Source organism: Suncus etruscus, chromosome 13 (assembly GCF_024139225.1).
Source record: "Suncus etruscus isolate mSunEtr1 chromosome 13, mSunEtr1.pri.cur, whole genome shotgun sequence".
Taxonomy (NCBI): domain Eukaryota; kingdom Metazoa; phylum Chordata; class Mammalia; order Eulipotyphla; family Soricidae; genus Suncus; species Suncus etruscus.
In genome coordinates, this window is record NC_064860.1 from 87,153,128 (window position 1) to 87,225,216 (window position 72,089).

Sequence of the window (72,089 nt, forward strand, 5' to 3'; positions counted from 1 at the left end):
ATTATGAATCATATGTCTCATGTTATATGTTTATTTTACATGCTATAGTAAACATATGTCCTACCTTTTAGGCATATCTCAGAGAAACACTAGATGCTTGGCCTACTGCCTAAATTTTTAAATGCTTTTCCTAAAATATAAGAAATAAAAATAGATAATTGAAACCTTTCATTCCAAACATTAGATTACATTAAAACTTCACAATAAAAGGTTGTATTATTTTAGAGATTTTATTCTTATTTTTTAAATGCTTCTTTTCTCATTTACAGTAATATTGTGCTGTAACATTACTTACTTAGTGGGCACCATAAAAAGTCAGGCGTCTGTCATTAAAAATCAACCAGCATCTTCCTTTTTCCTGTGATTTTGTGGCAGTACTCAGATATTAAAATGGCTCTGTACATAAGGTTTACTGTTTTGGGTGCTCACATGATCATATGCAGTGCTCATGATTGAACTGTGGCTGGCTGGCTACAAGCAAGGTGATCACTTTAACCTCTGCACTGTCTTTTCATCTTTTTAAAGCTAAAATACAGAATAATAATGAGTATATAAGAAGACCATAATCCCTTAACCCTTAACATTTTTATATAAAAAACCTCTCAAGATACTTATATCTATATCAATTGATTATATCAATATCAAAATCATCTAATGGCTAATTTAAAAGGTCATCAATCATGGCTGATAAATGTGAGTCTTTCTTTGGGGGAGGATTTGGGCCACATCTAGTGATGGTCAGGGGCTACTCCTGGCTCTGCACTCAGAAATTGGTCTTGGCTAGGGGGACCATATGGGATGCTGGGGATAGAACCCAGGTCCATCCTGGGTCAGCCACATGCAAAGCAAACACCCTACCACTGTGCTATAGCTCCGGTCCCTAAATTTGAATTTTTTAGGATGAAGTCTAGCTGAGTCTAGCTGCCTGCCCTGCAACCCCCCTCCCTGTTTTATTCTGATATTTACTGGAGTTATCTTATAATTAAAATTATTGTTCTCAAAACCTCAATCTCTGTACACTACAAGTTTATAATTTGGGAATTTTATTACACTATTTTCTTGTCAATTAAATAATATTTCCTTTAATGTTACAATGCAACTCTTCAAAAGGTAAACATAGAATTTCATGTAATCAGTTTACAATTGATAGAACATTTCTTTAGCTATTCGAGTATTTTGTACGCATGCATTTGCAATTTTGGACTGCAAACCAAAACACGATTAAAATACAGCATATGCTTCTCCCGTGAAGAGTGGTAGTATAAATGATTTACATTTAACAATTCAAAAAATAATGTCTCAAGGCATAAATATTTCCAAAGAGATGTTATAAAAGAACATGCTCCTAATATAAGAAAGTTGCATAGTAAAAATATTAATATCACTCTGCATAATAAATAAGAAATGACTCGTCTTACATAAGCAGACATGAGAACATGAAGAAAAGAAGTCAACCTGATAAATCAGACTTGGAAAAGTGATCAGTATATTAAGGGAAAAAAGATAAGATGGGAGGAGTTTAGCAGATGTCAAATATAAATTGAAATATAATATAGACACAACTTATTTGCAGAAACACTCGGGGCCCGAGCAATAGCACAGTGGTAGGGCATTTACCTTGCACGCGGCTGACCCAGGATGGACCTAGGTTCGATCCCTGGTGTCCCATATGGTCCCCCAAGCCAGGAGCGATTTCTGAGAGCAGAGCCAGGAGTATCCCCGGACCGTCACCGGGTGCGGCGCTGAAACCAAACTAAAACAACAACAACAAAAAAAAAACACTCATTAGCTAAAACTGAGTTATGATTGTGTGTGTGTGTGTGTGTGTGTGTGTGTGTGTGTGTGTGTGTGTGTGTGTTTGTGTGTGTTTGTGTGTTTGTAACTCCCGGAACCTAGCAAGTTAAAAGTCTGGTGCAGTGGAGACAAACCTAAAGTATATATGCTTTATTCATTCAGCCATCAGCTTAATAATTTTCAAGAAAATCCACCAAGTAGATGAGATTCATTGACGAAGTCATCATTCTAAAACAAAAGCTATGTTTTCAATCAAAACATTTTCTTCACTGAGACCACTTGCTTCTATGCCTTGAAATCCTTTGTTGGAATTGGAGGGTGGAAATTGAACTAAACCTTGCTTGACTGCTTTCTTTTATTGTTGGAGCAAGAGAACAAAAGATAAAAAGTAGATCAATAAACTATCAGGATAATTCAATGAGAAACTTCTCCACCTGTTTGCCATGACTGAATGCCACAGGCCAACACTGCAGGAGAAAATAAAGGAAGACGCTCAAGACATTCTTTGAGCTCATTACCCAATTTTAAAGTTTCTCTGAACTCTGATGTTTTTTTCAGTCAAATTCTCTTTTCAAAGTTTCATCGCAGAAGCTGTGTGCAGATCTACAAGGGAAAACAAATGTCTCCTTTCTGGTTAATTTGGTTTCAAACTTACAAGGTGACTTCTCTATTTGAAAATGTGGCTACTTTCATATAGTCTAAATTGGGGGAAATATATCAGTGTCTCTTTTTGCCTGGGGATAGAACTGGAAATGAGATGTTTCATTTCAATGCATTTTCACCCAGTTGCAACAGTAAACAGATTGGGAAAGATTTAATGAAATCATCAATAGCCTAGGGCCAGATATTGGCCTTGTGCTAAACATTTGGCATAATCAACTGTCTAAGAGGTTAAAAGTGTTAGGTAGTGGAATTTAAGGTTATCCTGAGCTCTATGAAGCAAGGATCCGAGAAGAGAGAGCAATAATTTTTATTTTAATTTATTATTTTTTATAAAATGTGTAAATTAAGAGGTTAGAATATCCAGAAAGTTTTATTCAATAAAATTACATCATGAGGATAATTTGAATACAAACATTTCTATAAAATGCTAGTTTTTATTTTAAATCTTATTAAATCAGACATTCTTCAAGTATCTATCAACAAATAAATTGATAAATAAATATGGTAGCCCTGCAGTAGATCTTAAAATGGGATAAAATCCATAAACTCATGTATATGTAAAGTAACATGAATGATGGTTCCCATGAAGGAGGGTTATTAGAGTGCAAAGGTTTAATTTAGGAGGATGAAAAAGATTTGAAGATAAATGTTGGTTATTAGTGGAGTCAATGCTTTTATAACTATGTCACTGTGTTTTTTACTATTGAACTCTATACTTATAACAATGATGGGTATATAAACAAATAGGTGGGTAATATGCCTCTTATGTAGGAGGCCTGAGTTGAGTCCTTGTCATTGCATGGTACTTTCAAGCCTAATTGGGAATGACCTAAGTACTGAAACCATGTAGTCACCAAATGGTTCCAAAACAAACAACATGAGATAAAATTATATATATATAATTAAATAAATTAAATAAGTTGAGAAAAGTATTACAAGTTAACGGAGAACCCAAATAACTGATATATGTCATTATTAAATTTTCCTACTAAGCAGTAAAGGCTTGCTTTAATCAGTATTATTTTTGATGCCAATTTTTTTAAATCTGTAATCTACCTTTTTTTGGAATTTCTGAAAGAGCTTATAAGTGTTTCCTCACAGTCATTAAAGATCTAGTACAAAAGGACACCAGTCACCTTGAATATCTCAATAACATTTAACAAAAGAATACAATTTGTGAAACTGGAATAATAGTAGAGCAGGTAACATGTTTACTTTGCAAGAATCTGACCTAGGTTGAATCTGATACAGTCTCCCGAACACTGTCAGAAATGATCCCTGAGTGTAAAGAGTAAGGCCTACACAACTAAAAACCAAGGGAGGGGGGAATAATATTTTAAACAATGGAGTAAAACTAGATAAACATTCAAGAGAGTTTAATTTTCCTTGTAATTTGTTAATGTCACATTACACCAAATACCATTTTTATTTCTCAGCTTCCTAGCAAGAACACATGATTAGAAAATAATGCTTTCACTCAGAATATTAAATATCACACAACAGGGAAGGCTACAAAAAATAGATATGCGTGTATATTTAATTCCTGCATCCATTGGAGGAATACAGCATTTTTCTATCACATCTTACATTTTCATTTGAATCATTCCAGTTATAAAATGTTTAAAAAATTAGAATGGAAGAGGATGTCTAAAGTAACTCCTGGTTCTTACAATAGCACTGGTCTTTTAGATAAGGTATATCATGCTTAGTTCTTCCATAAGTACTCTTTGTGTAAAAAGCTTTTCTGTCATGCAAAAAAAGTCATGAATATCAATTTACATCGAAGAATAGCTATCAATAAAAGAGGAATGAAGGGCAAGAATGGAGTAGAATATATAGTGAAAGACCTTTCTAAAAGAGAAAATCAATTTAAACATTTTAGTACATTCATTAAAAATAAGATTGTGCTATTTGATAACTTGTTCACACTGAAAGACTTACAAGTGAAAATTATGTACAATACTCCACCTCAGACAGATAGGTTCTAGGACTCATAGAAGATGCCTGAAACCATGCAAAGTTCTAAACCCAATATGTTCTCTTCAATTAGGCTGCATGATTTTTTTACATACTACATACCTAATATAAAGTCTAACTAAGGAACTAGATACAATAGAAATGAATACAAATAGTAAAATGAAGCAATTCTAACAATGCACTCTTAAAAGCAAGGTGAATATGTTCATACTCCCTTTCAAAATATTGTATTATATATTCTATTTTAGGCTATCGTTAATTTTAGAAAGTAGACACCGGAGATTTTGAGGGCATGTAGGTAAAATTTATTGAAACTTAATTCTATTTTATTTATTAACTTAGGTTCCCATTTCCCATTTAACAAAAGCTTTGCTTCCTCACTTTGGAGTCAAGACATTGTGAGTATCCAAAGAAAATAAGTCAGTAGCTGCACATTTAAAAATATTCTAGCTCTTAGCTGAGAAATTATAAAGAAATCTGATTAAATCATAAGTTTTATTTCACATACTGCACCACATCAATAGACTTGGACCACAAAAAATAAAATCATAAAAAAATAGAAATGAGAAAAAATAGCTATAACATAAAATATGATGTCACTATAACACAGAGGTAAATTCACATATAGATTTTAAGCAATTTCTTCTAGCTATATTCCACATATCTTATCATTCAAGATGTCTGGTAGTCTATTTCTCTTTTTTTAAGCCAGACAAATTGAGCAGTGGGGGGTTATATACCAACTTTTGTGATACTAACGTTAATAAGTTCTGATAAACCACTGCCGTTGGACTAGCCTGGTAGTATATTTCTAAAAAGAATTTGATTATTGATAAATTTAATAAGCCATAGTCTTACACATTCTAAAATATTCTGAATAGTCACCAAATTTAATTTTCTTCCCACTCACTTTACTCCACACACCAAACACCCCCAAAATTTCATTAGAATCACATCTCAGTGATATGGCTCCCAGAGTGACAGAAAGAAAGGAGGTTTCCTTGTCTCACTGAGTTGGTCTCTAAGGCAGATGGTTAATTCATTGCACCTGTAACCAATTATCTATTCAAAATAACTGATTCTTCACAGTAAATTTTTGCCTTGCCAATCTCAGAAGCAGGTGCATATTCATATTCAATGGCTAAATTGCCAAGTGGCTGGGTACACAAGGCAAAAATAATCTAAATATAAAAAAGCATTTTACATTAATGTGCAGAAAAATATAAAATAACAAATCCATTCGAAATTAAGAATTTATTTCAAGTTTTAAATTAGATTTTTTATTGAATTAAAAGAATACTTTTAGTTGTATATCAAAGCAGGCTGAATTTTTTCCTTTATTTCCTTTCTTCCTTCCTTCCTTCCTTACCTCCTTCCCTCATTCCTTCCTTCCTTCCTTCCTTTCTTCCTTCCTTCCTTCCTTCCTTCCTTCCTTCCTTCCTTCCTTCCTTCCTTCCTTCCTTCCTTCCTTCCTTCCTTCCTTCCTTCCTTCCTTTCTTTCTTTCTTTCTTTCTTTCTTTCTTTCTTTCTTTCTTTCTTTCTTTCTTTCTTTCTTTCTTTCTTTCTTTCTTTCTTTCTTTCTTTCTTTCTTTCTTCTTTTCTTCTTCTTTTTTGATTTTTGGGCCACTCTCAGCTGTGCTCAGGGTTTATTCTTAGCTCTGTGCTTAAAAATTCCTGCTTCAAGTGCCATATGGGATGCCAAGGATCAAACCTGTGCTTTCTTAGATCAGCCATGCATGGCAAATGCCCTACCGTATGCTACTACTCTGGTACTTGGCTGAATTTTTTTCAATAAAAATTAACTTTATTTATTAAAAGGAAATTTAGATTTTTAATCTTATTTTGAAGCAATGAACTTTTATTACAATAAACTTACTGAAACATAGTAGAGTTGTTACCTCCCATTTAAGGAAAGCACACACCAGACGTGGTTTTTTCCTTTCCTGGTGCAGTGCTTTCCTCTAAGAATTATTTGCCAAAAGGCCCGCTTAGTGAAGTCAATCATTTGACCCTTTGCGTGGATCATTGGCCGTAATTTCAACATGGCTGTAACATTACATTTTTCTATTTGGCCACTATAGAAATCCAGCCTCAGCTCTTCTACAGACAAAGAAATGTCAGTACCAAAAGCCCGCCAAAAGTTCCCTGGCACCAACAGCTTATTTTTCTGAGTCTAGCTCTATGATGGTAAACAATTATTTCCGTCCCCCCTAAAATCTATTTTGTGGCTACTACATAGACATCAAAAATATCTCTGTCTCTCTCCTTCTGGTATCTTGAAAAACCTGCTTTTTGCTAAACCATAAACATCTCTAGTTCTGGGTTTCACTGCCCTCCAGCAGAGTTTTTTTCTCACCTGAAGAAGGGTCTTCTAACATGTAAATTTAAGGCTTGGTCTCTCATTGCATTTTCTCCTGAACATCTCCCACTCTTTTGTTCTCCCTGACAACACCCTGCATTCCAGACCCTGTGCCTATAAAATGTCATCGGCAGAAAAATAAATTTGTCTCTCGTCTCTTGGACGTGAGTCCCCATACAATGTATTTTGTGTGGTCTCATTTATGTCATATTTCATATTCGTCCACTTGTGCTCCCGCTTCTCTCTCTGTGAAAGTTTCTCTGACCCATGAAGTTTCTGCTTAGCAATGCTAACCCGTCTGTAGCATAGAGTATTATTCATTAAATATTCTCCTTAACATATTTAATAAGAAAGATTTTTTTCTTGTCTAGTTATAGCTACTATGTCAAATCTAAAGACCCCCAACTCTGGATTCCTTTACATTAGATGATACAAAATGATAAATCTTTTCAAGAGAAGTATTAGACTTCATGTAGTAGACAATAAAATTTTACCACTACCTACAGATTTCAGGTACTGGCCTAGAGAGTTTCCACATTTCTACATTTAATTAGGGACATTGAAATAACTTTAATTAAAGTATTTACACAGGATATTGATGCCATGTGAAATAATAGCAAAGCTTCCATATGACTATCCTATCACATACACAGTATAGAGACATAGGTGGTGGGGGGGACCTTGAAATCTTTGTCTCCTTCCCACATCTCATATATGCAACCCTTTGAAAAATACCATCTTTTTCACTCTAAATGATGCACATGACCATAACATGCACATAGACAAGAAAAACAAAAATAAAAGTCTAAAGTAAGTGTGACAGCAGCTGGGAACAACCAGCCTGAAAGCCTAAAGTATATTTATAATATTTATAATACAGCAGTCCACGGCTGGTTAAAACACTTTTACCTAACTTTTTTTTACATCAGAAAATAAATATACATTTTTTAAAATACTTAGGCTTCAGCTTGATGCACAGATTTTTCTCCCCATCTTTTCTTGGGGGAGTGAAGTGCTTCTTAGGGTATGAAATATATGGTAGTTTCTACTGTTTCAATCCTTTGCATTTTCATTGTCATTTTACTTTTTCTTTCCAAGGGAAATACTTAAAAGGGATATACTTAAGAGATTCACAAATTTAAAAATTATTCATGTGGATCAAATAAAGGGATGAAAAGAAAAATGTAAATGAAAACTAAGACATTATATTGGTTGTAATAGTATTGCCAGATAAGACAGAAAAAGAAAAACTAATAATTTCAAGTTTATCAAATCTAGACCAAAAGATCATGAAGGCTTCCCGGAATAACTATGTAAGTAAAAATCTACTAGTGAGCTCTTTCTTTGATTAACTTAAGAAAGAAAAATAAGGTTTTTTCAGGTAAGGGAATGAGAATTTCTTATCTCTTGCCTGTCAATGCCAACCAACACAATACTTATAGATTAATCTTAGAAAACTCCAGTTCATGCTCATCCTCTAAAGATTTCCTATTGTATACTGAATAAAAGTACACATCTGAGATTAAGTTTCCAATCTCAACTATTTCAATAAAGAACACTAGAATTTAATTTGACTGTAGCATTAGTATTTTGCTGAGAAACAAGAAGAGTTAACCTATTTCCTTTTGTCATTTGTACTATCTGGCAGGTTCAATGCTGTAATGCTGCTACCATCAATTGAGAGCCTATTCTTTTAAGTTCCAGTCAAAATACAATATTCTCTGGATGCTTAATTTGCACCTCCTTTCAGAAATAAGGGCTCATTTTTCTAAGATTCTACAGCTCATTCTTTTAAAAATGAATTGTGCGGCTCTTTCCTTTAAAACATTATAGTATTAAAGCTGTTTGATTTACAAAATTTTTCATAGTTGATTTTTAGACATAAAATGTTCTATCACTATACCACAGCCAGTGTTAACTTCCTTCTACCAATGTTCCAGGTTCCTCCTCTAGCTCCATGCCCAGATCTCAACTCCCCTCCATCTTGACAAATATCCTTTCAATTTCAATTATTAAAGTTTGGGTCACAGGATTTCAATGGCTTGGTTATTTAGCTCTTTTATTTTTTAAAACTACAATGTACATGAATACCCTTGACATTGTTTCTTCCCGCCATTGCTTCTCAACTACCTCTTCTCCCCATCTGTTCCACTCTATTTCTTTCCTTCTTTCCCTATTTTCTCAGGCCAAAAGTGTTTTTAGGCATCCTCCCTTTAAACCACTGATTTCTCATTCAGATATTATAAATACTACATGTAATGGGCCCGGAGAGATAGCACAGTGGTGTTTGCCTTGCAAGCAGACGATCCAGGACCAAAGGTGGTTGGTTCAAATCCCGGTGTCCCATATGATCCCCCGTGCCTGCCAGGAGCTATTTCTGAGCAGACAGCCAGGAGTAACCTCTGAGAACTGCCGGGAGTGGCCCAAAACCAAAAAAAAAAAAAAAAAAAAATACTACATGTAAGTGATAGTTTTGAACATTTATTATATAAAATCATTTTTTACTCTGCTTTATCTCATAGATCTTTATACTTGAAGATTAAATTGTACTACCCATAGCAATTCTTACCACTTATAGGGATAAATTATCTTTAATAAAGCAGTCTTTAAAATCTAATATATATGTATAAATATGTTGAGTTTTGAGTCACACTCTGTAGTTCCAGGCTCTGTTCTCAGAGATCATGCCACCAGAGATTGAACCAGAGTCAGACATGTGCAAAGCAAGTGTCTTATCTATTATGGTGCATCTAGAATTTGGCATTGTTATTTCACTTATCTTTTCGTTCTAGTATCCCAAGTTTCCAGACATTATCTTTCCTCTTCCATTTCTAATATTTTGTGAGCATTCTCGTTCAGAAATAAAGTTCTTTCTACCACAGAAGTAAGAAAACTTTGCCCTAAATATAACAAAGCTTTCACAAAACCATACTTGTCTCTAAGAAAACAGAGCTTTTCTAAAAATTTCTAAAGAGATATTCACTATTTTACATTTAAAGCATCCTGATGTCAGATATCCATAACAGGAGGAGGGGCCGAAGAGATAGCACAGAGGTAGACAGCTTCAATTCCCAGCATCCCATATAGTCCTCCAGCTTGCCAGGGGCGAATTGAGTGCAGAGCCAGGAGTAACCCTGAGCACTGCTGGGTGTGGCCCAGAAACCAATCAATTAATTACAAATCAGTTATTAAATAAAGTTTTCAAAAAAAGAAATTCATAAAGGGCTGGAGATATATATCAGCAGGTGAGGCTTGCCTTGCATGTAGTCAACTTGGGTTGGATGCCTGGTATTATGTTCCCTTGAGCACTGCTTTTTTATTTCAGAGTTTTTCTCAACAGGGTGCCATGAGTAAGCCCTGAGCACAACCAGATGAGCCCCATCCCTGAAAAAAGGTTTAAAAAATGTTCTAGTGATCTGGGCTTTTTCTAATGTTTCTACTTTCAGATTTATTCCTGGTCTTTAGGGTTGGATGGATAACCTTTATCTTGGTTTCAGAAAAAAATTTTAATAATGGCATAAAAACAAAACTTTTGTTCAACATCATTTTATAGTTGCCCTAAGGAATATTAGGTGCCTTCATGCACCAAGAATTTTTGATGAATATGTTACTCTTTCACTAACATAGAATCTAGAATCATTGACTTAAACTCTAGTTCAATGCATTTCCTTCTGTACTCAGAGTAAGCATATTCTATTTTGCCAGTGACTAATACCTAAGAACTATTCCTAGGATGAAATTCTGTGCACAGTAGAGACTTAATAAAAGTATACTGGATTGAATATTTCCAGTAACCCATTTAGAGGACTGATATTTTAAAGAAAAAAATTTCTATAACATATATTTATATCTTCATTTTCATTTAAGAAAAAAGTCTTTTAATGCTCCTGGTGACAAGTTTATATCCTGAAACATGAAATCTGATTAGCTTTTTTATTTTAGCTCTCATAACTACTAGTTTTATAGCTGGTCATAAAATTATCTAGTTCATTTTGAAATTCAACTGCAAAATAGAACACTCTGACCTTCTGTGATTATACTAGTATTTGTGAGCATATGCTGGAGTTTACTCAAACTTGGTTTAGAAACCTTAAGAAATAATGTTAAAAAATCTTATAGAAGTCTCAGGGCTATAAACAATTCAAGAGCACTTAGCAATATTACAAAAAAAGTAGTATTTTGCCAAGAAATTTTCTGGTTAGCTGAGACCTTATAATAAAAATGGAAAAATCATATATTCAGAGGGTTTTTTTTGTTTGTTTGTTTTAATGTCAGTTCCCTAATATGAACTGCACACCTGAACTATTGACAGATAGTTCATCATTTATTAGGATCATCACCACAGAGTATATACAGGTATCCATAAAATTTTAACTTAATAAATATTTTTTACACTTAGGAGGGATGCTGAATCCATTTGCAAGATAATACACTTGCAGCAACATTCTAAATTTTTTTCTGAAAAATAAGAAAAGTCTATCTGAAAACTGAGAACTCAGGACATCTCAAACCTTACTTCTAAATTGAATATAAAAATTATAAAAACTATATGATACTCTCATAATTTTGTTCATTTGTCTATACAAAGATTGAACATGGTTAAGAAAAACCATGATCAGAGTTAAGAGATATACTATAATGGTTAGTGTTCTTGCCTTGCATATGGCTAATTTAAGGTCAATCCCTAGAACCTCATAGAGTCTCCTGAGCTGCCAAAGTAATCTCTCAGTATAGAGAGTGGAGTAAATCCTGAACACCTCTAAAAATGGTTCCCCTCCAAAAGAAACAAAAGTGCCCTTGTTAGATACAAAAGAGTTTTGACTACTTAGAAGTTATTGTATACTTATTTAAATATCTTACCAGTTAGAAGAATATTTTTCTATATTTTATAGAAGGAATTGTCTTCAAGGAATAAATATTTCAACTTCATATCACTTTAGTATTACTTATTAGTTGTACAATAAATTTTCATTATCACTCATTAGATAGACTCAATTTTATATGACATTCAGTGGTTTTTCAACTCTCAAATTCAACTTTAAAGTCAGGCGCAGCATTATATTATATGTATATCTAATCCACAGAGCCAATAACACTGAAAGCATGAGATGCAAACTACAACAATCACTTCAATCTCCAAACTTAAAAATGTCAAGAAGGGCCAGAGTAATAGCACAGCAAAGAGGGCATTTGCCTTGCACACTGCCAATGTGGTTCTATCCTCAGCATCCCATATGGTCTCTTGATACTGCCAAGAATGATTTCTTTATATAATTTAAACACCTTGATTACATACATGATTGTGTTTGGGTTTCAGTCATGTAAAGAACACCACCCATCACCAGTGCAACATTCCCATCACCAATGTCCCAAATCTCCCTCTTCCCCACCCAACCCCTGCCAGTACTCTAGACAGGCTTTCTATTTCCCTCATACATTCCCATTATTAGGATAGTTCAAAATGTAGTTATTTCTCTAACTAAACTCACCCGTTTGTGGTGAGCTTCATGAGGTGAGCTGGAACTTCCAGCCCTTTTCTCTTTTGTGTCTGAAAATTATTATTGCAAGAATATCTTTCATTTTTCTTAAAACCCATAGATAAGTGAGCCCATTCTGCGTCTCTGTCTCTTTCGCTCTCTCTCGCTCTCTCTCTGTCTCTCTCTGCTCTGTCTCTCTGCTCTGTCATTCTGTCTCTGTCTCTGTCTCTCTCTCTGTCTCTGCTCTCTCTCTCTCTGTCTCTCTCTCTGTCTCTGTCTCTCTCTGTCTCTCTCTGTCTCTGTCTCTGTCTCTCTCTCTCCCCGACTTATTTCATTCAGCATAATAGATTTCTGAGTACGGAAACCAGGAGTCAGCTCTGAGTGCCTCCAGATGTAGCTCGAAACCAAAACTAAACAAAAAATATATCAAGGGGGAGGTGGCATAGATCAAGTGGCATAGGAGAGTGTGGGAGGGAACCCTGGAATCTTGATGGAGGGAGCTTATGCTTATGGTAGGTCTGGTGCTGGGACATTGTAAGGCTGAACCTCAGTTAATTATGAATAGCTATATAAATCAAGATGCAAGATGCCTTAATCAAAGCCCTTTATATATATATATATATATATATATATATATATATATATATATATATATATATATATATATATATATGTTTTTGGGCCACACCCGGCAGTGCTCAGGGGTTACTCCTGGCTGTCTGCTCAGAAATAGCTCCTGGCAGGCACGGGGGATCATATGGGACACCGGGATTCGAACCAACCACCTTAGGTCCTGGATAGGCTGCTTGCAAGGCAAGCACCGCTGTGCTATCTCTCCTGGTCCTAAAAATATATTTAAAAAGAGTGAATCTTCTAATAGTAAGCTAGAGAAAGAGGGGACCACCTACTCTAGCAGCTCGAGGGTGATGGTGGGGATATGGGTTGCCGGAAGGAAAAGGGGGTCGTTGGAGGAAAATTTTGGTGATGGGTATTCCCCTGATTCAATGTTAATATGTACCTAAAATACTATTGTGAGATATGTAAGTCAATATGATCAAAATAAAAATTAAAAAAAAAGAGTGAATCTTGAAGATAATTTTCAAAGATTATGATCAGAAAATATCTGGTCATATTGATAAGCTAGGAAGAATCATAGCATACTTTAAAATTTAAGGTAAATTTATCAGATATAAATGCTTATTAGGGTATTTTCATTTTTATGCATATGTTACATATGCGCTTTTATGCATATATTAGGTCATAACTTTAAAATATATTTTAAAATATATTTCAGACTGGAACAAGTTCAGTGTAAGTACACCATTTACATTACCCTATTCAACTTAACTCTATAAATAATCTGTTCTTATTTCTGTAAGTAAATTCTAAGGTTGTTTGCGTTTCTTGTATACATGCCTTTTTTTCTCCTATAACTGAAATAACTTTTTTTTTAGTAAAGATAGCTTAATTGCTTTTTCTTTTTACCTTTTGCCATTAGAACTTCTATGAGGTGCAAACAAATATATGTCTAAATAAACGATTTTCTTATCCCTGAAACACTAGAAATTGCCTCGCTCTCCTGTTACATGTTATATATAAATGTGGCCTCAGATCACATTCTTATACATATTTCCTTAAAAATATAGCAGATTGTAAAGAAAGGTAAAATATTAAAAGGAATTATAATCTCTTATTCTTAAATGCTAACCTGAGATTTTTTAATCTGCATGGCTATAGAAATCATAGCATGCATAATTTACTGACATTATTTTCTCAGGCTATTAAGTTCTGCCCAACCTTTTAAGTATATTGAATTGGAAAATTATGTTTTTGCCATTTCAGAAAATTGGTAGTGTCACAGCCCAACAACTTGAGAAAATAACATTATTTTAGAGAGAAGGTAAAAGAAGAAATGGCAATGAAGATTCAATCCTAAACCTCAGATTGCAAGTAGTAAAAATCTGTTCTCTAGACCCCAAATTTTGTCAATGTGGGGGAAACAGTAAAAATAAAACCATTGTGATTTACTTAAGAAATTAGCCTTTGTTTGAAGATCTTTGGTATTTCTTTACCAACTATAAGTGTTAACCCTTTGATCTCTCTCTCTCTCTCTCTCTCTCTCTCTCTCTCTCTCTCTCTCTCTCTCACACACACACACACACACACACACACACACACACACACAAATGAACAATTTGCTCTGTTGGGAAAAGGCTCTAGTCAACACTGGAAATCTTTATCAGATAATTTAGAAAACAATGAATAGAGATTATAAATCTATTTAATTAAGACTGAGAATAATTTCAAATCACAAACAAATGTGTTCATTTTTATTTTTTAGTGTAGAGTTCTGCAAACTCCTGGAAGAGTGAGTGTTCACGAGTCTCATAGACTTTTAATAAAGAGAAATAAGTGAGTGTTTTACAAATGATGGCGTTTTTTAATTAAGGGTAGCAGGATGATTTTAAAGCAGCCTCCAAATAAAGCCAGTTTCTTAGCAACCACAACCCCAGAGGCTCAATTTTCAATTCTTAACACACACAATGAAATTCAAGGTTTTAAACTTTAAAAGAGGTGTTGAATATCCTCAGGCAAATTGCAGCTTATTTTTTGTTTGTTTGTTTAAGAAAAAGCCTTTTTAAGACTGGGCATTGTTATTTATCTATTTAGAAGCCTTCTCCTACTCTCAGTAGTCAGCTAGCATCAGCCCAGAGGCAGAAGCTCAAGCCATTGTCTCTTCATGAATTAATGAACTCTGGATAAGTGCTTCAGGTCTGAAAGAAAGGTGAGATTTGGTCAAGGCAAATTTGATGTAGCTCCAACAGAATTATTTACTGCTTGCATTTTTGCAGTTCATTGATTAGATTATGAGCAGTTCCTCATAACTTTTTCATCCATGTTAAGTTTCATGCAATGTTATCTTTCCCGTTGGCAGTAGCAATGGCTATTTTAAGAAGGCTATGTAGAGCCTTGGTCAATTCAGTGGTCAATTCAGGCTACATTCCAAGCATCCCATATGGATTTCTGAACCGTGACAGGAGTGGCCATTAAGCACAAAGCCAGGAGTAAGCCCTGAACACTGCTAAGTGTGGCCCCAATCCCCTGTTCCCAAAATGGCTATGTAGAACCTATTAAAATAGTTCAATCATCTGGGCCCGGAGAGATAGCACAGCAGCGTTTGCCTTGCAAGCAGCCGATCCAGGACCAAAGGTGGTTGGTTCGAATCCCGGTGTCCCATATGGTCCCCCGTGCCTGCCAGGAGCTATTTCTGAGCAGACAGCCAGGAGTAACCCCTGAGCACCGCCGGGTGTGGCCCAAAAAACCAAAAAAAAAAAAAAAAAAAGTTTAAAAAAAATAGTTCAATCATCAGAAGCAGCATGTTTTCGATGTGGGTTTTGTCTCTATATATTCTTAAATAGAAAAATAGAGTACGGATGGGGCCCTGGGTGAATTACGTACTGTATTTTTTGCTCTATACAATTCGCCTGACCATAAGATACACTTAGTTTTTAAATGCTTTCCTCTCCTGCATTCAAGCTTCAGCTCCAGGAGGCATTCGCTTCATAAGATGCATCTTCTGGAGAAAGAATGTGTTTCTTATAGTATGAAAAAGATGGTAGTTAATTTAATTGCTAATCAGTTAAACTAAGTAATTATATGAGGATGAGTGTGGGAGGAGCTAGCAGCAAATAAAAGCAAATCTAGGACAGGACAATCACTGTGCCCCCTCACCTATATTTGACATTCGGCAAGGTAGTAGAAATCTTACCTGTGCACATAAGGACTAATAGATGATGAGTCTGAGCATCAATGCAACAGGATGGATGATTACATTGTAAATAGGTACTAAGAGACAGGACATTATGCAGTACCTGGACCCATCTGATTCTGAGTTTTGTTTGCAATTCTTCCATAAAATTCTTACAGGCTCTGGTATAAATCCACTTTTGTCTTGTTTTGTTTCATGGTCATTAGGATGTACTTCTGGCTCCAAGCTCAGAAAACGGACGCTCAAAGGACCATATGGGGTACCACAGATCAAAACCAGATAGGCCAAGATCTAGGATTTTCGTTTTCTTTTTTTCCTTTTTCTTTTGGTTTTTGGGCCACATCCAGCAGCTCTCAGGAGTTGCTCCTGGCTCTGCACTCAGAAATCACTCCTGGCAGACTTGGGGGACCATGTGGGATGCTGGGTGTTAAACCCTGGTCTGTTCTGGATTGGCCATATGCAAGTCCATATCCAACAGCTGTGCTATCACTCCGGCCCCTGAATTTCTTTTTATTGCAAAGAGAAATTTCTTTTCCAACCTGAATCCGAGGCTCATCATAAGCCTAGTGGTGTGGATTAAGTCCTGAACTGGACAGAACAAGTGATACAAGGTAATAATTGATGGCTGCTTAATGGGACTGGTAAGACTTGATGTTAATGCTGTGAAGGGACTCACCACACACTTTATCAGTCCTAGATCAATCCTTGATAGACAAGGCAGAGCTATGGTGAGAGCAAGTGATAAATTTTCTTTTCTGGGCTACTGTCTCTTTTCTGCCAACTTCAAGGAAATCACCCCAAGGATCCATGCCAGTATCAGAACCATTTAGTCAAATGCAAAATATCCTCAAATATTATATGGATATATATGAATTCTCAGAAGTAGGTTCCAGAGTTCTTTTGCAGAAGGTGCCCATGATGATCTCAAGACAATACTGAGACAAAATGAACACGTAAGTCCTAAAATCTTCAATCTGAAAACTGTAGCAGTGCAAGAAAGAGGAAGCTTTCCAGGAGTAGTCTGTCAATCTGGTAGGAACGGGAGTAGAATGAGGAGGGCTGAGTTATCTATTTGATAGGACTTTTATATTAAAGTTTTTTCTCAGTTAACATAGATTAATGCATAGTTGTAAAAAAAAAAGTAACATAGAGAGGTCCCATTTATCTTTTATTCACTTTAGAGAGTTTTTATACCTTGGTATAATCTATACACCTGGAATTTCAATAAAGTTCTAATCTAGCATGTGGACCTCCAAAAAGCTGTATGTTTTGGCATTTCCACACATAAACAAAGATGTGCTCATTAAATTATCACTAGAAAAGTCAGCTGTATCACTATTAATAGATAGTTTGACAGCGCTAAGGAAAAAGGCCAACAAACTCAAGAGAAAATTCCCCTGAGAATCAGGTGGCAATGCTTGTAATTTCATAATTCAAATGATTGAGAGTGCTTGGTAGAATTAACAGCCACCTGCTGCTGGGTATTGACAGAATTATATCAATAAGCTTCTGAGATAGATTTTATTATGCAGGATATTTATTAAGAGCTAGTGGGACTGACACGTGTAGAAAAGAAGCTACAGGTGCAACATTTAAACACAAAATAAGAAGCAATTGAACAAGAGAGCTAGTACAGGGGTTAAGATAACGTAGTTTGCTTGGCTAAGAGCTTATCCTGGTACAATCCCCAGTACTGCAAGTACCCCATCAAGTACAGAAAACCAAGTATCTGGCCTAGTAGCAGATTGTGATCCATAAACAAGATAAACAATAAAGCCATCTCAGATAATTTTAAAAATAAGGAAAGTAGAATCTCCATTAGGATCTGTACTGCATTTCACTGAGGATCCCTTGGTGTTATTTCAAATGTAACCATATTTCACATAGATAAATGCATACTGCATAATTAAATGAATGGAATGTTGAATTAGACAACACTTTACATTCCAAGATAGTTTACAGAATGTACCAGAAGTTGGGGCAAGAGAGATAGCACAATGGTTGGCTATTTGCCTTGCATGCAAAAGGATGATAGTTCGAATCCCAGCATCTCATATGATTTCCCAAGCCTGCTGGGGGGCAATTTCTGAGCATAGAGCCAGGAGAAGATCGTGAGTGCTGCCGGGGTGTGACTCAAAACCCCCAAAACAAACAAACAAACAAAAAATAATGTAGCAGAAGTTAATACGTTTTACCTAGTACTACTATGAAGAGTAAAGAAATAATTAGCTACATTCTAAAATAAGTTTGAAATGATGCAATACATCTTTAGATGTGCTTTACAACATAGCCCTTGGACTGATCTTATAAAGCTATGTAATACCCTTTGTTATGTTCTCCATAATTCTCCATTTTTATTGACTGTAAACAGAGTTTTAACTATAACCATGTTTCTTTTCCAGAATAGACTCTTAAAAATTTTGGTGAGATGAATAATGCACATGACACTATTGTTTGTCTGAGGGTTAAATTAATACCTATCATTTTATTTATCTAGCATATAAATTAGTAGTTTGGAGTGATCTTCTTTTTTATGTTTTTACTTTTTTAAAATATTTTTTATTATGAGATCAAAGATGCAAAGAAAGAGGACAAGGTAAAGTTACAGTGGGAAGACAATCACCCATAAACAGAATTCTCAGAAGAAATCCCCTTACTGACACCTTAATTTTGAACTTTCCACCAAAGAGCATTAAGAAAAATAAAACAAAACCCATGCACAATTACTTTGTCCCTCAAGTCCCCAGATTGTAGTACATTATAACATTTCTTAGCAGTACAGAAAGCAGTCTAAAGCCACAAAATTTATGTAACTCCTTTAACATTGAAGGCATAGTACTTTTTAATGTAGATTTTTATTGGATCATAAATGAAAAGGGATAATATACAAGTGATATAATAACCATAATAGATTAGTATGCAAAATATTATATAACTAGATTGAATCATCCAGAGGAAATAAAAATAGTTTTAGAATCTCACAGCCATTCAAGACTTAATGGAACAAATAGCAAAAAAAAACCAACAGACATATTCAAGAATGGAAATTGAAACTAAACAAAAACAAAAGTGCAGTTCCAGATATTTTTACTAGTGTTCTCTTAAAGGTTTAGAGTCAAAGGAGCATTGTAAAAAGAGTGTTAGAGTGGCAAGTATCGTTTGCATGGGCCCACCAAAGTATGGGGGACATGGAAAGAAAAAACCTTGGCCTAAATACAAGGAGACCCTACCCCTGAAGTTTCCTGGCATAAGACCAATTCTAGGCTCCAGGCAAACTAGTTTGTCCAATCCAGGTCATTGTCTGTAGTGCCCATACAGTTTTATTTTTCAAACAGTCTCTGTTGTTGGTATCATGTTTCTGTATTGAAGATCCTGGATTCTGTATATCCTACATTGAAGTCAGGATGGTGTAGAGTGGCGTCTAATTTCAACTCACAATTAAAGGGTAATGTAGAAAGCCCTGTCCAGTAAGCAGGTCGTTGTTGTTGTTTAAATCTTCTCAGTGTTAAGGAAAGACTCTTTTGAGTAAATCGATGTCAGAGCAGCAGTAGGGCCTTCCCTGGTAGAGGATTGCTTCCAGGTGATGTCATAGACAACTTTGCATGTTTCATAGATGGCTTCATCTATCTAACAGGGGTGAATGGAGAATGCCCAAACCTCTGAGGCCTGTGCCAGGTCATAATGTCAATGTTCAGGGTGCAAGGTTCCATTGCACCACAAGATTTGTGTGTTCCTATCTCTATTAGATAAGAACTTATTTGTAAGTATTGTATTTTCCATTTTAATGTGCCTATGCAAACAAGGAATAATGCCACCTGGCATTATCAGTGCATTTAAGGGGGCGCAAGAACAAGTCCAACAATCCCCGTGACCTGGTTCAAACATAAGCATTAAACTGAGGGACTCTTTCACCAAAATTCCTTATTGAACAGTTCACAAAGAAAAAAAAAGATAAAAAGTGGGGAAAATAATCTAACTTAAGACAGTGGACACAATTGTCACCGTTTATGAAAATTTGTGTGTTCCCATCTCTATAAGATAAGAACGTGTTGGGGCCGATGAGGTGGCCCTAGAGGTAAAGTGCCTGCCTTGCAAGTGCTAGCCAAGGAAGGACCGTGGTTTGATCCCCTGGCGTTTCATATGGTCCCCCCAAGCCAGGGGCAATTTCTGAGCGTTTAGCCAGGAGTAACCCTTGAGCATCAAAGGGGTGTGGCCCGAAAAAAAAATCAAACAAACAAAAAGATAAGAACGTGTTTGTTTTAGATTATATGGTGTGCTGCTAAGAAATAATATGTACTACAACTGGGGATTTGAGGGACAAAGTAATTGTATTGTACATGGGTTCAGTTTTGTTTTTCTTAATGTTCTTTGGCTGAAAGTTCAAAGCTGGGATATCATCGATGGGACTACCGAGAATCCTGTTTATGGGTGATTGGGCTTCCACTGTAACTTTACCCTGTCCTCTTTCTTTGCATCTTTGTTGTCATAATTAAAATAATAATAAAATAAATAAATAAATAGCGTGTTTGTATATAATTTTCCATTTTAATGAGCCTATGCAAAAAAAGAACAGTATCACATGGCGAGATTGATGCTTATGGGGATGCTAGAACAAGTCCAACAATCCAATCGACTTGGTTCTTAATATAAACGTTAAATGGAGGGACACTTCTACAAACTTTCTTATTTAACAAATAACAAAGAGAAGGAAAGATAAATAGGGACTCTTTCACCAAAATACCTTATTGAACAGTTCACAAAGAGGAGAAAAGATAAAAAGTGGGGGAAATAAACAATCTAACTTAAGACAGTGGACTCAATTGTCACCGTTTATGGGAACTAATTAGAAACCTAGTATGGTAGTGTAGTCTGGAGTGATCTTATGTGTCTGTGAGCACCATATTCTTCTCAGACATAAGAATTTCTCTTAACTATTTATGGTTGTAACAGACCAAAGGGGGACAGGTAGTTTACCTGAGAGGCAATAAAAATTCCTTGTTCAACTCAATAGAATGTTCTATGATTTTAATCAGTATTTTTTAACCATGCAATAACTTTCTAAATTTTTGTAGCATCATTTGTTTATCTTTTTTTTTGCAGTGAAATAAAACCAATTGCCATTGCTCCTACAGGGGTATAAATGTAACAAATATCCGTCAATTCCTTTAGGATACAAAATTAAATTTGATTTATTTCTCATGCCATCTTGGGACAGAAGCATAAGAGTATTTAATTTGCTTTTACTAACTAAGAAAATGTGATTCTATTGCAAGGAGTGTGTCAAGTGCAACGTTTTTTGGTTTAAAGTTTGGCGCACATCACAAAGAATGAGAACAATCAGTGCTGGCGGGAATGTGGAGAGAAAGGAACTCTTATCCACTGCTGGTGGGAATGCCGTCTAGTACAGCCTCTATGGAAAGCGATATGGAGGTTCCTTCAAAATCTGGAAATCGAGTTCCCATTTGACCCAGCTATTCCACTCCTAGGGATATACCCTAAGAACACAAGAATACAATACAAAAACCCCTTCCTCACACCTATATTTATTGCAGCACTATTCACAATAGCCAGGCTCTGGAAGCAACCAAGATGCCCTTCAACAGCCGAATGGCTAATAAAACTGTGGTACATATACACAATGGAATATTATGCAGCCATCAGGAGAGATGAAGTCATAAAATTTTCCTATACATGAATGTACATGGAATCTATTATGCTCAGTGAAATAAGTCAGAAGGAGAGAGAGAGAGACAGAGAATAGTCTCACTCATCTATGGGTTTTAAGAAAAATAAAAGTCATTTTTGTAACAATCCTCAGAGACAATGAGAGGAGGGCTGGAACACCAGCTCACTCCATGAAGCTCACCACAAAGAGTGGTGAGTACAGCTATAGAAATAACTACACAGAGAACTACCATAATCAAGTGAATGAATGAGGGAACTGGAAAGCCTGTCTGGAGTACAGGTGGGGGTGGGGTGGGATGGAGGGAGATTTGGGACATTGGTGGTGGGAATGTTGCACTGGTGAATGGGGGTGTTCTTTACATGACTGAAACCTAATCACAATTATTTATGTAATCAAGATATTCAAATAAAGAGAAAAAATACATCAACATTCATTATTAGGTTTATATTATTATTATTATTATTATTAGGTTTATATCTTTGAATTATTTTTCTTGAGGGAAAATAGCTTTGAAGATGGGAGCTTAGGATTTCACCTCCAAAACCTTTAAATTCCCCTTATCAATTGATCACCAGGATCAATCCCTAAGCACAGAGCCAGGAGCAGCCCCTAAGAACTACTTGGTGTTGTCTACAAAAACAGAAGCAATATAGTTAGTTAGTTAGTTAGTTAGTTAGTTGTTTGGTTCGTTGGTTGGTTAGTTAGTTAGTTGGTTGGTTGGTTGGTTGGTTAGTTAGTTAGTTAGTTAGTTAGTTAGTTAGTTAGTTAGTTAGTTAGTTAGTAAGTAAAAAAAAGACAAAAAAAAAAAGAAAAAAGTTTTAAGCCAGACTTGGTTCTCACATTTTCAATATTATTTTTAATGCATGTTATAGGAAATGCAATTTATTTTTATAAATTCCAAATAAATAATGGTTATCTAAACCAGGTTTTCACCAAATAAATTATAATTACCAAAATATGCGATCTGTTTAAATTTATAAAAATGTCACAATAATTAATTTATGTGAACTTATTTTTTGTTGTTATTTGCCTTTGGGCCACATCCTTAGAGTTTACTTTGGCTCTTGACTTAGGCCTTAGAAAAGCAAGCTTTGGGGATCATGTAGATGCCAGCAATCCATTCTGAGATAACTGGCTGTTTGTAATACAAGCATTGTACACACTGTACTATCTCTCCCGCCCCTATTTCTTTCTTTTTCCTTGTGTGTGTGTGTGTGTGTGTGTGTGTGAGTAGGGCCGCACTCAGTGAGTTCAGGGATTATTCTTTGCTCTTTGCTCTTTGCTCATGGATCACTTCTGGCAGTGTTTAGGGAATCCAGGGACTAATTATAGGTTGGCCATCTGCAAGGCAAACACACTATCTGCTGTTTTATCCCTCCAAATTCAAAATTGTTCAATATTTTAAATAAAGTATTTCAAAATGTCACTAGCAATATTGTAATTAGTTTGGTAATCTTTTTCTTTGGATCACATCTAGCAGTGTTCAGAGCTTATTTGAGTTCTGTGTTCTGGGATCACTCCTGACGGTACTTGGGATGAGCATATGTGAACTTGAGTGAATATAACTCAGAGTGTATTAGGTGAGCACTCTGCATGCTGCACTATCTCTCTTGCCCAGTTATATTTTTAACTTGTGTGATTTCTAAAAGCCATTATCCTAGTGATTTAGACAATGCTATAAAATATTAAAATATTACAAGAACAGATAAAACAGGAAAGTTTAACTGTATAATGTAAAAAGTGAACATGAGGCATAAGCAAATTTTATATATACTAATATGAAGTTGTCCTAACACCACAAAAGTTATAATTTTTCAAGATATTTCCTGTGTGATTATGAAAGTGAAACAAAAGTAGGCTATTGAGAATTAGCAAAAGAGTAATGATATCCCTTATATTGCCAAAGAGCTTAAATAAATTATATTAAAATAAGGGGACCACAGCAATAGTGCAGCAAGTAGAGTGTTTGCCTTGCATGCAGCTGACCTGAGTTCGACCCCGAGCATCTCATATGGGTCCTCAGGAGTTACTCTTAGTTATGCACTCAGAAATCAATCCTGGTAACTCCTGAGTGTAGGCAGGCCTGGACAAAACAAACAAACAAAAAAGAACAAAAGCAAAAACAAAAAAGAAAACACAAAAATCCAATAAAATCAAATTTAATTATTTCAAAAACCATTTTTTTCACTTTAGAATTTCAAATGAATAAAAAATTATTTTGGGATAAAATTAATTTACCCATATGACTATGATTATGTCCTAAGTGATTTTCAACTCAATTGAGTTTCCTTTTAACAAAATTATATACAAGCCTTATCATGGTCAGAAAGGTTAAGGAAAAGATATAACTACAACAGTTGTGATCATTTCAGTGTGAGAGCTGAGGTGACTGTTGCAGGAGGGCCAATAGCACTGTGAAAAATACTAAAAAGCTGAAATAAAATGTCTCTTATTTGTTCCTCCAATTCTCTTCCTTATGTGTTTTGAGTCAGTCATTTTTGGGTGGGGTAGGAATTGATGCCCAAGATATTTAAAAGAAGGAAAATTCTTAACTGTGCCATCAGGTGGGAGAACATCTAAAAAGTAGATATAGGAAAACCATGTCTCTAATATTTCTTAGAAACCATGGAAAGGACTACATTAGGGAAAAATGTAAAAGTAAGGTGTCATCAAGATGAATGGCTTTTGTTACAGTAATCGTGTTTTGAATATTCCTGTTACTAAGTGTAATGCCTTTCACATTTTAATGTTTCTCCAGATCACATGTGGAATTTGTTAAAATAGATTCTTGCTAGTTATGTCTGAATTTATGTGTTTTTAGCAAGCTTCTTGCCAATGCTCTATCTGGAATATATTATAATTTGTAAAATATATTCACACTAAAATTTTTTCTGTTTTGAGACTGAGAAAGTCTGATAGCAATTATCTATACGGAATCATCATCTGCATTGTATAAGTACCTAGAAATCTTACATAAAATCTGGCTTTGTTTTCTAGAGTGCAGCTGATAATTTAGGATTTGTGTGATAGTTCCAAAATTAATCATGTATTTTTAAGAGATGATTCAAAGAAAATGAACCAAAAAAGGAAAACAAACGTTTAGATTAGAACATCATATTAATTTGAAGAGGGAAATGAATAAAATGATTAAGAGGGGTCAACTATATTGGGGTAGATGAAAACTAGACTTTTGAATGTTATAATAATATAGAGCCATTAAACATTGGAGTATAAAGCTATACAAATGTAATATATACACATATAATATCTTAAGCCAATTTTGTCTCATGAGGAAAAGAGGCAAAGAAAGAAAATTTCCAGTTTGAATAGGAAAAATAACAGCCACTCAAATATAGTATGAACTAATACTTAGAACCTGTAATTACTACATAAGAAAAGACACTTTGTAGATGTAGCTATCACAATAATAAAACAAATGAAGACTAGGTTTATAAATTCGCTGAGCAAACAAGTTCAATTTGGTTATACAAATGAAACTTAACATATGTAATATTTTGATATTAATTTGACCTGGATAAATACTTGCTCATGTTTCTGAAAATCATGAGCAAAATGTGCTGTTTCCCAAAATTGACATGAGATAACAAGTAGCGTTTCCAGTGATTATGTAAAGGAGTTATAGTAGTATCACCAATCACTAAGAAGAAAAAAAAAGTGCTGCTTTCTCACTCTATTAAATTCCTTTAAATAATATAATCTCTCATGTAACCTTACAGGTGGTAAAGATTCCCAGCATTATGCGATCCTCAGAGCATTACTAAGTGCAACGCTGGAGCTGGAGACTCCCCTCCACATAATGCTGCAACCACCATTAATAGTAATAGTGATTACTATTAATAGTAATAATAATACAGTAATAGTGAAACCACTAGGGTGGCCTGTGCAATCCATGGCAAGTTTCAAGTGTTACCACCTCTTATTCTTGAATCCTTTCACTGAATCACATGTCAGTTGGCCAAAATTCATAGTAGAACCTCATTTCTGTCCACTGCTTGGCAGACCCAAATACTAAACACAAAACAAAACATTAAAATATGTATCTCAGACTCCATATTTTTGAGTACTTCAAATCTGACAGTTTCCTTTTTTTAAAATGTAATTTTACAAACTACTTTGTAATTCATTAGTTTTACTTACTTTTATTCTCTAAAAGATAGGATAGTGTTGAGTGGTAGAGCACTTGCAAGTGTGAGGCCCTGATTTGATCTCTGACACTAAAAGAGGGAAGGGAGTAGGGCAGTCTCAAAATGGAATGTTTATTCTGAATTATTCAGATGGACCCTATGTAATCAATCAAGTTTTAAAGGAAATAGAATTCTTTAAAAATTTGTGTTTTCCAGTTTCAGAGACTGAAGACAAATGAAAGAGAACAAAAGCACCAGGGTTCTCAGGTGCTAAAGACTAAACCCTGACTGAGATCCTGACTCCTGGACTCTCTTAGGCCCTATTATAATTTTAAGGTACCATGTCCGTAATAATTAGTTACAAAATTGAAACCCAATATTCTTGATATGTTCACTCTACTAGGCATCTATAGAAACATCCAACAATTATTGGAATAATTATATCCTTTTGTTTATAGGAATAAACAGGTGTCTGCAGTTCTCTATATATGTTTTCCTTAGACTTAAGGATTCCAAGACTTTTTTTTGACTATTCTAACCACTCAGATATACATCTTTCAGACTTGAATCACTGAGAATATGAAGAACTGTACATCTATGATCTTGAAAATAACTATAATAATTTTTATAAAAAAATCTTTATTGGTTACTGTTCCCCAGGAAAGGAATGTGGGCTTGGAAGGTCTGAATGAAGCTGAGAAAAAGAAAGATATACATGGTTTTCACTTAGTGAAGACTTAAGAACTTGATATCATAAGGCTTTATCAACAGTGACAGCATTTTATGGCAAAATTGTATGGCAAAATAATGAAGCATAGCTGTTTTAATAAGTTAATTTCATGGGCGTGTAGTCTGGTCAACCCTCCTACATCCAACGATGCCATTCTTCTCTGATATTCACATTTCTCAGTAGTATTGATGGTGAATGTCATCTATGCCACTTAGAGAGAGATTCAATTTTGGTAGTAAGAGTGAAAGAAGATCTAAGCATGAGTTATTTTGAAGCTCAACATGTCTCTAGCTGTGATTAGGAAACATTTTTTAAATAATTCTTATATCTTTCATGACCATGATAATATAATAAACTATGTCAAGACAATATATTCTTTCTTTTTTACATCCTTTATAAGCATGTCACTTTTTATATATATTTCCCATTTATTCCCTCAGAACATCTTACTTTTGTTGTTTCCCTGCTGCATATATTTTTACTTTATTTAGTCTGCTCAATAGTTTTATGCTGTTATAGCACACACACATGAAGTCACAAATCAGTTTTTTCTCTGACTTATTTTATTTCAGATGATCCCTCATAGTATAATAAATGGAAGGCTTAACTTTTGCTAGCTAAATTATATTAGATAAATTTTATTATTATACTACAGATTTATCTATTTACATATCAATAAACTCATATTATTTCTATTTTTTTTTGTTTTATGGGCCACATCCGGTGAGGCTCAGGGGTTACTCCTGGCTATGTGCTCAAAAATCGCTCCTGGCTTGGAAGACCATGGGACACTGAGGGATTGAACTGTGTTCCATCCTAGGCTAGTGCAGGCAAGGCAGATGCCTTACTGCTTGTGCCACCACTCCGCCCCTATTATTTCTATTTTGACATTTGTAAATAATGTTTCAATAATTATTGGGTAATTAAACATTTGGAGTTAATGTTCTAGGTTTGTTGCTTTTGATGTACACCATTTTAACTGTTGAGAGTTGGTGGTTTCGAAGAAAAGCCAGGTTTTTGTCCTGCTCACAATAAATTTACATTGTGGGTTTATTTTATGGATATACAAAATAATAAACTAATAAGATAAATGATAATGCTTTAAATTACTTTTAGCATTTTAAATAACAATGTCTTCTATAATTGAAAAATAATACTTATATATAGAATTTCTCATATAAACACACTACCATGTTGTCCATGAATATACAGAGTTTACTTTATAATTAGATGTCATAATCAGTTATGTGCTTATAATTAAGTACTAAAATGTTTATTTTCTACACTTATATTTATGGTAATAATACTGTTATTATTTCCTCTCTATTATTAAAGTAATAGAAAATCCTAATTTCTATATATATATTACTATTTAACACTATCAAGTGTTAAATATCTAGAATTCAGAAAAGTATATTATGTAAGTAAAATAAGTTTATAAATGCAGTTTCATTAAAATAGAAAAAAAACATTTCAAAATAAAATCCAATATTTTGCAAGAATTCCCTTTCATTAATGCCCAAAGATATTTGGTATTCTTCTTAATAAAAGGCCTTTACTATGTGAGACCTGTAGTTTTACTCAGAGAAATTGATAAAATATAGTTTATAATCTTGATATTATACTCAAGAAATTCCAAGGGAAATCTAACAATTTCTACCTGTATCTAAGCTATTTATGCACACACCACACACGTGTGATCACACCTTATATCTCTGTACTGTTATTAAGTGTCAATCATCAGACACTGGCACAACAAAGCCACACAACTGAACAAGAGAATGTATTCTTAAATGTTACTCTAAATTTATGAAATTGCAGTTTTACAGTTTTCTTATAAAGATAGCAAACTTGCTACCACCGTTCTCTCAAAGATAAGTACAACAAATTTAAATTGTGCTTTAACCTTTTATTCTTATGAACAATGTCACACATTCTGAAGTTAAATTGTAACTTTTATTTTCTGAGTAAGAATGTTCATTTTAAATTATCTTATACCTAGAAAAATTTTGAAGACTGGTACATTGATTGAATTTGATTAATCTTTAATTATAAAATTGTATTATTATAGTGCTACTTAATTTTTATAATACACCTAATCTTAAAACTTACTCTATTTCAGGGCCAGAGCAGTGTTGCAAGAGGTAGGCTTTTGCCTTGCACGTGTTGACCTAGGACAAACCTCAATTTGATCCCAGGGTGTCCCATATGATCCTCCAAGCCAGGAGCAATTTCTGAGCGTATAGCCAGATATAATCCCTGAGTGTCACTGGGGGTGACCCAAAAACCAAAACAAACAAACAAACAAAAAAAATCCTACCCTATTTCAAGCCTCTGTTTTATAATTCCTATCCTCAGAGTTCATTTAAAATGTTAGATTAGAGTGAAGAATTTGCTTATTACTAGACTTCAAATAAGCTTTTCAGATACAGTTTATTAATTGGTATATTAATATCTACATATAATTACATGTAAATATATATTACACATGTTTTCATGAACATTAATATAATATTAAATAAGAATATTCAAATAGTTTCAAGATTTTGACTTTAGTATCTAATTACTCTATTGTTTATAAACATTACTTCACTATCTCAAATGAGTAATATGTGAGTGTATTTTAATGTCACATTTTTATAATATTTCTATTGGAATATTAAAAGAAATCATATTGTTTTATATATTTTTCACATTTTATATATTTGATTGTATACAAATTATGTATACAAATTATATTTTCTCCATATTGTATTGATCAGATATTATCCATATTTTATTTATTTCTTTGATTACATATTTGTATTTTACTATAACTATAGAATAATATATGTTAGTAAGCAAATTTGTCAGTGTAATATATTAATTGGGTTCATATATTTATTTAAACATATTAATCCACAATTTAAGACAGATACATGATACTTTTTAAAAATTTTAAGACAAATGCTAAGCAGAACGGGTGCATTGGGAGAAATTGTTATGTTCTATATCAAAACTTAATTTAATTTTATTTGGGAAAGGGGTTTGGTTTATAGCTAGCAGTGTTCAGAGCTAACTCCTGACTTTTTGCTCTGGGATCATTCCCGGTGGAGATTGGAAAAATAGATCAATGCTGGGGATCAAACCCTGGCTGGCTGCTTACAAGACAAGTGCCCTGCCCAATGTGTTATCTCTCCAGATTAAAGGAATGGAATTTGGGTGGGGAGGTCACACCCCGATGACACTCAGGGGTTACTACTGGCTCTGTGGAAATTGCTCCTGGCAGGCTCTGGGTACCATATCAGATGTCAGGAATCAAACATGGGTCTGTCCTGAGTCGGCAACATCCAAGGCAAATGCCCTACTGCTGTGCTATCACTTAGGTCCCAAGGAATATAATTTTTTAATTCTATTAAATGTTATGGCTATGACAATCACTGCTTTATAAGATTTAACAAGAAAATAAAGCAAAAAATTACAATAGATTTATTATTATGAAAATACAGTATGGATGTTGTAATTTCTTGAATTCACAATGTCATAACAAAATTACTTAAGGTCAACTGTAATAATATTGTGTGTCATCACTATAATCAATACCATCAATACAGATAATATTAACAAACCATTTAATGATTTCATTTTTGAAGACAATAAATAGCACAATTCAACTAAAGCAATTGAACAAGGGTTAAGGTGGTTGCCTTGTACAAGGTAAGTCCCATTAATTTACAAGACCAGGAATGACCCCAGAAAAAAGAAGCAGGAGAAGGCACTGAACACTGCTGGGTATATTCACTAAACCAAAAACAAACAAAAAAAATGGAAATAAAAGTGAAATGTGACAATGTTCTAAAAGGTTTTAGAATGATAGAGGAAAGCAGACATTAGTTCCTAATTATTCTAATTATTTTAGTTGTTTGATACAATTGTTTCATGTTTGATGCCATTATTCTCTTTCTTTTTATTTGTCTTTATTGTAAAAGAGGAAAATATATGCTTGAAAAAATTTCCTCACTTTGATTTTTTTTACATATATAATGAAATTAAAGAGTATATTTTTTAAGTTGGAAGAACTGAAATTCTAAAATAAATAGAACAGACCTGTAATTGTATTGTTTGCATTTTTAAGTCAGGAATAAAGATGTATTAAAACTACCATTACTACTAGCAAAAGAAGAGATTGAAAAAAATTGGTAAACATTGAAGCATAAGTTTACATAGGAAGTGAGACTGCATCCGACTAGTCTGAATTGAGAATATAATGTGAAATACTATATATTATACTCTTATTTTGAGGAGATGTACATCTGGCAGTGCTTAGGAATAACTCCTGGGGTTAAAGTAGGATTATCCACATGCAAAGCAAGCACTTTAACCACTGTATTATCTTTGTCCTCTATAATATTTTTTTAAAAAAAGTAAGATTTATCCTTAAAATCTGTAAGCCTGGTAAAAAAAATGTTTCTTGAGGTATTTTTATTACACAAAGTTATTTCAAAATATAGCATACATTTCAAAATGGCTTCCCAATAAGTAAAGATTAAAAGTAATATATATTGTACTATAGTTATGGTATATTATGCATTTTACGGTACATAATGAAAAAAAGGCTTAGATCTCTATTTGTCTCACCCTTTTTCTAACCATTTACATATACATATATATCTGCATACAGGCATTACATATGTTTCTAACTTCATGACTATATTTATCCTAGAGATCATAAGTATATTAGAGTATCAATACATGTCAATTGCAAATAGAATTATATCAATAGTACCTAAAATTGTATATATAAAGTTCTGTTTAATAAATTCCTCTTCCATCATCATTTCTGAATGATTTACTGACCATGTTTCTTTATGGAACACATCTGTATTGCTCTCAGAATATTGTACTCATCACTTCAAGATTAAATTTCATATACACACTAAATTGTATTAGGAACAATATAATGATCACATTTTGGATGATGCTGGGCCTAATATTGTGCCAACTTTTACAGTTTTTGCAGAAAAATATGGTCATTCATGTCTAGAATCTTCCAAAGTATCTGGAGATTAATGATCAGCAACAATAAAAGTGTCAAATAGCAAAAGTAAGATATATAGGACTGCAGATTTCTTTTATGAATAGAATTCTCAGGCCCTTGGGATAGAGGCCAAGAAGAGGAATTGCTCCCTTAGATAGAAATCTAATTCCTAGTATTTTTAAGAAGTGCCCATATTGTTTTACATAAGGTTGGACCAATCATATTTTCCACAGGTTTATCAATAAAGTATTTTTCTTTGTTGTGTGTGTGATTCTCACTTATCTGAGGTAATATCCCATTGCTGTTTTGCATTTCCCTTTTGATAAGTGATGTAAAGTATTATTTCCATATATCTTGGACCATTTGTATGTCTTCTTTGAGGAAGTTTCTGTTCATTTTTGTCATTGCAGCAGCATCGAGAATGGCCAAAATCTGGAAACAACACAATATTACAGGAACAGATGACTGGATAAAGAAACTGCGCTACATGTAAATTACTACTTGGCTGCGAGAAAAGATGAAATAATGCAATCTACTGCCATGTGGATAGATTTGGAGAGTATCAGGTTGAGTCAATGTAGTCAGAAGGAGAGGAACAGACTTAGATTTATCTCCAACATATGTAGAACATAAAGAAATATAGTAAGGAAATAAATTACCAAAGGCAACAGAACCTGAAAACTGATTTTCAGTAGAAAGTTTACCACAGTGGTGGATGAGGGGTGGTGTCTGGGTAGAAGTATGAAATTGTGACAATAGTGAATGGTAAAGGGAAGTGAAAATTTTGGTTGAGGGTGTGATGCTTGAATATTTTATGCATGAAACTAACCATTAATAGTATTTAAATCTGAGGCTTAAGATTTACAGTGGAAAGGAGAACGCATTGTACATAGTCAACCTGGTTCTATAATCATAGAGCCAGGATTATGACCTTAGCAGCTCCAGACATAGCCCAAAAATTAGTATAAAGAAACAAAATAACAGTATTATATATCACAGTGCCTAAAATGAAATACAATTTAAAAAAGAATAAGAACAACAATTAAAAATACAGCAAGACATCTAAAAATAGGGAAAGGGCATAAGCAGACAATTCCCTAACTTGTTGATAGCTGCTAGGCAAGTGAATAAAATCAAAATAACAGTGATACATCTCACAACAGTAAGAGAGGTATATATCAAAATGTCTAGAAATAATCAGTATTGGCATGGTTGTGATAAGAATGTAACTCTCGTACACTATAGATGAGAAAGTCATCTTGTCCAACCCATATGGAAAGTTATGGAAACATTTCAAATGATTAAGAGTATAATTTTAATATGACCTAGCAATATCATTTCTTCACATATACACCCCAAACATAAAACATCAAATTAACAGGATATCTGAACAATATTCATTTTAGTTCTTAGTAGACAATCAAGCTATGGAAGCAAATAATATGGACAAATATGAATAAATAGATCAAGAAGTTGTAGTATATATTCACGGTGAAATACTAGTCAGCTATAAGAAGAACAAATACATGCAAACTGACATGACACAGATGAAACTAGAAAGTATCATGCTGAGTGAAGTCAGTTCAAATGAAGAAAACAGAAATAGAATACTCCTATGTGGGATTTAAATATTCACTATAAGAGGCAACTAATGGATAGAGGCAACACAGCTCTGAACCTGATCCACAAAATGAGTTAGGTGATCGGTGGTAAGCTGGATGAAAGAGGGAAGCTTTTGAGACCTTGACAAAAGATGGTAATACTCTGGCTGTAGGTGTGCTGTTCTAATGATATATTCATAAAAGAATCATTAGCAGTATTTTAAATCAATAAAAATATTAAAAATTTAAAATATACAATTAAATATTAAAATAAAAAATATAATTAGACAGCTAACAAATAAATAGAAAGGTAATAGAGTAGGAGTCTTCCAAAGACAAAAAGAAGTCACAAGTTCATAAAAGATATTAACTGAAAACCGTTCCTTGAATATGAGTGAAAACAAACTTTAAATGAAAAAGAAATATCCATTTCAGGCTTGGGTAATTGTGTAAATAAATGGAGTTGGAGTCAGGTAAAACAACATTGATTCATCTCAAGGCACATTGCATGCAATTGATCAAGGAAGAATGTAATTCTCAATAGGACCAGAAAATAAGAAAAAAATGGAATACATTCATTGAAAATTAATTGCAGTGTAGAACATTGTCATCTATAGAGACTATTGTCCCATCTATTTCTAATTCAAGTGTTAGTAAAAGAAAAAAAAACACTGTATCCTATAGAAATAAAACACACTTCCAAATCTTTTACTTAAAGTAGTAATGCTTTATAAAAATAATCTAGATCTGAGAAGTAAAATGGTATCTTAGGTGAATAATACCACTTCCCAAACAATATTTAATATTTATAATTAATATGTATCAGCACTTTTTAAAATTTATTTTAACATTTTATTTGAGGTAACAGTATTTACAACACTAAATGATAAGCTCGCATATAAACATTCTAACTTCATACTTTTCACCAGTGTTCTGTTCCCCTCCATTATATCTCAATGTACCCCACCCACATAGGACACCACTCTGTTAGGTTTAATTCTATAAACCTGTTCTCATGTTCTGATACCTTTGGTTATTTATTGATTCCTTATTATGATACTTTATAACACACTTCTGAGAGAAATCATTTTGGATCTGTCCTCTTGACTAGCTTTACTCAATATATAATCTCCAGCACTTTTCTAGATAATAAACATGAATTGATTTCACAGCTAGAGGAAAGTTAAAGTACCCCCTCAAATTTCCCCAAGTCTCTCCAACTAATTAAATCTGAATCAGACTTTGAATATAGAGAGCTACCTTTCAATCTGAATTCTGGATACAAATACTTTAATTTAGTTATTGTGATAAGTTTGTTTTAGTGTACACTAAAAAATAAGAAGAAAGGGTAATTAATAATAGTAAGGAATCAGTTTTATCTCCTCCTCCTCCTCGTACTACTACTACTACCACTACTGTCTAATAGCAACACTTATAAATATATTTTTTCTTTTAGTAAGGATGTATCAGTATTCCCTGCAGTTTTCTTGCAGAAGCTCTTTTTCTCCCTCACCTGAATTATGTGGTCATGCTAATGACGGCCACTTACCCTAGATTGGTTTGACAGAAAGCTCAAGATGAAAACAATTTGCAGATGTCTCAGAATGACTCATTTTGTCAGATTGCTTCGTTGATCGAGGTTTGGTTTCCCCCAACATGTGTTTAGTAGAAATTTTATGAACCATCTTTGTGACAGGCCTTTTAAGAAGATTTAGTATTGTTCTTACCTGTATTCCTAAGAGGATCTTTTTAACCGATTATTTTTCTTCTTTATGTTGAAGTAGACAAAATTAGCATTTAAATCTCCTCACAATAAGTTTTTCTAGTTTCATCCAAAACATTCCTATGAAAAATTATGATTAGCAAAAGCTAACTGCCTGATTGTTGTGGTCAAATCTCACTTATCTCTATAGTGATATGCTTAGTGAGTAGTTTCACATAAATAACACTTACTGAAATATAGGTATAGTCCAGGGCTAGCATGACAGTGGAAAGTTTAGGACTTTTGCCTTGCATATGACTGACTTGGGTTTGATTTCCAGCATCCTTTCTTGTTCCCTTAGTGCAGTCATGAGTGATATCTGAGTGCAGAGTCAGGAGTAAGTCCTGAGACTTACAACAACAGATGTGGCCCCTCCAAAAAGGCATGTATAACTAAATTTGATATAAATGCTTAAAAATAATTAATTTTGGCACTTTTTTAATTTTGAGGATACCTACAAAATTTTCAGATCTACTACTTTAATATCTGCTCTATTAGATTATTCCTTTCATCGAATAGCATTGGGAGAAAAATTAATGTGTGTTATTTTCTTCAAATTATTTTTGAACTATCATGCTTCATTTATGTTTTTCCTCGGGCTGGGCCATACGACGTCCTTTCCATATTACAAAACTGTAACAGGTTGAATGGAGTTGGAGTGAAATACAATGTTCAGGTGCTAGCCTAGCATTTGGCTGACTTGGACTTAATCCAAGCACCATATATCATTCCCTTAGATGAGTAGGAGTAACTCCTGAGTCAGTAGTATATTCTGAACATGACTAGATGTGGTCACAACATACACACACACACACACACACACACACACACACACACACCTAACAAAAAGATAAAAAGCAAAACTGTAATAGGTGTAAAGAAATACTAATTTTAAAGAAAGAAAAAGTTGCATATTGGGAAGAGATAATGATAGATTCCTGGATGAATTTCATCAATGCAATTAAAGGCTCTAATAAAGGCCCTAGGAAATTTTATTTTCCTTACTTGAATTTTATGGCCATATCTCATATCTCTTGATAGTGGGTAGGGTTGATCTTCCCTGTGCAATACTCGGGAAAATGGTGTTTGGGGTACCCACATGGTGTCAAGGATTTGAACTGGAGTTTTTCTACACAAAGCATTTGTTTCAGTTTTTTTTTTAGCCAACTCTCTGGTCACTATAAATTCTATAAATATTATAAAAATACTAGTAAGAGCATAGATATATAACTTTAGGATTGTATTATATCTAAACAAATCAATGTGAGTTTACTATGAAGAGAGGAACCTTAAATGTGATATAACCTTCATAATCTTAATGACGAATTCTAGAATGAGAAAGAAAAGAAAATAAAAATTAGTTTTTCTCTAATCCCTTTACTAACATCTTAATTTTACACATTTGACTTAAAACTTCACCCTCATATTTCTATTAGCCAGTCAAAAAATGATAAAATCGAAGTATTATTTAATTAATGAGTTCCCTTAATAGAGTTTTTTTCTGATACAAGATTTATGAAAGGTCTTATTGTGATTCTGTCCTCTGAGACTTTTTATGTTATAAACTAACCCACAAAATGATTGCATTATGTGTCAGGGCAGGACCTTTAGAAGTTAATTACATCACAAGGAGAGAGTCTTTCTGGGTGGGAGTGGTGTATTTAAAGAAGAATCCTGACAAAGTTCTTTATATCTTTATACCGTGTAAGATACAGTGCATAGTCTGCAATCTCAATAAAAGATGTTTCTCACTAAATCAATCAGTCTTAAATTTCCAATCACCAGTCCAATGAGAAATAGACTTTTTTTGTTACTTATAAGTTTATGATAGGTGTTTTGTATAGCCACACAAAACAAAACAACAACAACAAATATAGGGACTCAGGAAATAAGTGACGGGAGAAGAATAAAAAGAAAGGGGAAAAGAAAAGTGCATTTTAATTTTAATTAGGTTTTTATTTGGTTAGCTAAGGTTTTTTATTGGTTAGCTAACTGGGAAAGAATATAGAAGAATCTGGATGGTTATGATAAGGAATTGCCTAGGTAAAAAGTTCAATGGATTATATAGTTCTTTAGGCAGTAGGACATAATATAAGAGACAGATTGCAAACTTGATTTATTCAGATAGTACTATACTAGAACCCAGTGGCCCACAGGCCCATCCATGATGATAACAGATTAGCAGTAGTCGAGCAGGGTCATAACTCTTGGGAAATCTTTATCCATTTTTCTTATATGGCATATAATGTGGTGCTTGAATATTTACCCTGGCATCACTTTGACAGAAAATCAGAAATAATTGCTCAAATGCAATTGATCTGACTTCAGTCAATATTATATACTTCAAGAAAACATTGTTTGGGGTGTTCCTCACAAAAATTTGAAAAACATGTCGAAATAATGTTTGCATATTTGAAAAGATTGTTCATTTGAAATTGTTAGTATCTTAAGAGGCCGAAAGTATAAATGCCATAATCTTGCTTATTTTTAGAAAATTAGGAAAAGTATAAAATGGCAAGATATTAATACGCATTTATGATTATTGTATCATAATTATTCAAAAATATTTTGACATTTAATGAGCAGTAAATAAATGTTACTTTTTTACTATTCTGCCTGTTTCCAAATATTCCTACAATGAAATGTATATTTTTTTGTTAAAAATTATTCAATACAGGGCCGGAGAGATAGCACAGCAGTAGCACGTTTGCCTTGCAAGCGCTGATCCAGGACCAATGATGGTTCGAATCCTGGCATCCCATATGGTCCCCCATGCTTGCCAGGAGTGATTTCTGAGCAGAGAGCCAGGAGTAACCCCTGAGCATCGCCGGGTGTGGCCCAAAAACCAAAAAAAAAAAAAAAAATTATTCCATACATACTGTTCAATTAATATATATACAGAACCAAAAAGATTAGTTGATGTTTTTTCCTTCCAGTATTTTCAGCTTCATTTAGATTTGAATTTCTTAGGTGATTTATTTTTTCTTTGGGCACTATGTAATGAGGTGTGTGTTCTGTAAGTGGACACATACATGTTTAATGTCTATGATTCATAGAATAAAGCTCAAGATCAAGTTTATGTTTTTTTGCAGTACTACTCAGAAAAAGTCACATTTTCATTAAAATTCAGAAAACCCAATTATTCATGGTCCCTATTAAAAAATTAAAATAAACTGATGGGCTTTAATAATTACATGTTCACTTCAGAGTGGCGATTTCATGGTAAGACATTACTAAGTGTTATAAAATGTCACTATCATTTTTGTCCACACTCTTTGTAGATTTGTAATTGAAAACCTCAATTACCTAATGAAATCATGTGGACAGTATTTACTTAAATGGACAAACATCTTGGATTTTTTCCTTTTATGTTGCCAATGGAAAGCTGTGCTCTACCAAGATTTAATGTACATCAATGAATAACACTGAAACCAACTATTTTCCCTCTGGACATTTTTTTTCATAGAAGAGGGCAATGCTATTTGGATTTAAATGATGTTGTATTCAGAAGACAACACTACTAAGCAAGATTATAATTGTTTTTCTTTGTTTTGGGGTCATACCCGGCAGCACTCAGGGGTTACTCCTGGATCTCTGCCCAGAAATCACTCAGGCAGGAGGACCATATGGGATGCCGGGATTGGAACCACCGTTCTTCTGCATGCAAGGCAAACACCTTACCTCCATGCTATCTCTCTGAACCGATATAAAACTTTTTTATAGAAAATTTTATTTAAGCACCATGATTACAAGCATGATTGTAGTTATGATCATAAGTACTTCATTTTAGCTCTCACAATCTTCATGAAGATTATAAATATCAAATTAAAGTTTCTTATTCTAGAAGAAATCAAATTTCTGTTGTGGATGAGAAAATGAATACTGTTGTGTATGTAAATATTTTGGGGGATTACTATGTTACTCACCCTAAACTGATTGGTGATTGTGCCCTACCCTAGGGTGTGACCTGGCATTCTGCCCCCACCCTAGGGTAGGACCTGATTCTGCTTTCACCATTGGTTGGTATCTGATCCCACCATTGGGTGGTACCTGACTCTGGAGTATAAAATCAGAGGTCTGTGGAAGGCCGGGGCTTTTGGCTGGCTGGAACTGAATCTGAGTCTTTGGACTTCAGTTTTGTCCATCCAAATAAAGCAAATATTTCCACGAGCCTGACTGTCTGCGAGCTGTTTACCCGCCGTTTCACCTCAGAACCGTGGGCTAGACAGGGTGGCAGACGCGTGCTCCGAGCTGGAAGAAAAAGGCCTCATTCTCCATCCCACCATCAGTCAACCTCTTCAGGGGCTGACTTGCTACAAATACAAATAGTTAAATCAAATAATACGTTGGGGCTGGAGAGATAGCACAGCTGTTTGCCTTGCAAGCAGCAGATCCAGGACCTAAGGTGGTTGGTTCGAATCCCAGCATCCCATATGGTCCCTTATGCCTTCCAGGCGCTATTTCTGAGCAGATAGCCAGGAGTAACTCCTGAGCACTGCTGGGTGTGCCCCCCCCAAATAAAAAGTTGACCTAAATTACTTACCTTTGAAAGAAAAAAGAAAGCTTGCAAATTGGAAATTGACTTAAAACTACTAATATAAAATTCAACAAATAAAATCTGTTATACTTTAGGTTACATTTCTAAATATAAACAATTTGCTTATTAATCTACTGCCAAAACAAAATATCTGAAGACAACCTGATAAATTATTTATTTTCAGAAGAACCCACAAAAAAGCTCGCCATCAGAAGAATCTCACACACATTATTTAAGCCAAGACTGAGGTATAAATACCTGCCGGAATTTTATTTTTAGAAGTTATACATTTCAGTGAGGGGAAATAATACATGGAGAACTTAAAATATCTTAACTGTTAGCTCCTTAATACATGGAGAATCCAGGTATTAATAGTGAATGCAAAATGATCCCTTGTTAATTCATAATTTCAAACAAGAGAACATTTTTAATTCGACAATTAATCCCACATTTATCTCAATTAATTTCTAGCAGAGTGATTGCATTGAGAGCATGTCTACTACCAGCTTGCTGACTTATTTTATTATATATTTATTTATTTATTTTTAATAAGGTCACTTGAAAGCTGCTAGGGCCATATCATCTGTCCTGGAATCAAACTGGGGATTGATTAACTCCCTGTCTCTCTGTCAACAAAATGTATTATATAACAACAACAGAGTAAAATAAATCAAGATGAATAAAAAGAACTAGACTGGGGATGAAGCGATAGCATTGTGCTAGGGCATTTGCCTTGTACGGAGCCGATCCAGAATGGACCTTGGTTCAATCCTCAGCATCCCATAAGGTCTCTGAGCCAGCAGAGATTTCTGAGCACATAGCATCTTCTAATTTCACCTCACAACTAGAGGGCAATTCAGAGAGCCCTGTCCTGAAAGCAGGTCGTTGTAATTCTTCTGGGCGTTAAGGGAAGTCTCTTTTGAGTAGGTTGATGCCGGAGCCGTGGTAGGGTCTTCCCTGGTAGAGGATTGCTTCCAGATAATGTTATAGACAACTGTAGTTGTTTCGTAAGTGGCATCCCTGGTTCAGGGATGAATGGACAATGCCCGTTCCTCTGAGGCCCGAGCCAGATCATCATGTTCAGGGTGTAAGGTCCCACTGCATTACAAGATTTGTGTGTTCCTATCTCTATTAGTTAAGAACTTGTTTGTAGGTGTAGTATTTTCCCATTGTAATGTGCCTATGCAAAAGAGGAACAATGCCACATGGTGTTATTGGTGCATATGAGGACCGCTGGAACAAGTCCAACAATGCCTAACATAAGCTCTAAACTGAGGGACTTCTACCAGAATTCCTTGTTGAACAGATCACAAAGAGAACAGACAAAACAGTGGAGAAAATCATCCCTGTACAAGAGAATATTTAGTAAGATTTATAGCTGTTAAGGAAATACAATTATTTGTGGTGGGGAAATAAGGGAAATGCCACTAAATAAATTAAAAGAACTCTATAACCCTACAGCTCTGCTCACTGGGAAAAATATTTTTGAACAATCTAAGGGTTTTATTTTCAACAGGAGGGAAAGGAAATTTAAAATGAGGTTTATATAATTTGTATTCATTTGGAACTTCCAGAGCCTGATGAACACTCAAGTATTTATTTTTAAAAATCTATTATGAGTTGACTCTTACGAGACATAAACTTTGAGTGACAACTGAGTGAAAATTTCCTTAGGAGAAGCCTCAGAATTTTAAAAACATGTCTCAGCAAGCCACATATCAAGGCCATATTCTGTTGTTTAAGTTTTGTAAATGAAGTTATTATGGGTATTATTTATATTAACTATGATTTATATCTTATTTCAACCTTACATTCAAAAATTTGGCAATGACTCTAAGGTTTGCAAAGGCTAAACAATCTACAATCAGATTCTTTTATAGAAAAAGTTTTCAGACACTAAAATCTTTCTATTTTCAGTGGTCTATAGAACTCAAGTACCTTCAACACACCCACACCCATGCACTCATCCCACACACACACATACAAACACACACAGTTTTAGAAGCATGAAATCTTAAGATCCATGTTAAGTCTACCAAATTAAAAATCTGTAACAGGAAGTCCCAATTATCATGATATGTCAGTAACTGAGAAGCATTGATTTAAAGTAATGGAATCACAAACAAAATGGTGTTTTGTTTTTTGTTTTTGTTTTTGTTTTTGAGTCACACCTGGCATTGCTCAGTGGTTACTCCTGTCTCTGCTCTCAGAAGTCGCTCCTGGCAGGCTCAGGGGGACCATATGGGATACTGGGAATTGAACCATCATCTGTTCTGGGTCAACTGGGTGCAAGACAAAGCTGTGCTGCTGTGTTATCGCCCCAGCCCCCAGAAACACGAACTAAACAGAAAATGAAGCTGTGGGTTAAGGTGAAGGGATCTGGAACCACTGGTGAAGAGATTGGTGTGATAGCTCTGCAAATGTAAACAGTAAATATAATGTATATAATAGCATTGTAAATTCTAATATCTTCATATAATAAATTATAAAACAATTTTTTGTTGCTGAATACATGAAGCAAAGAGGTGTAGGGGGCTAAATTGGCATTCATTTGTGACAATTAAATTACTATTGTTCTCCTAAACTGTGAAACCTTGATGTTCATATAAATTACAACCCACATTTTGATTTCTTTCCTAGTGGTACCTGCGTTTCCTCGCAAACTAGGTTGGTAGTTAAACAAGGACTCATAAATTCAACGTTGCATGAATCCTGAGGTGTCAGGGGGACATGAGCAACACCAGAGATGTAGGTCCAGGGTCACATTTGGCAGTAATTGGGGAACTATATGGTGCTGAGAATTGAAATGGGAAGAGCACATACCTATTATACTTAACTGCTATGCTGTATTTGACCCTGGTTTTGTTGTTGTTGTTGTTGTTGCTCTTGTTAAGGAATATCTCTCAAAAAATGCTTAGGGAACATAAAAGTCATACATGATAATTCTATGCCTAGCTGATAAAGCTACCCAGTTTAAGAGCTTAAGGAATATCAGGGAAGTTCTGAAATATCCAAGATTGAACTTTAGGCCTCATGCATGCCAAGCACACATTACAGTCCTTTGAGTTTTGAACTTGACCCACACAGCTCAGATTTTTGACATATAAATTGTATAAAGAGGTCAAAAAGAATTCTGAAATATTTAGGGCAACAGAATATCCTGATGAACTCATATAAAACATTGCTCTGTTTCTTGGAAGAAGATATTCTTTAAGTTGCCAACAGGTAATAAATGAATGTTCTACAATTATATGTAATTTACATACAAAAATACTAAATACTGACAACTACAACAATACTTTTAAAAACTTCATAATTTTATAGCTAGTAAATTAAGATTTTATTTTTAAACTAAATCTCATAAGCACAGATATTCTTCAAAACAAAAAGACGAATATGAATTTTCTTGGCTGATGCTAATTTAGCTGTTTGGTAGATGTTTATATTTTGTAATTTTTTATTAGGTCTACTTTGATATTAATGCTCATTTACAATGTCATTCATATATGGCATGATTGATGTGACAAGAAATTTCAAAAGCTTGGGATAGCAAAGCAAAGCATAAATGCTTATTATGTAAGTTTGCAATTAAGAATTCACTGCTAATTACTTCTACTTAAACATGCAGTCTCTTTTTTAATCACAACATTTTTACACCTGTGGTTAAGTGTGCTGATGGAGCCGTAGCCATATCTTTAAAGCATGTAAATTGCATGAGTAGATTCTGTAATGAAGGCAGCATTTGCTAAAGGGAAAAAGATCATGAGCATATAACAATATTAAAGCCAGTAAGTAAAGTATTAATTTATTGGATTGTGTACTCATTCAGGAACAGCATAAACACATAATTTTGTGTTAGGCTCTTTAATGTTCATGGAACTCAAAACCCCTCCTCATATAATTCAGTTATAATACCAGAAAATTAAAAGATGAGATCAGAAAATCAGTTTGTAAATGTATGCTTGCCTATAGTAAATCTTTAGCTACTGGAGCTCCAATTGCTAACATGTGTGAGGTTTCTAGTTTGCTTGATATAACCAAGGGAGCAGTAAATAAGGTAATGTTAAAAAATAAATGATTTCCTGCTTCTAGGGGAAAGCACATTTCTACAGCAACATATGGTTTTGAGAGCTATAGACTCGTAAATGGAGCTGAGGAAAGAAATGCAATTCTGAGAAGCAAGTTGTAGCTAAAGAGAAGGCCCTAGTGACAGCTACCCACATAACTAACTGCAGTAAAGTGCAAAGCCCCATATTCAAAAGCTGATTAGAAAGATTTATTAAGGTTCTATGGTGATCTGGGGACCAATACAATGCAAATGGATAAGGTATGGTTAGTGCAACTTAAAAAAGGTTACCTGTAAGGAGATTTGGGTAAACCTAGAAGCAAACACATTTAAAAAATCTTCAATCATAAAAAACTTAGAAGTCAGAATTTCTTGGGTTTTCAATAAAATTGTAATTACATGAAAATAAATTTATGTCTTGGGTGCTTTTCTTCAGAAATCTTTTAGCTGGTACTCTTTGGACATGAAGAATTTGGTTGCATGCACTCTTCAGCTCTGGAAGTTTCTCTACCCTCAGTGCTGGCAGGGATGTGGAAAAAAACTCTCATTTACTGCTGATGGTTAATGCCGTCTAGTCCAGCCTTTATGGAAAGCAATATGGAGATTCCTCAAAAAACTGGAAAACAAAAACACAATACAACAATGCCCTTTGCATGCCTCTGTTTATGCAGCACTATTTCCAATAACCAGAATCTGGAAACAACCTAGATGCCCAACAACAGATGAGTGGCTGAAGAAACTGTTTTACATATACACAATAAAATACTATGCAACCATCAGGAAAATAAAGTCATAAAATTTTCCTATACGTGGATGGACATGGAAACTATTATACTGAGTAAAATGAGTCAGAGGGAGAGAGATAGACACAGAATAGTCTCAATCATCTGGTGAATTTAAGAAAGATAAAATACATTATTGTATTAATATCCAGAGACAATAGAGATGGAAGAACTGGCTCTGATATGAAGCTTACCACAAAGAGTAGTGAGTGCAGTGAGAGAAATAACTACACTGACAACTATCATGATAATGTCAGTGAGTGAGAGGAAATAGAATGCCTGTCTTAAATACAGGTAAGCAGTGGGGAAACGGGAGATGGGGTCTTTTGTTGTGAGAAGGTTACACTGGTGAAGTGAGGTGCACATTTTTATAACTGAAATACAACTAACATGTTTGTAATCATTGTGCTTAAATGAAGATATTATTATTAAAATAAATAAAACTAAAAAAGATATTAAAAAAGAAAAAAATTATGGATTTTGTTTTTTTGGGGGAAACACACCTGCTGTTTTCAGGGTTTAAGTCTTGCTCTGTGTTCAGCGTTCTTCCTTGGTAGTGCTCAAGACAACATATGGTGATGGAAAAAATTCAGGTCATAGTGTAAGAGTCAAACACTCTATCACTTTACAAATTCTTCAGGCTCTGAATAATTTTTTTTCTGGGCATACTCAGCAGTACTCAGGGATTACTCATAGCTCTACTCTCAGTGTACTTTTCTGGCAATGTTCAGGGGATCAGGAGGGCCCTAGGCATTGACCCAGGTCAGCTACATGCAAGGTAAATAAACCCTTCCTGCAGTAAAAATTGCTATGGATCATTTAACTTTTCTTTTCATAAATTAAGTTTAAATATACTACTAAATAAGGATAAAATATAAAACTATTAGACATCAAAACGTCTTAACTCCAATAACTGAAGTAACATTCACAGTATTAATAACAATAATTATCACCACAAAGTAGTTGGGAAATAATAAATTATCATAGAAGAAACTAGAATGCCCTTGATTCAATGTCACTATGCGCCTAAATATAAAAGATAAAGATTTGTAATCACTTTGGTCAAAATAAAAATTATTATTAAAAAATAATGAACTTGAAAGGAGTCTATAGATAATCCCATGACAATATATTCCAAGGGTGGAGAAACCCTATATCTCTTAGGCCAAGGGGATTCCCATTTCGAATGACCCCAATATTTACTGTGCCTATGCAGGAGGGAAAAAAAAAAAAGAGACAAAGAGCACAAAATAATCTTTTTTTTTCTTTTATCTAGTTTTTGTAGATTTCTTTGTTTTGGGGTGGATATTGTAGTAGTTGTCCATTTTTTATTTATGTATTTACTTTTTTTCTTCTTTTCTCTTCTTCCTTTTTGAGCTCTGTCATGTTTTCTATCTCATGACTATGGCAATTATGTGGTGCATATCTTTATTGCTGCAGTGCTTACTGAATATCTTAGTTGATACTTCTTTTTGAACTGTTGTGGTGTTTCACCTTCTTTTTTCCCCTTCGTCTCTCAAACTGAGGATGAGAGCCTCCTAGAAGGACTCTGCCCAAAGTTGATGTCGTTGATTTTTACCCCATTTTATTACTTTTCTCTTCCTCAAACAAAACCACATAACTTGAACTATCTACTCCCGCCTCCCAATTAGAGGGGGCAGTAATGGAGGTACCAAGACCAAACAGTTATAAGACCACTAAGTAATAAACTAGACACAGAGGGGACCACTCATTCTAGCAGCCCCTGGGGTGAGAGTGGAGGATATGGGAGGCCAGTGCGAGTAAGGCATTTGCTTGCATATGGCCAACCTGGGTTTGATCCTTAACATTCCATATGATCCCCTGAACCCTGACAGGCAGGAGTAAGTCCTGTGTCACTTCCCCTGCCTTAAAAAAAAAAAAAAAAAAACTCTCAAAGTAAGCTATGCCCCAAATTTTAAAACCACAAAAATTTGCAACAATATTTTCTAGTTTTGCTTTTTCTTATATCCCCATTCAAATATTTTCTTCTGTATGTTATTTCTCAAGTTAGCTGATTATGGAAGAAGATTGCTAAAGATTGTGAAAGCTAAGACGTTGAGATCTAAGAAGTTATGTAAAGGTCAATTCATGCACATTTCTGAATAGAAGAGGAGCAGTAATGTGAAAGCAAAATAACATCAAGATAGCAGAATAAATCTCTTAGTTTCACTGGAATTTATAATGGAAGTGAGTGTTGCAATTCAGATCACATATGGATCATAAGATCTTTTCTATATCAAATGTAGTTGCTACATATTCTTTGGGGATAGAGATTTTGTGTTTAGTATTTCAGTATTACCAGCACTAATACTACCACTTACTATATGTGATTGTGTATTTTATTGACAAGTTAAAGCCCATGTAGAACATCACCTTTAAAATTTGCTTTAGGTCTTACAAATATAAAATAAATCAGTAACATGCATTTAGTTTTCTGCATGCAGCATTTCATAAAAATAACTGAAGAAATGAGATAAATAATAAAAAATGCCCTTTCATATATTCAGAATCTACTAGAAGCTCAAAGGTAAATTAGAAAGTCAAAGTCTTCATCTATAAAGTTTATACCTGCATAATAATTTCAAATTTTAAGATAATAAAATATATATTTGATCCTTAGGTCTGTTATATTTTAGCTATAAAATCTTGCATTAGTACAATGAACTGGAATTAATAAAGCATTTTACAAAAGTTTTTTTAATTTAGTAGTTAGAAACTTTTGTGAAAATTACCTAACATAATCTTGTCCAGAAAACATTTATAAATATAAATCTACATTTGTATCAGTAATAACAAATATGAAAGCATTGATGATTTATTCTTATAATTTTACACATCAACAGTTTATTTAGACATTATTCTTTGCCTATTCATAATTATTAGGTCCTCATGTAAGCAGAGAATTTCCTTTCTGTTTGGGATACTGCATAGACCATTATTATTTTAGAAAGTTTTTCAGTTGACCTAAACATTAAATTTATTTAAAAATAAAAAAAGAAGAAAATAAAAAGCAACAAAAGGTAATTACATCTTTAGGGATTAGGAGATTACATTAAATTTCTACATAATACAATGGACATAATATGCTCATATTATTAAAAGGAAGATATTCAAGTTCTTTTGTTTTGTTTTGTTCTTGAAAAAAAAAAGAGGAGACTGCACTTAAAGAACATTTTCCAAAATTGCGGATGAATTTTATGCACTTGTATTTCATTTTTTATAATAGTAAATGTCCTATCTTTTCTCCTTCCTATTCTTTTAAACCTTTCATGATGGAGGAAAAACATCTCTGCTAAATTCTGTCTACCCAATTACTTGTCTTCCTTGGGAGAGTTACCCTACTTTTCTAAGACTCACTAATTATTTAACATATAAACAGAAATAATTCCCAAATGGCATAGTTCTAAAGAATAAATAATCAAAATGTCTAAAATTATTTTTCTAAAAATTTTGTACTGACGTCCAAACTAGGTAGTTTATGAATGCTTCCCAAATTTTAGAGTAATGGAAAAAATAGTATCAATTTTAACTCAAGACTGAAAATTGCAACTGCATTGTTATCTTCCTGTTATCTTTAGCTGGTTATCAGTCAGGTTTTTTTTGAATTAGTTGTATATGCGTATTTTATACTTTATATGAGGTATCTTATTCATTCCAGTTGCATTTGTAGGATGTTCATTGCCCATATTTTGTAATGATATATACATGTATCGATATATGTATACAGTAGACTGGAAATGTGAGCAGATGTGAATGAGTTAATTTTACTGGTCACTTTAAATCTCATTCAGGGAAAGGATGGAATGATATATTTTAATATTATCTTTATTTAAGCACCTTGATTACAAACATGATTGTAGTTGGGTTTCAGTCATACAAAGAACACCCCTCATCCCAAGTCCCATCCCAACATTCCCATCACCAAGTCCCCAATCTCCCTCCTCCCCCCACCTGTATTCAAGAATGTCAATCTATTTCTCTCACTCATTAACACTGTCACCATAGATGTCAGTGTAGTTTTTCCTCTAACTGTACTCACCACTCTTTGTGATGAGCTTCATATCGTGAGCTGGCCCTTGGCTAGCATGATATTAAAGTGGGTAGGATACTTGCCCTGCCCATGGATGACCCAGATTTTGTGACTGTCATTGCATATGGTCCCCCACACCAACCAGGCATACTTCCTTAGTAATTCAGGAATAAAGCCTGAGTATTGCTAGTTGTGACCCAAAACTAAAACAAAAAAACTAACTTTTTTGTTAGTGAGCAAAACAAAAAAGCTCACTCTCGGAAATAGTAACCAACAAAAATAGGTAATGGGATATCTCAGAATGGAAGACAACAGAGGATTACAGGAAGTCATTAATGAGGCAAACTCACTTTTTGGTTTCTCACCTATGCTCATCAGGAAAACAGGGATCTTACCAATGTGTAGACGGACATGGCCAGAGACTAATAAAAATAGAGGTAAGAGGGAGAAGCTAGGGTGCAGTTCCAGAGTGGCCCAGTAATAGGTTACATATCACCAAGACCCAGAAAAGAGGCAGGCACAGGTGATAGTTCTGGCTGAAAAATTCAGACCATCAAAGTGGACACTGGATAGAAATTGGCATAGAGAGAAGACAAACCACTGGACACTGGAAAAGAATAGAAAGTGAGGGACAGGATTAAGATATGGTGCATTGCACTAGATATCAAGAATTAGGGTGAGTAATATATTACATAGGTCAAATAAGAGATATAGACATTTAAAAGGGATCCAGACCCATCTGCTTATACTGCAAAATAAAATTAAACTTCTTAAGCATCTGAGTTTTATATAAATGTCTTTCATCCGATTTTCAATAACCAACAAGTTCAGGAATAAATTTACTTTCATCCTATTGTGTCAGTCTAAATTAAGAACAAATGTATTTTGAGAACTACTTTTTAACTGTGTCTTTATACATTACTACTTGTAATCCACAATGCAAACTTTAGAATATATAAATTCTATTTAAATGTCTTTCAAAATTTAGAAAGAAAGCACATAAGCATGTCTAATTCAGCAAGCGAAAGAACTCCATATGCCTGATAGCTTCAATGAAAAATTATGCTTTCTTCCTCCAAAACTTACATAAAGTCAGTGAAGAATTGTAGATGAATTTCATCTTGAGATGTTTTCTGTTACAATCAGTCTTCTTTTCTGTTGCTTACAGAAATATTTTGTTTGTGGAATAACTGATTGTTTTTGGCTAAGGTCAGTTATAGAGATAATATTTTTGATTATTTTGAAAATATTCTTCATCTAAAATGACAATTACATAGGTTTTAACTATTCAACATCTTATATTTAGATATGAACTATATTATGTTGTTATGTAAGTTTCTAGAAAAAGTTTGAAAGATAATTTGACTTTTTCATCTGAATAAGCTAGTGCAAAATACTGAAGAGACTGGGAGTACTAAAATCACACTTAAGAAAAAAATATAAGTGGTTCATCATTCACTATTTTCTGTACCTATTCAATTATTCCATCAGAAGGTTATTTGCAAAAGGTCTTATTTTCTTTCCTCTATTCTCTATTCTATTTCTCTATTCTTCCATTTCAATATTTTTCATTTTATTCTTCCCTCTTCTAGACTTTACTACAAGTATCCTTCCTTCCTCCCCTTTTCCCTTGATTTTTTCCCTCAATCACAGACTACTTTATTTTAATGTTAAATTTAAATTTCATATTCTTTTCTTTCTCCCTTCATTTTTGTTTTTGGAGTGTTTCATTTAAAAGCTAAGAATAGACATTCCTTGAACAGGAAACATGATCAAGAATATATGTTCTTTTATTTACTTAGGAAGGTGTTTCTGAATACTTACAAAAATAGTACTCAAAGGATGATAAGTGACAAAGACTTTAAAGTATCTTATACACAGTGAGAAACATAGATCAATTTGATGGGACATCATTTTATTGTTTTCAGAATGTATGAGTTAAAGCAGGAGGTGTTAAGAAGAAATAAAAATGATTAATGAGAGCAACAGCAATGATAAATTGCATATTCCTGTGATAGTCAAAGGAAGTTTATATAAATCTAACAACAAAATTAAAAAATAAGCAATACCTGTTTTAAAAACATGAACTTTTTTGTTTTGTTTCACAGATTGTATTTTATTTAGTTTCTCATAATTTTCAGCTTACCGGAAGTTAAATGATGAAATATTAGTCATTCCTTCTTTTGATATAATTTGATGGTTGTGACAGGAATAATATTTTCATTATTATTAAAAAGTTTTTTCACAGACTTCCATAAGATTCTCAGATGCTTGTCATTATGGTCAAATGACTCTGAAAATATCAATATATAGCATAAGACAATATGACAGACAAAGCCAATGGAATACTTTCTCAATTAAGAACCAAGGCCTTAATGTATAAAATGTTCTTTCTTCATACTATTGGTCATTTTAGTATAGGTGAACAAACTGCATTTCCATTGAGAGTATTAGTTGGCCATTTAAACATTTGCTATATCTGCCATATAACACATAGAACAATGTATCATTAGTTATAACACTTTTAGTCATTTATGTGAGTGATGGTAATCTAATTGTTATTTATGTGCTAGTATAAGGGCACTGAGTATGTACTACTTGCCTAAGACATCTTAGTATTTCCAACATCTTTCTACAAAGGCCACTAAAAATAATTGTGAAACATTTCATTATATATTTATGAAAGTTTTAGTAACTATGACAGTCCTCTATATTTCAGCTCTCAAGTTTACATGGAATCTGAATCATCAAATCAGTCTTGTGATAGATTGATATTATTCATGATTGACTGTCCTAAAACCTTGTGCTTTAATAAAATGAGCCTAGTCCTCTGGAGATTTCCTCAGTTATCTGTGCCATGGTTTATACATTATACAATTAAAAAAAAAAAAAAGATAAAGGGGTTGGGGCTGGAGTGATGGCGCAGAGGTAGGGCATTTGTCTTGAACAGGGCTAACCCAGGAATACTGTGGTTCTAGCCTCTGGCATCTCATATGGTCCCCGAAGCCAGGAGCAATTTCTGAGCTCATAGCCAGGACTAACGCCTGAGAGTCACTGGGTGTGGCCCCAAAATATTAAAAAAAAAAAAGATAAGGGGAAAAAGACCTAGTGGAACATACCAAAATTTTGCTTGTGGTTCCAGTAAGTGTCTAAAGTAACAGATAGATAATTATGCAATATTAAATGCTGACTAATGAAATACATCTAAAGAATAGAACATTATTTTTTAAAGATATTTTAACTAATGATAGAGATTGAATTGCATTGTTAGAGATGGCCCACAAAGGTCATAGTGACCTTCTTTAAAAATTTAAAAATGTCTAATTAACTGGAATTCATAGAGTTATTTATTAGAAAAGTGTTACAGAGCTGTATATCTAATAGGTTGATAGAACTATACAAAAATAGATATATGGTCTAATTTATGATTTGTGAGTAATTTAAAATCCTTTATTAGAATCCAAAAAGTGAAAAATGGATTTTAACAGTTGCTACATATAAATAAAATATAAAAGTTTCTTTCCAAAGTTATTTCCATATTTATGACAACCCTAATGTAGCTAGATAGAATATTTTTGGTGATGAGCTCATTTCAAAGAGTTTTTGTACTATAAACCTTTATCTTTTTCTGCCTTCTAGAGTCTTATTTGATCTGTTCTGAATCTTACAAACTTTCTTTTGTATGAAAGTTTTCTTTAATATTGCTGCTCTCCATGTTCTTTATGTATTTGTTGTTTTGTTTTGTTTTGTTTTGCCATCCATCCTGAGTAAAATGTGTCCTGGACTTTTTCTATTTAAGTCTATTTTCACTGGGACCCCTAAGTCCCATCACTTGATCTTGATTACTATGGTACATTCCTCAGGTAAATTCTTACTTATCATTACTTTTTCGTTGTCATTTTTTATTTGTCTGTGCTCAGAGCTTTCTCCAGCCTCTGTGTTCAGGGATCATTATTGGCAGTCATAGAGGACCAAATGAGGGCTGAGGATTGAATCAGGGTTGCTGGCATGTCAAGCAAGTGCTCTACCTGCTGTATTATTTCTCTGGGCCCCTCTGTGATATATTTATATAAGGGGTTGGGTATTTGGGCCACACCCGGCAATGTTCAAGGGTTACTCCTGACTCTACACTCATAAATCACTCCTGGCAGGCTTGAAGGACCATATAGGATGCCTTCAAATCAGGGTTGGTGCCAGGTGGACTGCAAGCAAGGCAAATGCTCTATCGCTGTGTTTTCACTCTGTCCTCATATCTTTAACTTGTTTCTTCATCAATTTGCCTTTCTATTATATAGGAACACAGACAACTCTTTCACTATTCCTTATTAACTCATGCTATAGTTCTCTGGTGCCTTGTATTTCTTTTTAGTCAATGTTTCATCTCCTGTTGCTTTCTAGAAGTTTCCACCATATTATCTTGGAATTCCTCAATTTTTTACAGAGGTTTTTATTTTGCTACTCAGAACTTCAGTTGAGTTTTTTAAATGTATATATATATACATATATATAATATTACTTTTTATTAAATCACTGATTTACACAGTTATTCATAGTTGTGGTTCAGGCATACAATATTCCTGTTAACAAGTCACCATCACTGTCAACTTCTCTCCATCAATGTTCTCAGGTTCCCTCCCATAACATCACTCCCAAGCCTGCCATCTTGACAGACACCTTTTGACGTTCAATTGTTAAAGTTTGAATCTCATTATTTTAGCATTTTTGACTCTGTGGTTTGTATACTTAGCTCTATATTTCCTTAATACCATTGATGTACTTAAGTACATTTACCTCAGTTACCCCTGTAACACCCTCACCCCCCGTTACTTCTGTGTTTCTATTTCTATCCTCAACTCTATTTCTTTCCTTCTCTCTATACTCTGGGCCAAGGGTGAAATTGGCACCTCTCAATCTTAAATCCATTGTAGTTTCTCATCCAATTATTTAACTACCATATATGAGTGATATCCTGTGTTTATCCTACTTCTTCTAGTTTACCTCATTTAGGATGATATCTTCCAGTTCCACCTGTAAGGCAGCAAATTTCATTATTTCATTATTTCTTACAGCTGTTTAATATTCCGTCTTCATGATCCACTCATCTTTCATTGGACATCTAAATGGAATTCCAAATGTAAGCTACTATTCCAAGTGCTGTAATGAATAATGGTGTGAATATGTCTTTTTGAATGAATGTTTTATTCTGGGGAGAAATATGCCAAAGTGGAATGGCAGAGTCACATGGCAAATCAATTCTGAGTTTACTGAGAATCATTCATACTGTTTTCCATAGAACTGGACAAGGCAACAATCCTACCAGCAGTGGATGAGAGTTCCTTTTTAACCACATGCCTGTCAACATGGATTGTTCCAAGTACTTTTTAAAGTGCCATTTTAACTGGTGCAATATGAGATCTTATTGTATTGATTTGGATTTCCCCCTTGATAAATAAATGGTGGTGAGCATTTTTTTTTCATGTGCCTGTTGGTCATTTGCTGGTCTTTCTCAGAGAAGTGTCTACTCATTTTCTCCCCCCATTTTGATAGAGTACTACGATTTTGTTATTAATCTTTAATAGTACTTTTTATATCTTAGAAATCTATCCTTTACCTGATGTTTGAATGCAAACATTTTCTCTAGGCAAGTAGCAGTTTTTAATTCTTGGCCAGTATTTCTTTTAAAATTAAAAAAGTTTTTAGTCTGATGTAACCCCATTTGTTTAATTTTGATTCTGTAGCATTTGCCATTGGCATTCTAATGTTGAAGACTCCTTTGATATTTAGATCTCTGAGCATTCTGGCTATATTTTTCTTAATGTACTTTATAGATTCAAATCTGATCTCAAAGTTTTTAATCTTCTTTAAGTTGACTTTTATTAAAGTATGAGATATGAATACAGTTTTAATTTCGTACATGTGATTATCCAATTGTCCCAACAACATTTGTTAAGATACTGTCTTTATTTCATTTTATGTTCTCAGTTGCTTTGTCAAAAATTAGATGAACAGGGGCCCGGAGAGATAGCACAGCGGTGTTTGCCTTGCAAGCAGCCGATCCAGGACCAAAAGTGGTTGGTTCGAATCCCGGTGTCCCATATGGTCCCCCGTGCCTGCCAGGAGCTATTTCTGAGCAGACAGCCAGGAAGTAACCCCTGAGTACTGCCGGGTGTGCCCCCCCCCAAAAAAAATTAGATGAACAGGCACTGGAGGAATAGCACAGCTGGTAGGGCACTTGCCTTGCATGTGTCCAACCCAGGTTCAATCCCAGGCATTCCTCATCTGGAAATCTCAGAAAATCAGAGAATAGAATCAGGACATGATGAAAGTTGGAAGACCATGTATGGTGCTGAGGATTGGGCACATTCAAGGGGTAGCCCTATTCATTGTACTATTTTTATACCCAAAATCAACAGGTTTATTTTTAATTTTTTCTTTTCATTAATTTTTATTAGAAATACTTTGTTTTTAGAACATACAATAATTTTCTTATCTGTTCAAACATACTGTACATAAATTATCTTCAGATAATTTGCTAAGGAAAATTAAACACAGTTGTATAATGAAATACAGTTATTTATATCTCATATTATATAGTCAAAACATTGTTTCTGAACTTGTTTAGGTTAGTTTTCCCTGCAACACTTATTTATTGTGATAAAATGTAGTAACAGATTTAACGTTAAAGCCTTTTTCTTTTTACTATATTGACATCAATGGCAAGTTTCCCTCATCTTTCATGCATATGGTACCCTAGCAAACTTGTTTTGAAATCTATGTATTTTCTGATCAACCATGACTAGGTTTCAGTTACTGCTGTTGCATAAAATTTATGAAACTAGCCAGATACATAATACTACTAAACCCACGGGATCATCTACATGAACTTGTTAATTTAGTTCGTCTACTTTTTATGGTCTTTGTTTCTAATTTAATGTTTATATTATCCAATGCTTGGTATATCAGTAAATTTTTGTTGATATGTTTGCTAGTTTGGGAAGGGATAATAAAACTCTCTTTTTTTCCACAGGACCCTACTTTGTTCCATATTTTTCAGCATTCCAATAGCAAACTGATTCTTCGTCAGCATTTTTCGCTCCTTTTTTCTTCCCCACAAATTATTGCACTCAAAAAAGCCCCTTTAATTAATTTTATTTTGTGGTATCTTCCCTGTATTTATGGTCTCTTATCTCCAAAGAATATTTTGGTATCATCAGACTTATAGTCAGATAAATTTACAAACAATTATTTTAGAACAGTTATAGATTTCTTGGTCTTCTCTCCAATTTTTATGGTTTGGTATTAGTCAATCAATGTTTTTGAAAGCAGGTTATGAGTTAGATTAAAGGCATGAAATACAATCCAGACATTTGTGAACATTTACTCCTTTTTCATTTGTTCTTTTTTAAGATTTAAAATTCTCAGTCTAAAAGGTAAAGTCAGTGAAAGATTTTTGTGTATTTTAATACTTTATTCTATGAGACAGCTTTGCGTTCAGTTGATTTCAATGATGTTTTAAACCAGTTCTAAAGGTATATTGTTGCTTATAATGTTTTCTTAGGCCAACAATTGAATAGTTCTAATTCTGTACAGTTCATTGGGTCAGAGGGGATTCTACTTAGGAAAAAAATCCAAATAAGATATTTCAGCAAATGCTTTTGTAGATAAGCTTAAGGAAAAAGAAATAGTTATATTCTAACCAGTTTTTACGGAAAAGCTTAAATATCAATTCTGCCTGACATAATTTGGAGAAGAGCAAAAGTGTGAAAAAGCACTGAATGAAAACACTGTCTTCTTATGCATCCATCATGTCTACTTATGTGCTTCTTAATATTCTGTTTCGCAAAGCACATAGAATGAGTATTAGGAGTAAGGATCCCTGACAGTCACTGGCATGCAACAAAAGAGAACTTGTTAAGCCTTGCAAGCTTGCTAGAGAATTCGGGGCAGTAATTATTCCTGAAATCAAGGAGTCTGGTGATTTGACAGGCTTCCCACTTTTAGATATAGATAGCTTTCTGCAGTAGCTTTGGTGACTAGCTTCATTTCCTTCCATTTAGATTTATCAGCAAGAGAGGCTGATCAACCCTCACTACTCTTTGATCTTTTGCTCTGAAAGATTTGCTTTACTTTCAACTTGCTATGCAATGCATGCATCAGTTAATGAGGATGCAAATTCTAAAATATATATTTCAGCCTTAATCCATCAAGCTCAGTAGAAACATAATTCCTCTTGCCTTCCTTCCTGAAAATGATTTACAAGAATCCTTTACGTGCTTCACATACTTGTCATCTGATATGAAATGTATGACCAATTCACAGATGTACAAAATATTTTTGAAGCCCTAAAATGTCTTAACCATCTGACTCAAAAGAGATGGGAGGGCTTTATCAACCCAAAGCACGAAGGAAAGGAGTGAAGGGTCAAGCACTATCTGAATTATTTTATTTTATTAGCTTCTACTCACAAGGAGTGAAGGGGAAAAAAGGTAAAAGTGATGGTTGGAAACATTGTTTATTATTAGCTGACCAAAATAGAATTATTGCTATACATCTTGAATCTTTTATCAAGGTAATGTCGATGTCTAGATTTCAACTCTTAGGAGAAAATGTACATGACTGGTGGGTACTTATGCTGTGACAGGAAAAAGAATTATATGACTGTGCTGGGCTTGAGAAAAACTAGTTTATTTATCTAAGCCAAGAGGAATACAAATGCTGAAGTGAGAATCCAGGATGGTCTCAAGGCAGCAAAACAGGTTTCTCAAAGTGGCATGGCAGCAAGGCTTGAATGATCTGTTTGGCTGCCTGTTGCAAGGACAGGTCCAGCATGGGACATGGGTCACTAGAACCTCATCATACAAGGGGAATTGAGAAGTAACCATCAGGAGTTCAAAGATTCCATGCAACAAATTACAAAGTTTAATTCTGCAAAATCTAAAATTCCAATACTATGTGTAAAGACAACATAAACTTCAAAATGAATGTACATTTAAAAAAACAGTTAAAAAAAGTAGAACACAAGCACAACACAATATTTAGACAAGTATATTGATAATTTAAGAAAATAACAAATATAATATGCAGAAGACAATTTGCAAAATGGCAATGAATATTTATATATTTTCCTAAAAGTCAATGGCCTACAAATACCAGTAAAATGTCAGTACTAAACGTTATGTAATTATTAAGAAAAGAGTTTGAGGAGAGTGATAAAACACCCAATAGAGCATTTGCCTATTTGCCTTGTACATAGCCAATTAGAGTTAGTCCCAGATGGTCCTCTGACCACTGCCAGGAAGAAATGCTGACTACAGAGCCAGGAGTGACACCTGAGCATTTATAATTTGACCAACAATAAAAACAAGAGTGTAATTTAAGAAAACTTCATCATATATATGCATAAGTCAATTACTAGCTGCAATTGAAATAATTAATGTTTGTATGTTAAAGTTAAAAATAATAAAACTATTAGAAGGACAATGGTTAAAAAAAACCTTTATAATTTTTAGGCAACAATTTTTATCTAACACCAAAAGCATCAACAAAGGAAACAATAGTTCTCATCAAGGTTATAGTCTTTCACGTGTCAGAAGACCTATAAAAGTGAAAAGACACAATAGGAGAAAGAATTTGCAAACTATTCATAATATACAAAGTAAAATAGTAAAGTGATGTATTTTTATATAAACCCTTCTTGCAGGTACGAGGTAGTAACTTTGTTCTTTCAACATGTGCATTCCCATTATAAAGCTGATGAATTTTCTATCTATCTTCTATTCTTCTTGGTTTTGGGCCACACTCGCTGGCATTCAAGGTTACTCGGCTCTACATTCATAAATTGCTCTTGGCTGGTTTTGGGGGACCACATGGGATGCTGGGGATTGAACTCGGGTTGGCTGTATGCAAGGCAAACGCCCTACCAACTGTGCTATCACTCAGGCCCCTCTAATAAATTTCAATATAAAAAAGATAACATTGTTAATTATAATAGAGATATGATAAAACTTTAATTCATTGTGTGACTGTTGCCTGCTTCAGCCTATTTAGAAAATGGTATTGAGGAGCCTGAGCGGTGGCACGGTGCAGTAAGACCTCTGCCTTGCCAGTGCTAGCCTAGGATGGACCAAGCTTCGATCCCCGGGGTCCTATATAGTCCCCCCCAAGCTAGGAGCGATTTCTGAGCACATACTCAGGAGTAACCCCTGAGCCTCACCGGGTGTGGCTCAAAAAAAAGAAAAAGAAAGAAAAAGAAAGAAAGAAAGAAAAGAAAGAAAGAAAGAAAGAAAGAAAGAAAAGAAAGAAGAAAGAAAGAAAGAAAGAAAGAAAGAAAGAAAGAAAGAAAGAAAGAAAGAAAGAAAGAAAGAAAGAAAGAGAAGAAAGAAGAAGAAAGAGAGAAAGAAAGAGAGAAAGAAGAAAGAAGAGAGAAAGAGAGAGAAGAAAGAGAGAAGAAAGAGAGAAAGAAAGAAAGAAAGAAGAAAGAAGAAAGAAAGAAAGAAAGAAAGAAAGAAGAAAGAAAGAAAGAAAGAAAGAAGAGAGAAAGAAGAGAGAAAGGAGAGAAAGAATGAGAGAAAGAGAGAAAGAAAGAGAGGAAAGAAAGAGAAGAAAGAAAGAAAGAAAGAAAGAAAGAAGAAAGAAAGAAAGAAAGAAAGAAAGAAAGAAAGAGGAGAAAGAGAGAAAGAAAGAGAGAAGGAGAGAAGAGAGGAGAGAAAGAGAGAGAGAAAGAGAGAGAGAAAGAAAGAAAGAAAGAAAGAAAGAAAGAAAGAAAGAAGAGAAAGAAAGAAAGAAGAGAGAAAGAGAGAGAAAGAGAGAGAGAGAGAGGAGAAAGAGAGAAAGAAAAAAGAAAGAAAGAAAGAAAGAAAGAAAAGAGAGAGAGAAAGAGAGAAAGAAAGAAAGAGAAGAAAGAGAGAGAAGAGAGAAAGAAAGAAAGAAAGAAAGAAAGAAAGAAAGAAAGAAAGAAAGAAAGAAAGAAGAGAAAGAAGAGAGAAAGAGAGAAAAAAAAGAAAAAAGAAAGAAAGAAAAGAAAGAAAGAAAGAAGAAAGAAAGAAAGAAAGAAAGAAAGAAGAAAGAAAGAAGAAGAAGAAAGAAAGAAAGAAAGAAAGAAGAAAGAAAGAAAGAAGAAGAAGAAGAAAGAAGAAAGAAAGAAAGAAAAGAAAGAAAGAAAGAAAGAAAGAAAAAAGAAAGAAAGAAAAGAAAGAAAGAAAGAAGGAAGGAAGGAGGGAAGGAAGGAGGGAAGGAAAGAAGGAAGAAAGGAAGGAAGGAAGGAAGGAAGGAAGGAAGGAAGGAAGGAAGGAAGGAAGGAAGGGAGGGAGGGAGGGAGGGAGGGAGGGAGGGAGGGAGAGAGGGAGGAAGGAAGGAAGGAAGGAAGGGGGGAGGGGAGGGAGGGAGGGGAGGGGAGAGAGGGAAGGAAGGAAGGAAGGAAGGAAGGAAGGAAGGAAGGAAGGAAGGAAGGAAGGAAGGAGGGGAGGGAGGAGGAGGAAGGAAGGAAGGAAGGAAGGAAGGGCGGGAGGGAGGGAGGGAGGGAGGAAGGAAGGAAGGGAGGGAGGGAGAAAGGAATGAAGGAAGGGAGGAAGGAAGGAAGGGAGGAAGGAAGGAAGGGAGGAAGGAGGAAGGAAAAAAGGAAGGAAGGGACAAATGAAGGGACAAAGGAAGAAAGAGAAAGAAACAAAGAAACAAAAAAGAAAGAAAGAAAAAGAAAGAGATAAAAAATAAAGAAGAAAGAAAGAAAAAGAAATAGAAAAAAAGAAGAAAAAGGAAGAAAAATAGAAAATAGAAAATGGTTTGGAGACTTCTCAAATATTACAAATATAAATTCCATATAGCATAGAAATGCTACTTTTCGATATCTATTCCAAGAACACAAAAACATCAATTTTCAGAATAAAAAAGAGAGTATAGTGATAAGTCACGTGCCTTACACACAGCTGATCCCAGTTGGATCACTGAGCATCTGGTCTTCTGAGCACCACAGGAGTAATCTCTGAGCATAACCAACGTGGCTCCAAACCAAAACCAAAAATATCAAATTGAAAGGATATATGCGGGGGTCGGAGAGATAGCATGGAGGTAAGGCATTTGCCTTTCATGCAGGAGGTCATCGGTTCGAATCCCGGCGCCCCATATGGTCCCCCGTGCCTTCCAGGAGCAATTTCTGAGCTTGGAGCCAGGAATAACCCCTGAGCACTGCCGGGTGTGACCCAAAAACAAAAACAAAAACAAAAACAAAAAAAGAAAGGATATATGCATACATATATTCATCATAGCATCATTTACAATAGCTAAGATCTAGAAACAAAATGTAGTACTCAACAACAAATAAAATGTGTTGTGTATGTAAATATTTTAGGGGATTATTATGTTACTGACCCTAACCTGATCGGTGATTGTGCCCTACCCTAGGGTGTTACCTGTAGATGCGTGTTCCGAGCTGAAGGGGAAAGACCTCATCCTCCATCCCTCCATCAGTCAACCTCTTCAGGGGCTGACTTGCAACAAAAATGTTAAAGCTCAAGTCCAACATAAAGAAAGAAATCAAGGGTTTAGATAATCCCCAATGTAAAAAATTCATGAAACATAATAATTAGAACTGAGAAGGCTAAGGAAGGGCTGAAGTGGGACCATAGGACAATGGTGGAGATATTTTGATATTCTGATGGACAGATAGTAAAGATGATAAATGACAGATAAAGACAGATGGTAAAGAAGCATTGATAGTATATCTACATATTTTTTTCAGGGCTGGAATGATACTACTGTGGATAGGGCACTCTCTTAATATGTGTTCCTCTGTGAATTTGATTCTGTCTGTTATAGAAGATTTTCTGAGCACCACCAGGTGTGATTCCCAAGTGCAAAGTCAGTAATAAGCCCAGCAAACCACAAGGTGTGGCCCCCAAATTAAAACAAAAAATATTTTCAATACTAATAAAATATAAAATAATTTTGAATAAGAATAGAACAATTTAAAACTCAACATTGAGCAAAGGAATTGAATAATCATTTCTCCAAAGAAGATATGAAAATGGCCAACAAGTATATAAAGGTGTCCGGCATCACTAATAGGAAAAAAATTTCAAAATTACTTCCTCTAAGAGGCTTAACAACATTTAAAGTCCAGGAATGCAACTAAATTGTAGAATGTATGTCATTCCATATTGAAGATTAAAATTGGAGATGGGGACAAGATAGAGACAATATGTCAGAGAAAGAATAAGAAAGAAAAAGAAAAGAAAAAATAACAAATAGGGCTGGAGAGATAGCATGGTGATGGGGCATTTGCCTTGCATGCAGGAGGACGGTGGTTCGAACCCAAGCATTCCATATGGTCCCCTGAGCATGCCGGGAGCAATTTCTGAGTGCAGAGCCAGGAATTGCCTAAATTCTTTTTTTGTTTGTTTGGTTTTTTTGTTTTGTTTTGTTTTTTGTTTTTTCGGGCCACACACATTAGATGCTCAGGGGTTACTCCTGGCTAAGCGCTCAGAAATTGCCCCTGGCTTGGGGGACCATATGGGACACCGGGGGATCAAACCGCGGTCCTTCCTTGGCTAGCGCTTGCAAGGCAGACACCTTGCCTCTAGCGCCACCTCGCCGGCCTGAATTGCCTAAATTCTAAGCGATGCTGGGTGTGACCCAAAAAAAAACAAACAAAAAATAATAAGAAATAATGGCCAGAGTAATAGCACAGCTGTAGGACATTTGCTTTTCATGCAGCTAATCTGGGACTGACCCAAGTTTAATCCCTCTTATACCATATGGTTCCCTGAGCCTGCCAGGAACGACTTTTGAGCACCGAGCTAGAAGTAACCCCTGAGCACCGATGTTTGTGGCCCCAAAACCAAAAATTTAAAAATAAATAAATAAATAAAAAGACATATTCAAAAGAAAAAGAAAAATAACAAATACTACCAAGAATGTGAAGATATAAGGGTTCTCCGCTGTTGATGAAAATGTGTAAGAGAGAAGCTATTATGGAAAATGATTTGGCAGTCCTTAAAATAGATTAAGTTATTTTATGACCTGGAAGTTCCACTCCTAGTAATATAAACAAGAGAAATGAAACATATATTTGCAAACATTCATTTATGTATATTCATAGAATTATTCATGAAACTCAAAAAATATAAATGACTCTCAGTTCTATCAGCTTAGAAATGGATCAATAAATTATGGCATTACCTAAACAAAAATGGTATTCCAAAAAAATATAAGAGATGAAGTACTATATGTCTTGACATAGATGAAGTTTGAAAAAAAAATTTAAGTTAACGAGTCCTGGCATGAACTACTATATAGTATATAATTTTATTTTGAAAAAGCTTAGAATAGGCAAATCAACAGAGACAGAATATTCATTAGTGTTTCTAAGGAAAGGGAAAGGCAAGAATTTAGACTGACTGCTAGGATGATGAGTTTATTTTTGTGTTTGTAGCATTTTTCAGAAATTAAGTGCACAATATAATCTATACACAGAGAACCACACAAGTACTTAAAAATATCTTCTTTGAGAATTTCTAATATTAAAATTTCATTTACATGTTTGTGGTCAAAGTTTTCTTGCTTGTGTTCCATTGGGAAAATAAAGAAAATTTTTTACTTTAAGTTAGGGTAGTTTTTATTAGATTATCTTCAAATTAAAATTATATATGTTGTGTGAATGTTAATTTTTTTGTTTGTTTTTTTGCGCCACACCCGTTTGACGCTCAGGGGTTACTCCTGGCTATGTGCTCAGAAATCACTCCTGGCTTGGGGGGACCATATGGGATGCCGGGGGATCAAACCACGGTCCATCCTATGCTAGCGCTTGCAAGGCAGACATTTTATTTCTAGCGCCACCTTCCCGGCCCCGTGAATGTTAATTTTGACAACCCAAGCACTGCCAGGAGCAACTCTGAAGCACAGTTGGAAGTAGACCAGAAAACTTCAGCTATGCCCACCCCCAAATTTTTGAGAACTCCAGAAAAACCTAGAAATAAGTGAAAAAAGCAGAGTAACATAATACTAAATAGTAAATAAGTATCATTATTATGTTAATACAAATATTTTTAAAATAATATTAATTTATACATACCTTTATAATAGCCTAAATGCTAAAATCATTTTAGAAAATTAACGTTAACAATTCACATCATGATATTAGATTAATGTAGTCTAGCTGGTATACTTAAGTCAATATTACTGATTCTTGTTATTCTGTGCTTAGTCATATCACATTAGTAACTAAAACTGAGTCATAGAAAGAATAATTATGCCAGAGAAATTAGCAACTACTGAAAATTAAGCCTATGTATCTGCACAGCAGATGATTTAAAATTAATATCTCACCAAGGGAGGTACTTAAATAGATATGAAATATTTATGAGTTAGAGGAATCAATATTATTAGTATGTTAATAATTGGTCAATTGACTTATTTTCTAATGTCTATGGAAATAAATATCCAGCAATGCTCCTTCAAACCTGTGTTCCCCCTTCAAATGTGTACCTTAGCTTATTCGATTTTATTTCTTTAAAGAAATCCCTGTTCTTTTTTTTTTAATATAAATTTTTATTTTGATCATAGTGGCTTACATATTGTTGACAATAATATTTTAGGTACATATTTACATAAAATCAGGGGGATTCCCATCGCCAAATTGTCCTCCCTACACCCCCGTTTCTGTCCTACCTCCCTTTTCCTTTTCCCTCACCCCAGGGCAGGTAGAATATGTGGTCTCCTCTGTATCTAACCCACTACTTAGTAGACTTGCACCTGTTTGGTCTTGATGCCTCCCTTATTTCCCCCTCTAACTGGAGTCAGGACTAGCTAGTTCAAGTTGCATGGTTTTGTTTGAAGGAGAGAAAAGTAATAAACTGGGATAAGAGTTTAATACCCCAAAATTGGGCGGAGTCCCTCTAAAGGCTCTCATCATCAATTTGGGAGATGGGGAAAAAGAAGGTGAAACACTCCACTAGTACCAAAAGAAGTGTCAAATATCCAGTGAGGGCTCCAGCTATATCGATAAGCACCACACAGAGCCAACAAAACAAACAAACAAACAAATAGGAAAAAAAACAAAAACAAAAACAGACAAACAAAAATCACGCCATGGTCTTGAATTGAGAAACATGGCATAGCACATAACGAAAGAGAAGAGAGGAAGAGAAAAAAAAAAAAAGAAAAAAAAAAAGTATAATTGGGGACTACACTTTCAATAATTACACCCAGAGAATTCGACCAAAATAGATTGGTAAATCAAAAATAGTAATAACAATAATAAATGAAGGTAATATATATAGTTATATAAAAAGTAACCAAGGTTTTGCGCTTTTTGTATTTTTGTTTTTTCCCTTCTGCCCTGGCACAGTAAATATTGGGGTCATTCGAAAAAGAATTCACTTGGCCTAAGAGATATGGGGTTTCTCCGTCCTTGGAGCATACTGTCATGGGATCAACTCTAGACTTTGCTCAAGATCCTTTCCTTTCTCGTTGGGTTTTTTTTTTTTTTTTTTTTTTTTTTTTTTTTTTGGTGTGTGGAGGACTTCTGCTCTGTGTTTAGAGGTCTCAGTATCTGCACAGATCCTGGGGTGGGACTTATGATGAAGTCAGTCTTTGTGGTTCTAGAGGTTCTGTTACCTCAGTGTCATTTTAGTCCATCTTCTGTGGTTGGTGATCTTGGTCTTTGCACTGAACCTAGGGTGGCGCCTAGGATAGCGTCTTACTTTGTGCTTCCAAAAAGCCCCATTCCGTTACTATTGTCTCTGCCACACCTTTGGGACTGGGGATCATGATTATTGTGCAGGTCATAGTTCAAACCCTAAACTAGGGCTTTTTTATTGGGCCCGAGATGTATACAGTCTGGTCGTGGATCTAGCAGCCAGTCATCTGTAAATCCCAATCTTGGTTTTTGGACCTACCAAAGGGTGGCGAGACTTCTGTTTTTGTCTTGTCGTTAGTTGATAAGGTAGGCTAATCTGCTCTAAGGTCAAGCTGTTCGCATTTTCCTCGTTGTCAGGATATCATGTTAGAGCTGGGCCTTGTTGTTGGTCTCATCGTATTAAGGCCGTCCCGGATGGAGTTTGTTTCCTGGAGTTGTTGTGAAGAGCTGTGCCGTTTCTATGTCGGGGATCAAGGGTTCAAGGCTGGATGAATGGTATCTAATCACCTGAGGTCTAATTTGATTCCACATGACATATTTTCAAGGCAGGAGATATCCCTATATTTTAAACAACTATGAGTTCCTATCTCTAGTAGATAAGAGCTCTTTTTTTTTATATGTAATATTTCCCCTTTACTTAGTGTGCCTTTGCAGAGGGAAGTGGTGTTACATTATAATGTCTGTGTATTCGTGGGTGGACTGATGGGGTAACAGACACAGGTCACGTATCAAAAAACGAAGAGAGAAAAAAGAAAAAAAATTAAAAAAGGGGGGGGAATTAAAAATGTATGTGCTCACAAATATATATGTAGGATGAACATTTAAAAAAGATAAATAGATAAATTAAAAAAAAAAGAAATAAAGTGAGTTAGCAAAATTTTTAAGGGGCCAAAGTGGTGCAAAAGATTACCTTACATTTGGGGGAGGGCAGGTTAGAGGTGGTGTATTACAGGTCTTATGCCTATGTTGGAAGTACAGTTTTCCCCATTGTCTTTTGAGTTTTTCTTGTGGTGTGTGGGTTCCCAGGCATCTTCCTAACCCACCCCTGTTCTTTTTTTATAACATCTATCTATCCCCTCAAGTCATTCTAAGTATATATTTTGTTCAATAAAAATTAAATTAGTTAACACAAATAATGTTAAAATAAGACAAGGTTTTATTTGATTATTTTGGAATTTAAAACAAAAGTGATTAAAATAGAGAGACGGGGGGACGAAGTAGTGGTGCAAGTGGTAAAGTGTCTGCCTTGCATGTGCTAACCTATGATGGACAGTGGTTCCCGGTGTCCCTTATGGTCCCTCAAGCCAGGAGTGATTTCTGAGTGCATAGCCAGGAGTAACCTCTGAGCATCACCAGGTGTGGCTCAAAAAACAAACAAAAAGTTGGTGTTAATAATGGACTGATTACCAAAAGAATGCTAGGAGACTATCATGATATAAGAACAATACTAGAATAATAAACTGAAAGAAAATATGTAAATTTTTAATTTTTTTTTTGAGTCACACCTGGCACTGTTCAGGAGATACTCCTGGCTCTACACTCAGAAATCACTCTTGACAGGCTCAGGAATTATATGGGATGCCGGGATTTGAACCACAGTCCTTCTGCATGGAAGGCAAGTGCCTTACCTCCATGCTATTTCTCCGGTCCTGCAAATTTTAAATTACTTTATAAAATGCACAAAAATCTTCAGTCAGAGAAAAGATAAATACCATGTACTTTGAGAAAGAAACTGAAGTTTAGTATGCTCAATTCCAGAGAATAAAATGGCCCCAGAGGTGAATTGATCTTACAGACCCTTCCACAATGGCCTATGACCTCTGATTTTAATTCATGATACTAGTCCTAAAATCAATTTCTGCAGTACTGTTATTGGGATCTTTTTTTGATAACAAACACCTGCGATTTCAAGCACACCACAAACATGTGTTAGCACTACATTCAAGAGTGTGACCTCCAGACATGCGAAGAAGAAGAAGAAGAAGAAGAAGAAGAAGAAGAAGAAGAAGAAGAAGAAGAAGAAGAAGAAGAAGAAGAAGAAGAAGAAGAAGAAGAAGAAGAAGGAGAAGAAGAAGAAGAAGAAGAAAAGAAGAAGAAGAAGAAAAGAAGAAGAAGAAGAAGAAAAAGAAGAAGAAGAAAAGAAGAAGAAGAAGAAGAAGAAGAAGAAGAAGAAGAAGAAGAAGAAGAAGAAGAAGAAGAAGAAGAAGAAGAAGAAGAAGAAGAAGAAGAAGAAGAAGAAAAGAAGAAGAAGAAATGTAAGTGACAAGTGACAAAGATTCATCTTAAGGAGTTGGATAACAGAATAAGACTATTGAGATGTAGCATAGGGTAAACTAAGAAGATATTTTAGTGAAACAAAATGCAACTGGTACTCTAAAGATAGTGATAGGTTGAATTTTTGTTCTAGAGTAAAAATTGAGGCAGAGATACCCATACACTTAGAAAGTGCTAAAATGATCCTGCTGTACCAGCCATGAGCTATTTACCACAACTCTAGTCTATCAACCACTTCTACACATGTCCTTTCTCTGTTGCTTAGCTGTTGGGAGATTCCCATACAATGGGTGTCAGAAAAGGATAATTTATGATAGAGAACAAACAACTCTCATTAGAACTTAAAATATTTTCCAGCTTTGCTGCAACCAAAAATAAAAGAGTTGTAGATGCCAGCTGGAATTGTGCTTTTTCATTTGCCCAGAAAAACAAATTTCTCCAAAGGGTTTGCAGTCACTCTAACTAGGACATTGTGCATTGCCCATCTTTAACCAGGCTTTCAGCTGTGTGCTCTGAGCTGTGAATAACTGCATGAAATATTTATAGTTTTATAGTGGTGTTTTATGATGTATATGCCCCCACAGGCCTTGGTAAGTAGCATGGTTTATAAATTTATTGAATTTCAAAACAGATTTATATTTTTTCTTCTTGACTATGCCTTATTGAGCACAACTTCTAAATTGATATGTAGAAGAAGGTGCCATATCTGGAGGGTAACTTGCCAATCACTGACCACTAATGAGGGAAGTGAAAAATTGTAAAGCATTTTAAGCCAAATAAAAGTTTATTTTTAGATAAGTCCTTTTTCACAACTGAGAAGAGGAACTGGATGCTTGCTTCTGAGTAGTGTGTGTTGGTAAATAACACACTTGGTTAATGCCACCTTGTAAATACAGATGGTGACACCATTTATGGTCAACAAGAGGAAAAAGATTCAAGTTTAGAATATTATGTAAAATTCAGCTTGATGTTGTATAGTACACTATTATATTATAACATATTCATGAGAGAATTCTAAATCAGTGTTAAAACGGACATTTTCAGATAGATTAGTTTTCTTCCTACTATTAATGTCTCTCATTTGTGTATAGATATAGATTTTCTATACGCATGTTATGTACTATTTAAGAGATATTTATGTGTTTAGTGTGACTATCAGTTTACATCACTGAGTATATTATAGGGGTTTAATTTCACTGCTTCTTTTGAGTAAATGCTATGTATCACTAAAATACTGATATCAAACATTCCTTTACTTCCTTTCCCCTCTTATGACCAGAGATATGAGACTTGAGTACATGAACTTTATGTTTTAAATGTTTTTATGTTTTATCTATTCCATGTTTTCATATTTATCTATTCCATATTTGCTTTGCTATGCCCTTAATATGACTGAGATAATTTGATATTGATCTTCATCTCTGATATATTTCACTTAGATATATTTCACTGTGATATATTTCACTCTTTAGTTTTATTCTTCTTGGGGGGGTTTGGGCCACACCTGGTGATGCTCAGAGATTACTCCTGGCTCTGCACTCAGAAATTACTCTTGGCTTGAGGGACCAAATGGGATGCTGGGAGATCGAACCATGGTTCATCCTATGTCAACGGTGTGCAAGACAAAAGCCCTATCACTGTGCCACCGCTCCTGTCCCATCCATATTTTCCAAATGACAAAACTTCATTTACTTTTAAGAAAATTATTGAAAAAATTATTAAGAAAATTTTAGAAAAATCTTTTTTTGATTATTTTTTAAATTAAACTTTAAGCACCATGATTACAAACAAGTTTGTAGTTGGGTTTCATTTATAAAATAAAAAAAAAAAAAAACACCCCCCCCCCTTCACCAGTGCAACAATTTGTAAAATTCTTTTAAGAATGAGTAGGAGTCTATTACGTACAAATATCACATTTTCTGATCCATTAATATATTGTTGTGTACTTAGGTTGTTCGCATAGTTTGGCTATTGTAAATAGCACTGCAATAAAATAGGTGAGCATATCACATTTTGAATTAAATATTCATGTTATCTGAATCAATCCTAGAAGTGGAACTGCTTACTCCTATAGTAGATCCATTTTTAATAGTTTTAGAGTTCCCAAAAGTATTTTGTTCTTAGAGGCTAAACCAATTTGCAATTCTACTAACATTATACACATTTCCACAATAAGCATGTGTTATTTTGATTATTTATTAAAGGGTATTCTCCTAAGTTGGAGATAGTATTTTATTGTCATTTTAGTTTACATTTTTCTGATAAACAATAATGAGAATTTTGTAATGTATCTACTTACCATCTGTGTTTCTTCTTTGGTGAAATATATTTCCTTTTTTTATAAAAAATTTATTTTTTAATATTTTAAATTTTTGGTTTATTTTGGAGGCCACACCTGGCAGAATTCAGAAAATCACTAATAAATCATTCCTGGCAGGCTCAGGGGACCATATGGGATGTCAGGGATTAAACTCGAGTCTGTTCCTCGTCACCCTCATGCAAGGCAAATGCTCTACTGCTGTGCTATCACTCCACCCTTAATTTTGCCTTTTTTTTTTTTTTGGTTTGGTTTTGTCGGCCACACCCATTTGATACTCAGGGGTTACTCCTGGCTAAGCGCTCAGAAATTGCCCCTGGCTTGGGGGGACCATATGGGACACCGGGAGATTGAACCGCGGTCCTTCCTTGGCTAGCGCTTGCAAGGCAGACACCTTACCTCTAGCGACACCTCACCGCCCCCCCCCTTTGAATAATGTTTTATTTAAACACCTTGGCTACAAACATGATTGTGGTTGGGTTTCAGTCATATAAGAGGACACCCCCATCACCAGTGCAACATTCCCACCACCAATGTCCCAAATATCCCTCCTCCTCACCTTGCCCCCACCTATACTCTAGACAGGCTTTCTATTTCCCTCACAATCTCATTGTTAGGATATTTCGCAATGTAGTTATTTCTTTAACTAAACTCATCACTCTGTGGTGAGGTTCATGGCGTGGGCTGTAACTTCCAGCCCTCCTCTCTTTTGTCTCTGAAAATTATTGCAAAAATGTCTTTCATTTTACCTTTTTTTTTAAATGATATTTTTGCATTTTTCGTTGTTGAGTTCTAGAAGTCAATTATATATCTTTGGTATTAGCTCTATCAAATATATTATGCATAGTATTTGCTTCCATTTAGTAAGATATTATTTCCTTTTCTAATATATTGCAGAGAAGAACAGAAAAAAAATGGTTTTATGTAAAACATCACTATCTATAGAAAACCATAAATATTACATTCCAAATTCTAATAATAAGCAAAACAATACACAAAAGGCCATAAAATCAATACACAATAATCTGATGCTTTTATATATGCAAGCAATATAGAAGAGAGAAAAATTCTCATTTACATAAACATTTTTTGTTTGGTTTTGTGGTCAGACCCAGCGGTGTCAGGGGTTACTCCTAGCTTGCACTCAGAAATCATTCCTAGAACATTGGCTGCATATGCGGCAAACACTTTCCCGCTGTGCTATCTCTCCGGCCCCATCATTTACATAAACTTTTAAAAGTAATATAGAATGATTAATATAACAATGAGCAACATATTTAATTATACTTCTTTTTGCTTTGATTTGGGGAATATAACCAGTATGCTCAGGGCTTACTTTCCCTGAGTCTGTGCTTAGGGATGACTAATAGTGGCACTCAGAAGAACATATACAGTGACAGACACTGAATGTTGGTGAGTAGGTACCTTACCAGCTGTATTTTCTCTAGATCCCATACATACATATACATACATACATGTACAAACATACGTATACATATAAATATATATCAATAGCATATATACAAAAATGATACAAGTATTTTTCTTGTTACGTCTAATAAAAAACTTTGTTAGAATTTATATTTTCTCTTAATTGAAGTGTTTTTAGCAGCACTTGACAAATGAAAGTTGTACATTTTCTATATATTGGATTATTGAAATAAAATAAACAAGTGTTTTCTTTCTTTGGTGAATCTTCTTGTAATATATTTAGCATTATTTTGTCTAAAAGAAGTGTTCCAGAGAATAGAAAATATTTCATATATTTGGTTTAAAGTTTTTGAAAGTATATCTGGAATAGACTCTTCTATACTCACAAATGAAAACTGAATTCCCTGGAATGATGATATAGCTAAAGGGTTTGAAACTCAATTATCTAGCTGGTTGGATTCTCAGGGAACAAAATGTTTAAAAATAGTTCTGATTTCTTTTTGACATATCCTTTCTGAAAAGGTCAACATCACTATTTTAAACAGCTTTGAATTTAAATGAAAAAAAATTAAGTCAAAGAATCAAATCACTTAAGACGTAAAACAAGGTCTAACACTCACTTATGGAAAGTGAGTTTATGAATATGTATATATAGCATAAAAAATAAAAGTATATATAAGAAATAAAATGTAATAAATATAATTAAAGATAATATATAAAGGTATAAATTTAAAAAGATAATGTATAAAATATAAATATATAAAGATATATATAAATATAATATAATTAAATATAATAAATATAATTTTACTCTTAACTTAAAGCTTTATAAATACATTTTTCTCTATTCTATAAAGGTACCTACCATAGATAACATCAGCACTGATTGTTCTTGTTTTTATTTTTGTAATGTGTGCCAGTCTCTGTGGCATAAGATGGTATTTTTTCTTCTTTTTAAAGAGTAATATTCTAGTGTTTGTAAAATATTCAGTATTAATAGTATATTTCTGTTCATTCATTC